At 38.8% G+C, this 72,089-nt stretch overlaps 4 protein-coding genes and 1 non-coding gene across 5 annotated transcripts; 2 read left to right on the top strand and 3 right to left on the bottom strand.

The window, feature by feature from the left end:
* Nucleotides 1–13,043: 13,043 nt before the first annotated feature.
* On the bottom strand, nt 13,044–15,308 carry ACRALDRAFT_1069320 (uncharacterized protein; the record flags this gene model as incomplete). Its single annotated transcript, XM_071017659.1, has 7 exons — nt 13,044–13,132; nt 13,400–13,462; nt 13,527–13,544; nt 13,612–13,819; nt 13,873–13,959; nt 15,182–15,208; nt 15,303–15,308. 7 exons carry the CDS (start codon nt 15,306–15,308, stop codon nt 13,044–13,046), a joined length of 498 nt encoding a protein of 165 aa, XP_070878278.1.
* Nucleotides 15,309–36,843: 21,535 nt separating this feature from the next.
* On the bottom strand, nt 36,844–38,293 carry ACRALDRAFT_1069319 (uncharacterized protein; the record flags this gene model as incomplete). The annotated part of the gene is made up of 4 exons (XM_071017658.1): nt 36,844–36,954; nt 37,244–37,310; nt 37,457–37,515; nt 38,243–38,293. The coding sequence occupies 4 exons, from the start codon at nt 38,291–38,293 to the stop codon at nt 36,844–36,846; spliced, it is 288 nt and encodes a 95-aa protein (XP_070878277.1).
* Nucleotides 38,294–39,541: 1,248 nt separating this feature from the next.
* Nucleotides 39,542–39,617, top strand: ACRALDRAFT_t88. Its single transcript has one exon. It is a non-coding gene; the product is annotated as a tRNA-Tyr (tRNA).
* Nucleotides 39,618–40,835: 1,218 nt separating this feature from the next.
* On the top strand, nt 40,836–41,808 carry ACRALDRAFT_2026577 (uncharacterized protein; the record flags this gene model as incomplete). Its single annotated transcript, XM_071020398.1, has 3 exons — nt 40,836–40,843; nt 41,109–41,361; nt 41,434–41,808. The coding sequence occupies 3 exons, from the start codon at nt 40,836–40,838 to the stop codon at nt 41,806–41,808; spliced, it is 636 nt and encodes a 211-aa protein (XP_070878276.1).
* A 248-nt stretch (nt 41,809–42,056) lies between these two features.
* ACRALDRAFT_2099596 (uncharacterized protein) lies at nt 42,057–43,506 on the bottom strand (the record flags this gene model as incomplete). The annotated part of the gene is made up of 5 exons (XM_071022957.1): nt 42,057–42,263; nt 42,317–42,809; nt 42,873–42,964; nt 43,032–43,126; nt 43,212–43,506. The coding sequence occupies 5 exons, from the start codon at nt 43,504–43,506 to the stop codon at nt 42,057–42,059; spliced, it is 1,182 nt and encodes a 393-aa protein (XP_070878275.1).
* Between the last annotated feature and the right edge of the window lie 28,583 nt (nt 43,507–72,089).

Genomic DNA, 72,089 nt, shown 5'->3' with positions numbered 1-72,089 from the left:
TATAGGGTCACCTTTATTATTCCTTCCGTATAAATAAAACTAAAGACTGGTCCTACCTAACCTTATAGATATCCTATTCTATTTCTTCCACGATCCCGTTCTTATTATTTTCCTCTTTTTACCTTATTCTAATTAACTTTGCTAAATTAGATAACTAATTTTATAAATGATCCCACGTTATCCTACGATAAAGTTAAGACTAGCCGACGATAGCTTTATATAAACTTATTCTCTTTATCGGCCTGGGTCGTGTCTTATCGCTAACTCCGATCTTTTTGTTCTAGCTTATTCTCTTATTATAGCTAACGTTATTTCGCCTTATTATAAGTTCCTTTTATATCGTTTAACGCGTAGTCAGAATACGGGCTAACTATTATCGTAGCGTTATTCGTTCCCTATAGCTCCTAAGAGTAATAAGAAGCGCGCCGCCACTAGCGGTAATAGTATAGCTAGGACCCCTAGTAAACGTTAGAAAAAGTCCGCCGCCGCTAACGCCCTGGCCGCTAACGCCGCTACTCCTAGGGTAGCTAAACTCGTTAATACTAGTAAGGGCGAGGGCCTTTATGCCCTATGCTTATAATACGCCGGCCACCTAGCCGACTTAGATTTAAAGGATATAGGCACTATCTTATATAAGTCGTGTCGCTATAATACTAGTACGTATTCTGTTATTAGCCTCTACTTAACTCCTTACTTATATACCTTATAAAGAAATCGGTAAAATATTATTACTATTAGGTTAACGGTAGTCGTTTATGCCTCGATATAGGCTTATACTCCCTTTATATAGACCGCTCCGTGGTCCGTTTAATACTAACTATTAACTAGTTACCGATAACGGGTAAGGCTACCGCTAAAGTCTTATAGGATATCCTAAAGGCTACTAAGGTACGGCCTAGCGGGTTTAATAAGGCCCGTGTTATAAGTACGTCTTATCCCGCGTCTAATTATATACTAATAACCACGATAAGAAGCTACGCTTTAAGCTTAGTAAATCTTAAAAGTTAGTATCGGTAAGTATAAGGCCGAGACTACCCGTGGGTCTAATAAGGGTATACGGGCCAAGCAGCGCGATAATAAGGAAATTACCGCCGCTAAGCAGGATACGTTAAAGCGGGTTACTGCCTCGTTAAAGGAGATATCGACCTCCTTAAAGGTCTAGAAAAAGATCCCGGATCTGCTAACGTAGTTCCTAGGGGTTTAGGGCGGTATTACCGCCACGGGATCGGTTACCGGTCCTATTATAAATAGTAATACCGGGGTAGTGCTCCCTAACCTAGGCGCCGGTAACGGTATTTATAGCACGCCTACCCCGGGACCGTTATCTACCTAGAAAAAGGGTAAGGCTAAGAAAAAGGCCACCCCTATTCTAATTAAGGATAATACCACGACTAACGATAATAATAAAAATAAGGGTAAAGATACCCCCTTACTAGCTACCCTAACTCCTCCTCCTCCTCCTCCCCCTTCCGCTAATATAACGGTATAAGAGCTCGACGATAACCTATAGCTAAGTCTTACCGGCCTTGCCGCCGACTAATTCCTCCTCTTTTTTTTTTTTTTTTTTTTTTTTTTTAGAAGGGAATTTTATTCCTTTCTTTTTTTTTTTTTTTTTTTTTTTTCTTTTTTTTTAATAAAAAATCCTTTTAAGGCACTCCGTGTATCCTTAATCCACTATTATATCGTCCCGATCTAGTCTCCGCTATGCTATACTTATCGCTAGAATGTGTATAAAATATCCGTCGATTAGTTCCGCCGGTATATTCCTTATAGGTTCCTAGGTATTATCTTTATAGCCCTAACCTGCCTACTTAATAAGATATTTATATTATTTACCCTAGTAGCGGTAGGCTATAATAGCTTCTACCTTATATTCGTTATCTTCTTATAGTTTAACCGCGATCTTTTACGGTTTAGGTAGTAATCCGTCGCGGGACCTTTATAGCTTAAGTAACGAAATAAGGAACACGTTATATATCTTTATACTAGCAGGCAGCTTTAACCTATAGGCTAGTCCGTGGCTACCCATTACTCCTATAATCTTATAGGGTCTAATATACTTATCGCTTAATTTATAAGATAGCCGGCGTTACTTTAGGTTCTTCGTAGAGAGCAGGATATAGTTATTTATCTTAAACCGTTATACCGTGCGTCCCCGATTATAATAATATTCGTATATCGCCTAAGCCCTCTGGATTAGTTTAGCTATAGTTTTACGATTAGCTATAAGTTAGGCGGCGCGCCGGTCCGCCTTTACGGAGCGAACTTCGCTAGCTTAGTGTAATTTCACTTTATCGGGGCCTCTCGGGTTATAACCTATTAGTGCCTCCGCGGGAGTTATCTTCGTGGCGGAATGCTATACTATATTATAGGTAAACTTAGCGAGCCCTAACTTATCCACCTAGTCGTCTTACTATAACGTGCAGTAAGCTTATAAGTAGTATTCTAAATTCTGATTCTATCGTTCCGTTTATCCGTCCGTCTACGGATACCACGTAGTGGATAGGCGGCGGTCTATACTTAGGTAACGATAAAAAGCTGCCTAAAAGCGACTAGTAAAAAGGGCCCCCCTATCTAAAATAATACTATCTAAGAGACTAAAGCGGCAGAAGATATATATCTATAACGTGTCCGCGAGCCCGGGCGCCGTTAAGCCATTACTAGTCGGAATATATAATACGTACTTAGTTAGACGGTAGACTATAACTAAAATTATATCCTTTTTATAGCCTACCCCCGTTATAGGCGGTAAACCGGTAATAAAATTAATTAAAATCTCTAAAAATAAATGTTCGGGAATAGGAAGACTTATTAGCTCGCTATATAGCTTATAATACCTGGATATAGTACGCTAGTATACTAGATAGGTAGGGATAAACTCCCGGATATCCTTAGATATATAATTCCAGAAATAATAGCCAGAGATCCGTTAAACGGTTCTTTTAATTCCGTGATAACTAGCTATCAGGCTATTATAGAACACTTATAGAACTTTCCTGCGTAAACCGGAGTGGTCGGGTACGAAAACCTTACCTTAGAAACGTAAAACACCTTACTTATCTCGTAACTAGGGGCTAACCCTGTATCGGTTATTATTAGCTTCTTACTAGTTTATATAAAACGGGTCTTTAGCCTAAGCCTTAATAATTTCTTTATATAATATAGGCGAGTCAGGATTAGTAACCGCTCCTAGGGTAATTAATCCTAGGATAAACTTCCTTAAAAACGCTTCCGCGGCCTTAGCATATTCGGAGGCAATTTCGGAGTTATTCGGGGTATACTACGGCTTCCGCGAGAGGCCATCAGCTAGGTTCAATAACCCCGGCCGGTACTTAATTTCGAAATCATAGGCTATAATCTCTTCGAGCCAACATACATACTACGCCTTTAACTTTGTCTTATCTATTAAGTATCGGTGATTTAGATAATTAGTAAGGACTAACACGGGAGTCTAGCTATAAGCTATATAGTGCCTCTAGGTACGGAATAATTTAATAATTACTATTAGCTCCGAATCGGGTATACTATAATTAAGTTCGGGTCTATATAGTTTCCGGGATATAAACACGATAGGACGCTATATTCTATCCTTAAGTTAGCTAATAATTACGCCGATTATAAACGCCGACGCGTTAGGCTTAATACGTATAAGTAACGTAGGGTTAAAGTGCCGAAGGACGGGTACCTCTACGAAAAGCCTCTTTATTTCGATAAATACTACCTTAGCCTTTAGTCCGAAAACGATAATCCCGGGGTTCCCCCCCTTAGTTAGGTCTATTAATAGTATAGCCACCTTAGAGTAGTTCTTAATAAATCTCCTATAAAACCCGGTAAAGCCGGTAAAAACTTAAATCTTCTTAACGGTATTAGGCTCCTCTTAGTCGCGGATAGCCTTAACACGTGCAGGGTCTATATAAACTCCCTCGGGACTATAAATAAATCCGAGAAATTCGACCTTACGGGTCTTAAACTTATATTTCTCGGGATTAATAAAAAGCGACTAGTCGCGGAGTTACTATAGGACCTAACGTATATACACCCGGTGCTTATCTAGGTCCCGACTATAAATTAAAATATTATTAAGATATATTATATAGATAGTGTCTATAAGACCGGCCAGGGCCTGGTTAATATATCGTTAAAAGCTTACTAGGGTATTCGTGAGTCTAAACGGTATTACGAGGTATTTAAAGTGCCCGTACTTTATCCGGAAAGCCGTTTTCTATTTATCCCCTCCCCGGATACGGAGCCGATAATAAGCGTCCTTAAGGTTAAGCTTAGTATAATAATTAGCGGTAGATAGCCTATCTAGGATCTTATAAATTAATAGGAGTAGAGTATGGTCCTTAACCGTTACCTTATTAAGCCCGTGGTAATTAATATAGAGTCGTAGCTTTCCGCCCTTCTTCGGGATAAACAGGATAGGGGCTCCTGCCGGACTACTTAATAGTCTAATCTAACCCTTCGCGAGGGTATCCTTAATATATTATCAGAGTACCTTAAGTTCTTATATCGCTAAAGGGTAGATAGGCCTAAATAATAGTGTTTTCCCCTCTTTTATATTAATACCGTGGTCCTAGCGTTAGTAAGCGGGGAGTCGGCCCGTATCCTTAACGTTAAACACGTTAGTAAAGTCCTTATATTAGTCGGATAGGGTAAAGGGAGCCTCGGGATAATCTTTATCCGGTTCTTTATCTAATAGTCCCGTTTCGGCCTTATCTAGATCCTGCTATAGGCTTATCTAGCCTAACCGAAGGGAGGCTTTTTTAGGTAACTTTAGTATTAACACCTACTATATATCTTCTTTTACCTTTCTTATATTTCTTCGGGATATAACCAGTTCTAGGTCACCTTTTATAATAGGGTAAGTCTAAGTCTTTCGGGCCTAATCGACGTTAGGGTTAACTTATCCTAGCTAGGGTAGACCTAGGATAATCTTAGGGCTAGACGGGTCAAGGTCTATAATATAAAACTCGTCCCGTTAAATCTTTATACGGCCCTAATAGTCTTTTATCTTAATAATCCTGGATACTATTCCGTGGGTTATTATCGTCACGCTATTAAATAACTATCCTACCTATAATCGGGGTCCCGTCACGACCTAGTCTAGGCCTATAAGGGACCGATCCACTATATTACTATCGGCGCCGCTATCTAGACGCGCTAGAGTTATAACCTAACCCCCGCCTTTACGGATACTAATATAGGCCTCCACGGGTTTAATAAAGGCCTTTCCGTCCTTAGGCAGGGAAGGTTCTTATCGATCCTTAACTATAACACGGCCTAGTGCTAGCCTTATCCCGGCTATAGGCTGGTTATTTAGATTCTGCCTCGGGTTCTACCGCTTAACGCGGGGGTTATTATAGGTGCTTATATAATAGCCTCGCTATTAGTAGTTATAGTAAGTAATATTCTTAAGAGGTGGGCGGGAGGAAGAAGAAGATAGCTCGCCTTATCTAGATACTAGGTCGGAAGAACTCTAGGACTAGCCTATAGTCTAGGCCTAAATAGCTAAAGCCGCTAACTAATCCCGGTATCCTTATCGATTACCTTAGTCGTTACGCTGGTTACGCTAGCTATATCGTGACTATAGCCTGCCCTTAAAACGGCTCTCTAAAGGTTACGTTAAGGCCTCCGCCTTTCGATATAAGGGGGCGAGCTCTCCGTATACCCGTGGAACTCCCTAAGCGATAATATAGTTACGGGTTACTAGGTGGACTCTAGTTAAGACTATCTAAATACGCTAGAACTTAGGCAGTTCCTCTAGTAGTTCGGACTCTAGGGTCTCCTATTTCCGAATAAATTATTAAAAAGTCTTATTATATTTCTAGCAGGACTCCTACTCGGATATAATCTAAATAGTAACCTCCCGGAGGCGGGTATCCCGGTCGTCTACCTATTAGCCTAGCTAGGCCTTAAGTACTAGCTATAAGACCCGCGCGGACTAACCGTTATACTTATAGCGGACTTTATTCTGCTAACATTCCTTAAGATAGTAGGGTAAGTAAGAGATAATAAAGTAGTTCTTAGTAGCGTTAATTAGAAAGCTATAGGGGTTAATTATAAACCGTTCCTTTATCTCCTAGATAAAGGTCCGGTACTTAGCCTAGGATATCCTGTCCTACTTCGGAAAAGGGTAGTTAACTTTAGCCTAATTAATCTAGATACCGGGACCTTTTATAGGCGTATACTAATTAATAGGGACCGGAACCGCTTATCCGCTAGCGAAACGTTTAATTACCGTGCCGCCTAAATCCTATAGCTAGTCCTAATCGAGACCGAGTTAATAGGTGGCTAGCTCCTTAAGCTCTAGCTAGCGCTTAAATCTACGCTCCCTGTCTCGTTCTAGGTAGCGTAGGCGTTCTTCTAGTTATTAGTATATCGGCTACTCCTTAGGGACCGGCTCGTAAGGGGGCCTATAAGGAAGCGGCTTACGGGCTAGAGGGCCCGAGGGTATTAAAGGGGTAAGCGTCGAATAAACGATAATCGGACGCCCTTTTATAGGTGGTCTATAATTAGCTTAAACGGGGTTAGGTTCCTATTAAAGTTCGGGGGTACTAGGTTCCGTTATAGGCGTAGGTTTATGCTCCTAACCCGGCGGTGTCTTAGTAGTAGGTATAGGCGAACTAGTGTCCGGCTAGACTTATTCCGGCTGCTTAGCGGTATCGAGTATCTATTAGTCGTTAATTAGGTTAGCTATCTTATCTTAACTTCTTAACGGTCCTCGTGCCCTTAAAGGGGGAGAGCGATTAATATATTAAGTAGGTAATCGCGAAGAGTAAAGAGATAATCAGGATAAGGCACTTAGTGATTAGGATATAATCATATTTAAGTTAAAAGGTAGGGGGTGCTAAAGAGTTAAATTAATCGCTAGCCTTCTTATCCTAAGGGCGGCTATCTATCCTTTTTTATACACATACTAGCCAGCTTTAGTCTAGTATAAGAATCCCCGATTAAGTCTATACTACCCGATTAATTACTATCTATTAGAATATAGCGATAACTCGACTCGTGCCCAGGTGCCGACTATATTATAGCCAGTATTAAGTCAGGTCCCGGACTAAATACTCCGTGGTTATCTATACTCCGCCCCGGTCTAGAACCCTATCGTGACTCGTCACTATCCGGTACTTGGGTACCGGGGGTCCGGCACCTGATAATCTATATATCTTATTATATAACTAAATGGGTTATATAAATATAGCTATACCGATACGGCTACTTAGCTCGGTATTTAGTCTCCGAGCTCTTAGGCTATTAGCTACTAGAGCAGGTATGGCTTATAGATAAAACAGGCTACTAAACGGGGATTCCTATTAGTTATAGATAGCCGAGGCATAGCCTATATATAGCTTAGCCTCCTACGAGCCTAAGGTATGGAATTAAGGTAATCTATTATATCTTTATAGCGCGGTTCGGTTAATCATAGCTTCACGTTATAGTTATAAGCCCGGGTAGTAGCAGTATACTAGTAACTTCCACTACTCGTAAAGACCGTTCCGAGTTATAATTCCTTTATCTCTTTTTAATATCTATTTTATCCCCTGTCCACTACTATTATATATCACCTACTCCCCTACACCTATACCTCGCTTACTTTTCCTTTTTCAAGCATTATAGCCTATACCCTGGAAATCGACTACGCGGTTAGCGCTTCGGATATGCCTAAGCTTATATACTCGAACTATTAGATCAACTAGTACTCTGCGGTTAGAGGCGCGGCTTATACGCTAGAAATATAGTATATAATCGATCCGGATAAGCCTAATTAGTCTAATAATATCCCGCTAGAACTTAATCCTGTTTCCGAGTACTAGATCCGCGAGCGCCTTATAACCCGTAGTAACGGGGTCGTTACGCTATTATCTGATAATAAAGTCGAAGCCGCTCTGCTTAGGGCGTTATAATCCTTGGATTTAAAGAGAAAGGAATACTAACCCCTTATTAGGAAGCTCGAAACGATCCTGTCTTTAATCCAGAAGACTATTAACGTAGCCGGCTTTAAGATAGCTATCTCTAAAGCTATCTCGGTAATATAGGCAGAGCCGCTTATATCTATAGTCCGCGAAGGTCGCTATACTATTCGCTAGCTGCTTAAAGCTCTTAAGGACGCCTACGCTCCTAGCGAGCTCGTTATCCTATCGACTATCCAGAACGACTACCGATCTATTCTGCGCGACGCCTAACACGGAAATACTAAGCCGGATGCTTAGTACGAAGCTTAGATCCGTTAATTATCGCGCGCCAGAAACTATAGATAAAAGGAGGTGGACGAGATTTTAGTAATCCGCGAGTTTATACTAGCTATATATCGCTTTATACCCTAGTGGTCCTCTGCTAAGCTGCTTAAATTAGGCGATTATCGTAGGAAAAACATCTAGCCCGAGATCCTCGACTATAGCTAGTCCTTTATTGATTTTATCCACGACTTAAAGATAAACGCCTATAACGGCTTAGTAGTGTATACTACGCTTAGCGGCCGTTCCGATTAACTAAAGGATAGCGGCTAAGGGGGTCGGCGGTACTATAAATACCCTTATTAGCGCTCCTATCACTAAAAGCCCTTATATTATAACTATTTAAAATACACGCTTACCGGTAGCAGCTCGAGTTCGAAGGTTGAGCTGGATAAGGCCCGGTATAATAAGATCCGAGCAGAATACTAGAAGTTATATTAGAAGCCGCTCCGCGAATACCTAGTAAACTTAGGCTAGACTATTAGAGCGGATTCGTTAAAAAGTAGCAGCTCTCCCGCTTATCCAGGTTATATCGTCGCGGTTACTCTTAATCCCGATATAATCTATAGAGAGCACTAAGCTACGTAGATTTTTATTACTATAACGCCTAGCTTATATCCGCTCTTAAAGAGCACCTTACTTAATAACTACGGAGCTACCTATCTAATAAACTCGCTTAACCTCCTTAAACCCGGTATATTTATCCTGTTTAACGGCGAATATATTAAGGCCGGCATAACTTTCTTTTTAATCTTAGGCCACGGTACCCGAGTATTTCGAGGGATTTTTAACGGCGCTAAAGGAGCTTTAAAGGTGGATTTAACGCTAAAGAAGGTGGCTGTTATTAAGGGGTTTTACACGAATATAGTCTCGGAGGCTTTACTACGAAAGGTTAGGATTTAGGTCTAAGGCTACGATTACTCCCTACGTTACGGGACTCTAGAGAAGAGCGTTATTTTATTAAAGATAAGCCGTCGATATAACCTTACCTTCCTCGAATATAAGCCCCTTTCTTTATACTTCTCTTTTTCCTGTTTAGGCCCTAAAAGCTAGGGGGTGATTCTAATCCGTATAGACCCTATCCAGCTACTTATAGTAGTAGCTTACCGACTAAGGCCACGCTTTTATCCTTTTTACGATCCTCTATATCCCCGTATCGATATCGAGAATCTATAGTATCTTAGGGCAGGTTATCTTAGGCCAGAGGCGCTCCGCGCGCTAGTTAGGAACGCCCGAAATATACAGATTTCTAGAACCGAGCGGTATAACTATAAGACCTGCCGGATAACCTACTAAACTCGAGTTATCTTACGCCGGAAGTTAGAGAATCGCTTACTACGCCCCTTTTAGCATGTCCTATAGGATATTAAAGACTTTCTAAGCGGCTATAACGGCGATAGGTAGGCCGTCTTCTGTAGGGATAAATATAGCGGGTGGACCTTTATTATAACGTTACCGAGTAAGATAGTAGACAAGGTATTCCGTGTTCTTTTTAGCTTTAAGAGGTGGGTTAAGAGATAGTTCTAGGTAACGATTTATAAACTACGCTCCGATAACGAACCTAGCCTGCTATTTTTAGGTAAAAAGTCGCGTTATAGGCACTAGAGCGGAGTGGAGGGCATTAACATGGAAATAACCCCCCTTTATACTCACGAACCGAACGGCGGTATCGAACGCCTTATTAAGGAGATTACGGATAAAATAAACGCTATACTTAACGGCGCTAGTCTCCTAGCAAAGATATAGCCGGAAGCGTTAAAACCAGTAGTATACCTATATAATATAAGCCCGTTATAGCGGCTTAAGTGGAAATCCCTAGTCGAATTCCTTTATAACTGGTTTAGGTATAAAGCTCCGATTCCGATTAGAGAGTATACTACCGACCTATACCCGGATTAGAGCGGCGTCCACGCTTACGGGTACCGCGTATATCCTTTAATCCGCGATAAGGAGGTAGGAAGAGATAAGAGGAGATTTAAGGTTAGCCCTAAGGCTTATATTAGGTATCTTATAGGCTGTATAGCTTATAATATTTACCGGATTTAGGTTCCGCTACTAGATAAAGTGATTTCTATACGTAATATAAGTTTTAATAAGCAGATCTTCTATAAATAAGCTATATAAAGCTCGGAGGCGCTGCCCGTAAAGGAGACTTCCGAGTAGATTATATAAATTAAGGAGGAAGACTTATTAGATAATTATTAGATCTCGTAAGTAGACCCTTCTAGTATTTCCGAGTCCTATTCTATAAGCTCGGGGGTAATAGACATGTATATATAGGTAGCTCTATCCGGAAAATAGAGCGACTTAGCTACTATTAAGAGCAGTATATTAATATCTATCGCCTAGTATACACCGACCTAGTTTAGTCTTTAGATACCTTAACCTTCCCCGGAACCAGTGTACTTCTAGGAAGTCGAAAGCAGCTTATCTATAGCTATAGCGATCGGTTCTAACCGATCTAAGGTCCCGATCCTATAAGCTCCTACGGTCCCGGCGCTATATATATTAGACCCAGGCCTTTCTCCCGAACCTTATCCGGACTATCACGACCCGGAACTAGCTCCCGAACCGACTTTAGAGCTAGACTTATAGGTTCACGGGCCTTATTTCCCTAATAAGGTAGTATCTAAGCTAAGTTAGGGATAGGAGGAGAGCCCGACCCCGACCCCTTTATCTAAGTTAATTGCCTCTACGGCTCCGATATCCTTATCCACTATAAAACGGCGGGCGGCACCTCGGCCGCCGCTAAGCGATCCCCCGCGCAGAAGTTCTAGAATAGCGTAGATAAGGGCTAAGGGTAAAGCTAAGAGGATAAATCCACGGACTTATATAATAAAACTAGATAAGGATCTAGTCCTTATAGGATAATAGCACTTTTTTACCTTTCCGATACCTAATCAGCTTAAAGAGGAAATTATAGCTAATCCCGCTAGTTTTCTAACGCTTTATTTAGTGTTTTTAGCGGTACTAAGGGTAAATAGGCAGAGACCTCTTTATCTTTATTAGAGCCTAAGAGCAATAACCCTATATATCGCGATAACCTTAAGCCTCCGCTAAGGCACTAAAAAGACCTTTACTTATATCCTATAGGCTTATAATTCAAAGAAGCAGCTTATTAGGAAGTAAATAAGCTGCTTAAAAAGAAGACGTGGCGCGAAATTCCTAGGAACCAGGCCACTATAAGGCCGATTCCCCTAATATAGGTTTTTATATACGTTTTCGATAAGGAGGGTATTTTAAAGCGATATAAATCGCGCCTTATTATTTAAGCAGACCTATAAGTAAGCTTTATAATCGAGGGCACTTATACTACCACGCTCGCTTCTTATTCTTTCCGCGTAGTAGTAGCCTTTATAGTATAGTTCGACTTAGAAATTAAGTAGTTCGACGTTATTAACGCTTTTATTAACGCCGAAAAAAGTAAAGACGGCGAGCCTATTATCTATTAGTTACCGGATAGCTTTAAGAAGCCAGAGACTAGCTTAGAGCTTAATAAAGCCTTATATAGCCTACGCGATTCCCCTTTTTTATAGTATAACGATCTTACTATAACGCTCGAATCTATTAGTTTAGTTTATAGTAAGGAGGAGCCGTGCCTATTCTTTTTAGAAGCTCGCGATACCTTCGTGGTGTTCTTTATAGATAATATTCTATTCCTTTACTATTAGGACCGCCTATACGCAGCTATTAAAGCTATTAAGGGATTAAAAAATAAATACAAGCTCTCTAAGAAAGGGGACGCAGAGTGGTTTCTAGGTATACGTATTATCCGAGACCGACCTAACCGAAAGATCTTCTTATTACACGAGTCCTATATCGAAAAGATCGTACCTCGCTTTAACTAGGCAGATCGGAATATATATCCTAGTATACTAATCCCTGCTACTAAGCTCGTAAAGCGGGAGGATAAGGCTATACTATAGGAGATTAAGGCTTTTTAGGAGAAGGTTAGCTTATTACTCTATATAGCAGTAATACTACGGCCAGATATCGCGTTTTCTGCTTCCTCGCTCTCTAGGTTCCTAACTAACCCGTTAAAAGAGTATTAAGAAGCCGTGGAATAAGCGATTCGTTATTTATACGTAACACGGGACTTAATAATCTAGTATAGCACGGATTCGAGTTACGCGACGTAGGCTATAATAATTATAAGCGACGTATCCTTTACTAACGACCTTAAAACCCGGCGTTCCTTATACGGCTATCTTATTAGCCTATTCGGCGGTTTAGTGGTTTAGAAAGCCTTAAGATAATCGACTATCACCACTTCTTTAACGGAAGCTAAGTTACTCGCTTTATAGGAAACTATAAAGGAGACTATAAGCTTAAAACGGCTATTTACGGAAATACGGTTTAACCCCGGGACCCCCTAGGAGATAGCCTGCGATAACTACTAGACGATTCGACTTATAGTGGAAGAGCGCGCCCGAATTAAGACCAGGCTTTATCACGTTAATATTTAGAGCTTATAGATACGTTAAGAGTATAAGAAGGGAGCTTTTTAAATCGTCTACTTACTAACCGCTAAGATACCGGCAGATAGGCTTACGAAGGCCCTTAGTCGTTAAAAGTTCGAGTAATTTAAAGTATATCTTAACCTAATTAGCGGGCAACGATTAGGAATTCAGAGTAGCGTAGTAACGGATAGGATTTTATCGGCTAAAGCCGAAACGACGGATAGCTAAACTACTTTAATAATACTTAAATAATAATATCACCACCTCCTTTGATAGTAATAATATTACCCTTAGTGGCACCGATAACACTATTAGCCTTAACGGCCGCCGACTCCTCTCCTCTAGCTTAATTCTGTTTATTCTGAGTAGAGGGGGTGGCACTACGAGCCGAGGCCTCGCCCTCGACTCCGACCCGGCCCTCGCGAGCCTTATCGACTATAATAAAAATATCTTTAATAGCCGTTATTAAATAGTGTTTAATCCTCTCCTTAGGATTAGCGCTAGCGGCGGTAGCTATACTAGCTCCTAGAGTAGCGGGAGCCCGGTAGACTAGCTCGAAAACTTAAGGATACTTTGTATCCTCTAATATATCGTCTAAAAGACGAAGGCCGCGGCGGAGCCGCTTAATAAGCTACTCGAAAACGTTAGAATATAGCTTAATAGTAATTAATAGGAAGAGTTCGAAACTCACTTCTTAGTTACCTGTATTATCGGGCTTTTTGACTAACTCTTTCTCCGTAATAACGGCACGGAGAGCTATAGGAGCTATGACCGAGGTACTATAGGCGTTAATATTAACGAAGCTTGGTTTAGATAAATCAGAGCTTACTAGGGGAGCCACTTATGCCTATTAGAAAAACACTTATAGCATCTTTTCGTGATGCTATATATAGTAACGCAGCGATCGAACTTACTACGGCCGGCGATCCAGCCTTTAACGTATCCCGCGTAGGGGATTTTAAACTCCTCCCCTATAAACCCAGGAGGCGGGTTTTTAGCCGAAAAACGCTCCTTAGGAGCCTTAGCGGTGCTGCTACTAGCCTTGGGGGTGGCGGCGGCGTCGGCGGTATCGGCGGAGGCGGCGGTGGTGGCGGTATCTTTAGCGGCCTTACGAGTATTCTTCTATAGCTCGATTAGCAAAAAGCACTCGTCTCTCCTACTAACGACTAACTCACTTTAGCGGTCTTAGTGACCCGGCCGGTCTTTATAGCACCCTTTTTAGCAGGGGCAGCCTTCTTAGCGGTATCGTTCTTCTTAGGAGCCTATTTCTATTAGCACTTATATAGCTCTTCTAACCGTTTTCGAGCTCGGCTTACTATAGTAAGGGAACGGAATAAAGAAATAAGAGCTAGGGATATAAAAAAATAAAGAATTATCGTTAAAAACCGTTAAAAAATCGTTAATAAGAAGGTTATTTAACTAAAAGAACTCGATTTCGGCCGCCGGGCTACTAAAAATATATACAGCGAGCTACCCTCTAACTTCCAGCTTATATTACTCTTAGGTTACTATTATAGGCTGCCTATTTGCTTTGTTCTAACTATCCCTTTCTCTTTCTTTTATATCGTTTTCATATCTCTTTTAAACCTGTTTTTCCTTTATGGTTTTCTATTAAACAGCTCTTTAAACCTATTTTAACTATAGTTTAATTCCAGCCTAGGCGTATTCCGAGTATTTTCGAATAAATGGCTCGAAATAGGGGGTGTGTTATATAACTAAATGGGTTATATAAATACAGCTATACCGATACGGCTACTTAGCTCGGTATTTAGTCTCCGAGCTCTTGGGCTATTAGCCACTAGAGCAGGTATGGCTTATAGATAAAACAGGCTACTAAACGGGGATTCCTATTAGTTATAGATAGCCGAGGCATAGCCTATATATAGCTTAGCCTCCTACGAGCCTAAGGTATAGAATCAAGGCAATCTATTACATCTCTACACCTCGGTTCGGTTAATCACAGCTTCACGTTATATATCTCCCTCTAACCCGGTATTCCTCTATATCCTTTCTACCCTTAATATATCTAATAATTCTATTATAACTCTAGCCTAATCTGCCTATTATATTCCTCCTTTTAATTACTAATTCCGGAATATTATCCTTTATAGTAACCCTATTCTGGTTATAATATAATCCTTAGCTAACTACTTTATTATCCTAAGTCCTTTTAGTAAGGCTGGCCCGTGACTACCTTTATTATAATAATAGGGTAGTCGTTCCTTTTAGTTATAGGGTTACCTTTATTATTCCTTCCGTATAAGTGAAACTAAAGACTAGTCCTACCTAATCTTATAGATATTCTATTCTAACTTTCCTATAATCCTATTCTTATTATTTTCCTCTTTTTACCCTATTCTAATTAACTTTATTAGATTAGATATCTAGCCTTATAAGTGATCCCACGCTACTCCGTAATAAAGTTAAGACTAGCTAATAATAGCTTTATATAAATTCAATCTTCCTATTAGTCCTACGGCGTGTCTTATTACTAACCTTGATCTTTCCGTTCTAGCCTCGTTTTTTTATTATAGCTATCGTTATTTCGTATTATTATAAGTTCCTCCTATATCTTTAACGCGTAGTTAGATCATAGGCTAACTACCGCCATAGCGTCGTCTATTCACTATAGCTCCTAAGAGTAATAAGAAACGCGCCGCTATTAGCGGCAATAGTATAGCTAGGACTCCTAGTAAACGTTAGAAGAAGTCCGCCGTCGCTATCGCCCCGGCTGCTAACGCCGCTATGCCCGGTATAGCTAAGCTTATCGATATAGGCGAGGGTAAGGCTCTACAAGCCCTATACTTATAGTACGCCGGCCACCTAGCCGACTTAGATTTAGGTTGAGGTTATTCCGACTAGGCCATTCGTTTATTCCGACTGGGGTCCTATATTAACAGCCGGTGACACCCGCCCGCTTATTCCGCTTATACCTAGATACTTCCATATCCACTCAAATACTCGTAGCGACGATACCGACAATACGCTCAATTCAATCGTAGCCACGATACCGACGATACGTTCAATCAATCGTCGCGACGATACCGACGATACGTTCAATTAATCGTCGCGACAATACCGACGATACGTTCAATTAATTATACCTAGCCACGATACCGACGATACACTTAATTGAGTATACCTGTCTATATGTATCTAGGTATAAACGGAAGTAGTGGCGGCTGGCGTCAGGCGTTATCAGTATTGCCCTAGTCGGAATAAACGAATAGCCTAGTAGGAATAACCTTACCCTAGATTTAAAGGATATAGGTATTATCTTATATAAGTCGTGCCGCTATAATGCTAGTGCGTGTCCTATTATTAGCCTCTATTTAACTCTTTACTTATATACCGTATAAAGAAATCGGCGAAATACTACTATTACTAGGTTAATAATAGTTATTTATGCCTTAATATAGGCTTATACTCCTTTTACTATAAACCGTTTTATAGTCCGTTTAATACTAACCGTTAATTAGTTACCGATAACTAGTAAGGCTATTATTAAAGTCTTATAGGATATCCTAGAGGCCGCTAAGACGCGATCCGGCGGGTTTAACTAAGCCTATATTATAAGTATATCCTATCCCGTGTCTAGTTATATACTAATAGCTATAATAGGACGCTACGCTTTAAGCTTAGTAAATCTTAAAAGTTAGTATCGGTAAGTATAAGGCCGAGACTACCTATAGGTCTAGTAAGGGTATACGGGCTAAACGGCGCGATGATAAAGAGATTACCGCCGCTAAGAAAAATACCCTAAAGCGGGTCGTGGCCTTATTAAAGGAAATATCGGCCTCCTTAAAGGCCTGGAAAGAGATCCCGGATCTGCTAAAGAAGGTCCTAGGGGTTTAGGGCGGTGTTACCGTTATAGGATCGGCTACCGGTCCTATTATAAATAGTAATACCGGGGTAATACTCCTTAACTTAGGCGCCGGTAATAGCGTTTATAGTATACCCACCCCTAGACCGTTATCTGCCTAGAAGAAGGGTAAGGCTAAGAAGAAGGCTACCCCTATTCTGGTCGAGGATAATACTATAACTAATAATAACGACGAAGATAAGGGTAGAGATACCCCCTCGCTTATTATACCGACTCCTCCTCCTCCTCCTCCTCTTACCGCTAACGCCCCTATATAGGAACTCGACGATAACCTATAGCTAAGTCTCGCTGGCCTTGCTGCCGACTAATTCCTCCTCCTTTTTCTTTTTTTTTTAAGGGAATTTTATTCCTTTTCTTTTTTTTAAAAAAAAAATAAAATAAAATAAAAATCCTTTTAAGGCACTCCGTGTATCCTTAATCCATTATTATATTATCCTGATTTAGTCCCCGTTATACCGTAGTTGTTACTAGAATGTGTATAAAATATTCGTTAATTAGTTCCGCTAGTATATTCCTTATAGGTTCCTAGGTATTATTTTTATAGCCCTAACCTACCTACTTAATAAGATATTTATGTTATTTACCCCAATACCGGTAGGCTATAATAGCTTTTACCTTCTATTTATAGTCTTTTTATAGTTTAACCGCGACCTCCTATGGTTTAGGTAGTAATCCATCACGAGACCTTTATAGCTTAAGTAATAAAGTAAGGAAAACGTTATATATCTTTATACCAATAGGCAGCTTTAACCTATAAGCTAGTCCGTGGCTGCCTACTACTCCTATAATCTTATAGGGTCTAGTATACTTATCGCTTAACTTATAAGATAGCCGGCGTTACCTTAGGTTCTTTATAGAGAGCAGGATACAGTTACTAATTTTAAACCGTTAAGCCGTGCGTCCCTAATTATAATAACGTTTATATATCGCCTAAGCCCTCTAAATTAATTTAGCTATAGTCTTATAATCGGCTATAAGTTAAGCGGTATACCGATCCGCCTTTATAAAGTGGACTTCGCTAGGTCGGTGTAACTTTACTTTATTAAGCCCCCTTAGGTTATAGCCTATTAGTGCCTCCGCGGGGGTTATCTTTATACCTAAATACTATACTATATTATATATAAACTTAGCTAGTCCTAACTTATCCACCTAATCGTCTTATTATAATATATAATAAGCTTATAAGTAATATTTTAAATTCTGGTTTTATTATTCCGTTTATCCGTCTATCTACGGATACTATATAGTGGATAGGCGGCGATCCGTGCTTAGGTAATAATAAAAAGCTGCCTAAAAACGACTAGTAAAAAGGGCCCCCCTATCTAAAATAATACTATCTAGAAGACCGAACCGATAAAAGATATATATCTATAATATATCCGTGAGTCCGGGCGCCGTTAAGGCACTGCTAGTCGTAATATATATTACGTACTTAGTTAGACGGTAGACTATAACTAAAATTATATCCTTTTTACGGCCTGCCCCCGTCACGGGTAGTAAACCGGTAATAAAATTAATCGAAATCTCTAAGAACAGATATTCAGGAATAGGAGGACTTACTAGCTTACTATATAGCTTATAATACCTAGATATGGTACGCTAGTATACTAAACAGGTAAGGATAGGCTCCCGAATATCCTTAGATATATAATTCTAGAAATAATAGCCAGAGATCCATTAAACGGTTCTCTTAATTCTATAATAGCTAGCTATCGGGCTATTATGGAATACTTATAGAACCTTCCTATATAAACCGGAATAGTCGGGTATAAAAACCATTCCTCGAAAATATAGGACACCTTACTTATCTTAGGACCAGGGACTAGCCCTTAGCCGGTTATCGTTAGCTTTTTACTAATTTATATAAAACGGGTCTTCGGCCTAAGCCTCGATAATTTCTTTATATAATATAGGCGAGTTAGGATTAATAACCGCTCCTAGGGTGATTAATCCTAGGATAAACTTTCTTAAAAACGCTTCCGCGGCCTTAGTATATTCGGAGGTAACTTTGGAATTATTCGGGGTATATTACGGCTTCCGCGAGAGGCTATTAGCTAGGTTTAATAAGCCCGGCCGGTGCTTAATTTCGAAATTATAGGCTATAATCTCTTTAAGCTAATATATATACTACGCCTTGAACTTTAGCTTATCTATTAAGTATCGGTGATTTAAATAATTAGTAAGGATTAATACAGGAGTCTGGCTATAAGCCACGTAGTGCCTTTAACTATAGAATAATTTAATAATTACTATTAGCTCCGAGTCCGGTATACTATAATTAAGTTCGGGCCTATATAGTTTCCGGGATATAAACGCGATAAGGCGCTATATCCTATCTTCTAGCTAGCTAATAACTACACCGATTATAAATACAGACACGTTAGGTTTAATATATATTAATAATATAGGGTTAAAGTGCTAAAGGATAGGTGCCTCTACGAAAAGCCTCTTTATTTCGGTAAATACTGCCTTAGCCTTTAGTCCGAAAATAATAATCCCGGGGTTCCCCCCCTTAATTAGGTCTATTAACGGTACGGCCACCTTAGAGTAGTTCTTAATAAATCTCCTATAAAATCCGGTAAAGCCGGTAAAAACTTAAATCTTCTTAACGGTATTAGGCTCCTCTTAATTATAGATAGCCTCGATATATACAGAGTCTATATAGACTCCCTTAGGACTATAGATAAATCCAAGGAATTTCACCTTACGGGTCTTAAACTCGTATTTCTCTAGATTAGTAAGGAGCGACTAGTCGCGGAGTTACTATAGGACCTAACGTATATACACCCGGTGCTTACCTAGGTCCCGACTATAAATTAAAATATCGTCGAGGTATATTATATAGATAGTGTTTATAAGACCGGCTAGGGCCTAGTTAATATATCGTTAAAAGCTCGCCGGGGCGTTCGTGAGTCTAAACAGTATCACGAGGTATTTAAAGTGCCCGTACTTTATCCAGAAAGCCGTCTTCTATTTATCCCCTCCCCGGATATAGAGCCGGTAATAAGCGTCCTTAAGGTTAAGCTTAGTATAATAATTAGCGGTAAATAGCCTATTTAGGATCTCGTGAATTAGTAGGAGTAGAGTACGGTCCTTAACCGTTACTTTATTAAGCCCGCGGTAGTCGATATAAAGCCGTAGCTTTCCGCCCTTTTTCGGGATAAACAGGATAAGGGCTCCTACCGGACTACTTAATAGTCTAATCTAACCCTTCGCGAGGGTATCCTTAATATATTATCGGAGTACTTTAAGTTCTTATATCGCTAAAGGGTAGATAGGCCTAAATAATAGTGTTTTCCCCTCCTTTATATTAATACCATAGTCCTAATATTAGTAAGCGGGGAGTCGGCCCGCGTCCTTGATATTAAATATATTAATAAAGTTCTTATATTAGTCGGGTAAAGTAAAAGGAGCCTCGGGATAATCTTTATCCCGTTCTTTATCTAATAGTCCTGTTTTAGCCTTATATAAGTCCTGCTATAGGCTTATCCAGCCTAACTAAAAGGAGGCTTCTTTAAGTAACTTTAGTATTAATACCTACTATATATCTTCTCTTACCTTTCTTATATTTTTTCGGGATATAACCAGTTCTAGGTTACCTCTTATAATAGGGTAAGTCTAAGTCTTTCGGGCCTAATTAACGTTAGGGTTAACTTATCCTAGCTAGGGCAGACCTAGGATAATCTTAGGGCTAAACGGGTTAAGGTCTATAATATAGAACTCGTCCCGTTAAATCTTTATACGGCCCTAATAGTCTTTTATCTTAATAATTCTAGATACTATTCCGTGGGTTATTATTATCACGCCGTTAAATAACTATCCTACCTATAATCAGGGTCCCGTCATGACCTAGTCCAGGCCTATAAGGGACCGGTCTACTATATTACCGTCGGCGCCGCTATCTAGACGCGCTAGAGTTATAACCTAACCCCCGCCTTTACGGATACTTATATAGGCCTTTACGGGTTTAATAGGGGCCTTTCCGTCCTTAGGCGGGGAAGGATCCTATCGGTCCTCGACTATAATACGGCCTAACGCTAGCCTTATCCCGGCTATAAGCTAGTTATTCGGATTCTGCCTCGGGTTCTACCGCTTAACGCGAGGGTTATTATAGGTACTCGTATAATAGCCTGGCTATTAGTAGTTATAATAAGTAATATTCTTAATAGGTGGACGGGAGGAAGAAGAAAATGGCTCGCCTTATCTAGGTACTGGGTCGGAAGAACCCTAGCCTGGGGTCTAGGCCTAAGTAGCTAGAGCCGCTGTCTGATCCCGGTGCCCCTGTCGATTACCTTAATCGTTACGCTAGTTACGCTAGCTATATCGTGACTATAGCCTGCCCCTAAAGCGGCTTTCTAAAGGTTACGTTAAGGCCTCCGCTTATCGATATAAGGGGGTAAGCTCTCCGTATACCCGTAGAACTCCCTAGGCGATAATATAGTCGTGGGTGGCTAGGTGGACTCTAGTTAGGACTATCTAAATATACTAGAACTTAGGTAGTTCCTTTAGTAGTTCGGACGCTAGGGTCTCCTATTTCCGAATAAATTATTAAAAAGTCTTATTATGTTTCTGGTAGGACTCCTGCTCGGATATAATCTAAATAGCGAGCTCCTAGAAGCGGGTATCCCGATCGTCTACCTATTAACCGAGCCAGGCCTTAAGTGCTGGCTATAAGACCCGCGCGGACTAACTGTTATACTTATAGCGGACTTTATTCTGCTAACGTTCCTTAAGATAGTAGGGTAATAAGAGATAATAAAGTAGTTTTTAGTAGCGTTAGTTAGAAAGCTATAGGGGTTAATTATAAACCGTTCCTTTATCTGCTAGATAAAGGTCCGGTACTTAGCCTAGGATATCCTGTCCTACTTCGGAAAAAGGTAGTTAACCTTAGCCTAATAAGTCTGGATACCAGGACCTCTTATAGTCGTATACTTATTAACGGGGACCGGAACCGCTTATCCACTAATAAAACGTTTAATTACCGTGCCCCCTAGGTCCTGTTACTAGTTATAACTAAGACTAAGTTAGTATATGGCTATTTCTTTAAGCTCTAGCTAGCGCTTAAGTCTATGCTCCCTATCTCGCTCTAAGTAGCGTAGGCGTTCTTCTAGCTACTAGTATATCGGCTGCTCCTATAGGGCCTGCTTATAAGGGGGCCTAAGAGGGAGCGGCTTATAGGCTAGGGGACCTAAGAAGGTTAAAGGGATAGGCGTCGAATAAATAATAATCGGACGCCCTTTTATAGGTAGTCTATAATTAGCTTAAACAGGGTTAGGTTCCTATTAGAGTTCGGTTATACTAGGTTCCGTCGTAATTATAAGTTCGTGCTCCTAACCCGGCGGTGCCTTAGTAGTAGGTATAGGCGAATTAGTATCCGGCTAGGCTTATTCTAGCTACTTAGTAGTATCGAGTATCTATTAATCGTTAATTAGATTAGCTATCGTGTCTTAACTTCTTAACGGTCCTCGCGCCCTTACAGGGGAAGAGCGATTAATATATTAAGTGGGTGATCGCGAAGAGTAAAAAGATAATTAGGATAAGGCACTTAGTGATTAGGACGTGATTATACTTAAGTTAAAAGGTAGGGGGTGCTAAAGAGTTAAATTAATCGCTAGCCTTCTTATCCTAAGGGCGGCTATCTATTCTTTCTTATACACATACTAGCTAGGTTTAGTCTAGTATAAGAGTCCCCGATTAAGTCTATTCTGCCTAATCGATTACTATCTATTAGCTTATAGCGATAACTCGACTCGTGCCTAGGTACCGACTATATTATAGCTAGTATTAAGTTAGGTCCCGGACTAGATACTCCGTGGTTATCCGTAATCCGCCCCGGTCTAGAACCCTATCGTGACTCGTTACTGTCCGGTACTTAGGTACCGGAGGTCCGGCACCTGATATTAGGCTATATTATAGTTAAGGACCGATAGGAACCGTCCCCGCCTAAGGACAGAAAGGCCCCTATTAAACCCGTGGAGGCCTATATTAGTATCCGTAAAGGCGGGGGTTAGGTAATAACTCTAGCGCGTCTAGATAGCGGCGCTAATAGTAATATAGTAGACCGGTCCCTTAGAGGCCCGGACTAGGTCGTGACGGGACCCTAATTATAGGTAGGATAGTTATTCGATAATATAATAATAATAACCCACGGAATAATATCTAGAATTATTAAGATAAAAGACTATTAGAGCCGTATAAAGATTTAATAGGACGAGTTTTATATTATAGACCTTAACCCGTCTAGCCCTAAAATTATCCTAGGTCTGCCCTAGCTAGGATAAGTTAACCCTAACGTCGATTAGGCCCGAAAGACTTAGACTTACCCTATTATAAGAGGTGACCTGGAACTAGTTATATCCTAAAGAAATATAAGAAAGGTAAGAGAAGATATATAGTAAGTATTAATATAAAAGTTACCTAAAGAAGCCTCCCTTCGGTTAGGCTAGATAAGCTTATAGCAGGATCTAAATAAGGCCGAAACAGAACTATTAGATAAAGAACCGGATAAAGATTATCCCGAGGCTCCTTTTACCCTACCCGACTAATATAAGGACTTTACTAATATATTTAATATCGAGGACGCGGGCCGACTACCCGCCTACTAACGGTAGGACCATGGTATTAATATAGAGGAGGGGAAAACACTACTATTTAGGCCTATCTACCCTCTCGCGATATAAGAACTCGAAGTACTTTAATAATATATTAAGGATATACTCGCGAAGGGTTATATTAGACTATTAAGTAGTCCGGTAGGAGCCCCTATCCTGTTTATCCCGAAAAAGGGCGGAAAGCTACGGCTTTATATTAACTACCGCGGGCTTAATAAGGTAATGGTTAAAGACTATACTTTACTCCTACTAATTTATAAGACCCTAGATAGGCTATCTATAGCTAATTACTATACTAAGCTAGACCTTAAGGATACCTACCACCGGCTCCGTATCCGGGGGGGAGATAAATAAAAAACGGCTTTCCGGATAAAGTACGGGCACTTTAAATACCTTATAATACTATTCGGACTTACTAACGCCCCGGCGAGTTTCTAACGATACATTAACTAGGCCCTGGCCGGTCTTATAAACACTATCTATATAATATACCTTAATAATATTTTAATTTATAGTTAGGACCTAGATAAGCACCGGGTATATATACGTTAGGTATTATAGTAACTCTATAACTAGTCGCTCTTTACTAATCCTAAGAAATATAAGTTTAAGACCCGTAAGGTTAAATTCCTCGGGTTTATTTATAGTCCTAAGGGAGTCTATATAGACCCTATACGTGTTAAGGCTATCCGCGAGAAGCAAGAGCCTAATACCGTTAAGAAGATTTAAGTTTTTACCGGCTTTACCGGGTTCTATAGGAGATTTATTAAAAACTACTTAAAGGTGGCCGTACCGTTAATAGATCTAACTAAGGGGGGGAACCCCGGGATTATCGTCTTCGGACTAAAGGCTAAGGCAGTATTTACCGAAATAAAGAGGCTTTTCGTAAAGGCACCCGTCCTTTAGCACTTTAACCCTATATAGTCTATACGTATTAAGCCCGACGTATCGGCGTTTATAATCGGCATAGTTATTAACTAACTTAAGGATAGAATATAGCGTCCTATTATATTTATATCCCGGAAACTATATAGACCCGAACTTAACTACAATATACCCGATTTAGAGCTAATAGTAATTATTAAATTATTCCGTACCTAAAGGTATTACGTGGCTTATAGCTAGACTCCCGTGTTAGTCCTTACTAACCACCTAAATTATCGATATTTAATAGATAAGCAAAAGTTAAAGGCGTAGTATACACACTAGCTTAAAGAAATTATAGCCTATAATTTCGAGATTAAGCACTAGCTAGGCTTATTAAACCTAGTTAATAGCCTTTCGCGGAAGCGGTAGAATACCCCGAATAACTCCGAAGATACCTCCGAATATACTAAGGCCGCGGAAGCGTTTTTAAAAAGGTTTATCCTAGGATTAATTACCCTAAAAGCGGTTATTAATCCTAACTCGCCTACGTTATATAAAGAAATTATCGAGGCTTAGGCTAAAGACCTATTTTATATAAACTAGTAAGAAGCTAATAATAACCGGTAAAAGGATAGCCCCTAGTCCCGAGATAAGTAAGGTATCCTATATTTTCAGGGAAAGGTTTTTATACCCGACTATTCCGGTTTACGCAGAAAGGTTCTATAAGTATTCTATAATAGCCCGATAGCTATCCACCACGGAATTAAAAGAACCGTCTAACGGATCTCTGGCTATTACTTCTAGAATTATATATCTAAGGATATTTAGGAGTTTATCCCTACCTATTTAATATACCAGCGTACCACGTCCAGGTATTATAAGCTATATAACGAGCTAGTAAGTCTTCTTATTCCCGAATATCTATTTTAAGAGATTTCGATTAATTTTATTACCGGTTCACCGCCTATAATAGGGGCAGGCCGTAAAAGAATATAATTTTAGTTATAGTCTACCGTCTAACTAAGTATATAATATATATTCCGACTAATAATACCCTAACGGCGCCCGGACTCACGGATATATTATAGATATATATCTTCCGTCGGTTTAGTCTTCTAGATAGCATAATTTTAGATAAGGGGCCCTGTTTACTAGTCGTTTTTAGACAGCTCTTTATCGTTACCTAAGCACGGATCGCCGCCTATCCACTATATAATATCCGTAAACGGATAGATAAAAAGAGCGATAAAACCAGAATTTAGAATATTACTTATAAGCTTATTACACGTTATAATAAGACGACTAGGTAGATAAGTTACGACTAGCTAAGTTCACGTATAATATAGTATAGTATTTAGCTATAAAAATAACCCCCGCGGAGGCACTAATAGGCTATAACCCGAGGGGGCCCGATAAAATAAAGTTATACTAAGCTAGCGAAGTCCGCTCCGTAAAGGCGGACTAGCGCGCCGCCTAACTTATAGCTAATCGTAAAACTATAGCTAAACTAATTCTGAGGGCTTAGGCGATATATAAATATTATTATAATCGGGAATATACGGCCTAACGGTTTAAAATTAGTAACTATATCCTATTCTCTATAAAGAACTTAAAGTAACGCCGGCTATCCTATAAGCTAAGCGATAAGTATATTAGACCCTATAAGATTACGGGGGTAGTAGGCAGCCACGGACTAGCCTATAGGTTAAAGCTGCCCGCTAGTATAAAGATATATAACGTATTCCCTATTTCGTTACTTAAGCTATAAAGGTCTTGCGACGGATTACTACCCGAACCATAAAAGGTCGCGGTTAAACTATAAAAGAATAATCAATATAAAGTAAAAGCCATTATAGCCTACTATTACTAAGGTAAATAACGTGAATATCTTATTAAGTAGGCAGGCTAGGGCTATAAAAATAATACCTAGGAACCTATAAGGAATATACTAGCGGAACTAATTAACGAATATTTTATGTATATTCTAATAATAACTATAGTATAGCGGGGACTAGATCGGGACGATATAGTAGTGGATTAAGGATACGCGGAGTGCCTTAAAAGGATTTTTTATTAAAAAAAAAAAAAAAAGAGGAGGACTAGTCGGCGGTAAGGCGGGTAAGACTTAGCTATAGGTTATCGTTAAGTTCTTATATTATTATATTAGGGGAAGGGGGAGGAGGAGGTAGAGGAGTCGGGGTAGTAAGCGAGGGGGTATCTCCACCCTTATCTTTATCGTCGTCGTTATTAGTTATAGTGCTATCCTCGACTAGAATAGGGGTGGTCTTCTTCTTAGCCTTACCCTTCTTTTAGGTAGATAACGGTCCTGGGGTAGGCGTGCTATAGACGCCGTTACCGGCGCCTAAGTTAGGGAGTATTACCCTGATATTACTATTTATAATAGGACCGGCGACCGGTCCCGTGGCGGTAACACCGCCCTAAACCCCTAGGAACTTCTTTAGCAGATCCGGGATCTCTTTCTAGGCCTTTAGGGAGGCCGATATTTCCTTTAATAAGGCCGCGACCCGCTCTAGGGCATTTTATTTAGCGGCGGTAATCTCTTTATTATCGCGCCGCTCGGCCCGGGCGCCCTTATCGGAACCACGGGTAGTCTCGGCCTTATACTTACTAAGGCTAACCTTTAAAATTTACTAAGCTTAGAGCGTAGCTTCCTACTATAACCGTTAATATATAATCGGATATAGGATAGGGCGTACTTATAATACAGGCTTTATTAAACCCGCCGGGCCATACCTTAGCGGCCTCTAGGATATCCTATAAGACTTTAGCGGTAGCCTTACCCGTTATCGGTAACTAAAAGATAGTTAGTATAGAATAAAGCACGGAGCGGTCTATAACGGAGGGAGTATAAGCCTATATTAAGGTATAAACGACTATTATTAGCCTAGTAGTAATAGCATTTCGCCGATTTCTTTATAAGGTATATAAGTAAGGAGTTAAATAAAGGCTAATAATAGAACACGTACTAGTATTATAACGGCACGACTTATATAAGATAGTGCCTATATCCTTTAAATCTAAGTCGCCTAGGTAGCCGGTATATTATAAGTATAGGGTATAAAGGCCCTCTCCCTTACCCGTATCGATAAGCTTAGCTATACTAGGGATAGCGGCGTTAGCGGCGGGCGGTATATTAGCGGCGGCGGCTTTCTTTTAGCGTTTACTAGGCGTTCTAGCTATACTATTACTATTAGTGGCGGCATATCCTTTATTACTCTTAGGAGCTATAGTGGTCGGATAACGCTAGAATAGTAGTAAGCTTATATTCTGACTACGCGTTAAACGATAAGGGAGGAACTTATAATACTACGAAATAAAGATAGCTATAATAAGAGAATAAGACTAGGACTAAGATAAGACTGGAGTTAGTAATAAGATGCACGGTAAGCCGGACGGAAGAACGAATTATATAAAGCTATCGTCGGCTAGTCTTAACTCTATCGCGGGGTAGCGCGGGATCACTTATAAAGCTAGGTATCTAATCTAAAAAAGTTAATTAGAATAGGGTAAAAAGAGGAAGATAATAAGAATAGGATCGCGGGAAAAATAGAATAGGATATCTATAAGGTTAGGTAGGACTAATCTCCTATTTTACTTATATAGAAGGAATAATAAAGGTGGCTCTATAACTAAAAGGAACGACTACCCCGGTATTATAATAAAGGCAGTTATAGACTAGCTTTATTAAAGGGAGTCGGGATAATAAAGCGGTCGATAAAGGATTATATTATAACTAGAATAGAGTTATTATAAAGGATAATATTTCGGGATAGGAAATTAAAAGGAGGACTCTTAACGGGCAGATTAGATTAAAATCACGATAGAGTTATTAGAGGGATCGGGGGCGGAGAGGATATAGGGGATATCGGGTTGGAGAAGGATATAAGAATACTATATTAGTATTCAGGTTTCCGGGACGGAAACCATAAAGACGGGGCGCCCTATTAGGTGCCGGACCTCCGGTACCTAAGTACCGGATAGCCACGAGTTATAATAGGGTTCTAGACCGGTGCGGATTTCGGATAACTATAAAGTATCTAGTCCGGGACCTAACTCGGCGCTGGCTATAATATAGCCGGCACCAGGGTATAAGTCGAGTTATCGCTATAGGCTAAGGGATAGTGATCGATTAGGCAGAATAGGCTCTCGTGCTAGACTAAAGCTAGCTAGTATATATATAAGAAGGGATAGATAGCCGTCCTTAGGATAAGGAGGCTAGCGATTAATTAAACTCTTTAGCACTCCCTACCTTTTTAACTTAAGTATAATCACGTCCTGACTACTAAGTACCTTATCCTGGTTATCTCTTTACTCTTCGCGATCACCCACTTAATACTTTACTACTGGCTATAATTCTCTACTAGTAAAACTAAAGATTAAGGTTAAGGGATCGGAATCGCTTCTAATCCGCCCCGCTATAAGTATAGTCGAAGGGCCGGTTAGAAGTTTTACCGAAGATATAGCAGAAAGACTTTCTATAAAGTATACTAAACTCTTTAAAGGAATACCCGACTATACCTTAATACCTAATAACCGTATACTATTCTCCGACTAGGAAAGTTACTAAGCCGATACTATAAGTAACTGCGATAATCGTATAAGCCCTATGCCCTCCGATATTATATACTACCCTCGTAACTAAATAGAGGATATTAGAACCAGGACTAGTAGGAATCCAGAACGCTAGTAGCCCTAAGTAGCCCCCCCGCGTAATAGTCCCCCTAGACGTAATCCTCTTAGCGTAGGTCCTCCCTAAGGGAACTACCCGGAACTATACCTATACGTATAGTAGTCGGATTTACTCGCTATCCTTAGCTAGCGCGATAATCGGACGCACCGATTTAAGGCCGATAACCTAGGCTATTTTAAGCCTCCCTTATACTTCGTTACCGATTAGGATCTTAAGACTAAAGGAACTAAACTAATCTATATAAACGTCTTCCGCTTTACCGATATAATAGACTAGTATACCGGCCTAAGTGCCTAGCACCGCGAGTCCCTTCCCCGCGGACTAGCCCGCTATTTATTAGGAGAGGCCTCCGTATAGTTTATAAGCCTCGATAAGGGACGACGCTTATACCTTACCACGATAGCCACTATTATAGAATAGAAGACCGCCTGATAAGAAAGGTTCTAACTACCTTAAAAGGAAGCCGAGTATAAGCTAAGACGCGAGCGATATACCCTAGACGGTATAGTCACCCGCTATATCATCCGTGTCTTTATAGATAAGGTAATCCGATTAGCGAAGGCGGCTAATAAACCTATAGGTAAGTATTTAGCTTTTATATAAGACCGCTTAGACGCTAACTTAACGAATACTATTCCTTATCCCGGACCGGAAACTATAATAACCGACTTTATAAATAACCTAGCTAGTATAATATCAGGATAATACCGGAATTATACTAATAGAGCCTAAAAGGCACTTATTACCTAATAAACCCTATTATAAATCGAATAGATATCGATATTAAGCTAATCTTCCTAGGTATATTCGCCTTTTCTCCGGTACCCGGATTCACGTGGTAGCCCGGCTCTACGCTGCTTATTATAGTCCGAATAACGTTCCTTAGCGCCGGATTATTATTCACTATTACTAGAACATCGCTTACTAGGACTAGGACCAGGATAATTCCGCCGGAACGACCGCGCCCTGCTAGCCCTAGGAACGCTAAACCGCTATATAAACGAACACGGCTAACGGCTCTTAGCTAATAATACGTTTAATTAACTAGCGCGCGGTAACCAGAACTTTCGCCGGGAATAATCCCGGGATCTAGTAAACACTGCTATAAACGATAAGGTCTCCGATAAAGGATATAAGAACGATAAGGAACTAAAGTACCTATACTATTTCGAAAAGGAGTCTAATAGTTCCGAGGACCTTATAAATAATAAAGCCGAGACCTATAAAGGTAGTAATTAATTATATTAGGTCGCCGATAAACCCGGGTTTATACCTAAGTACCGTGATCTTTATTAGGTATAATAATAATATACTAGGTATAGATAGCTAATAAGATCTAATAATAAGGCCCTTAGCTATAAGAAGTCCTATACCTACCTATTCTAAATAAAGGAATAAGGCGGTTAGGACTCTAAGCTAATCGAAGGCGCTTTATAGGAAGTAATAGACCTTATAGCCGGCCTATACGGTTATATATACGTAAGCATCTAAGTCCGAGTAACCCTAGATAGCGCTCCCTTTAAAGCTTATATTAATTTAGGTGCCTCGCGATACGTTATAAGCCAGCACCTCCTCCTTTACCTCCCCGATATAAAAGTCGATACGTCTAAGAGATCTACGCTTCGCGGCGTGGGTACTTTAGATACTATCAGATAGGCTTTGTTTACCCTGCTAGTACGAGGTATAGTAGACGGTTAGCCCCGAGTCGGACGGCTATAGATAAAGGCTTAGGTGGTTCCTAAGCTAGAAGCCGGCTAACTCCTTAGGGAGGAATTTAACTATCCGAATAAGGTTAATATCCTTAACTCGCGGGACGCTATCTAGATTAGGTCCTACGAAGGTCTTATCGTCCCGGCGTATATCTTTACTAAATATTCGCTAGTTAGACGCCGATTAAAAGCCGCTAAGAAGGTAACTATTCCGCCGTATTAGTATAGATTCGTCCTATTTAAGGAACGGAATATAACCTTAGACTCTATAGAATTCTAACCGGATATTAAGGGTACGTTAAACTATATTCTAGGCGAAGGGATATCCGTCCTAATCTATAACGCAAATAACTAGCCGCTACTTATTTCCCGGAGTAATAAGCTAGGGTATATAAATCCCTTTTACGCGGATAGATACTTTAATATAAAGCAGGATAATACCCGCGATATTCTAATAAAACGGCTAGAGGCCGCCGAGAAGTCCCTAAGTCTGGAAGAATAAGGCGATATCTTTAAAGGGTATTTACCTATTAGCGGGAAGCTCGGAATCGCTAAAAGCCTAGATGCCCCGACTAAGGCGACTCTAGAAGGCGTGATTATTTATAACCACGGACCCCGCTTTATATAGCGCTTTATAAGGATTATCGGTATTTACTCTAAGGTTTAGACTAACTAAGGCGTTATCGATATAAATAAAAAGAACTATATACGCGTTCCCTTAATCGACGGGTAGTATATCTAAAGGATTAGCTAGAAGCTATACCCGCTTAGCAGTAAGGACTAAGCCTTTCTAGACTAGACCCTAGAAGGACTCCACGACTAGGACCGTATAGAATAGACGTTAGTATTAACGCCCTTTAGTACTCCGGTTTTTATTATATAGCGAGAAGTAAAAGGTAAATATAAAGGCTATATAGTAATCGACCTTTATACCCTAAATAAGGTTACTATCCTAGATATATACCCGATACTACTCTAGGATAAAGTTATTAAGCGACTTTAAAAGAAGAAGTTTATCGCCGTTATCGATACCCAGGCTTTCTTTTACTAGTTCCTTATATATAAACCGGACCGTAAGCGGTTTATTATTATTTCCTAATAGGGATAGGAATAATTAAAGGTCGCCCTAATAGGCTTCCGTAACTCGCCCGCGCACGTCTAATACTATATAGACTAGCCCCTTTATCTATATCAGGACTTTATCTCCGCCTTTATAGATAATATTATTATTACGTCGGATAGTAAGGACGACTATACTAAGCACTTAAACATAGTGCTTTCCCTGTTTAGTAAAAAAAGGATTAGTATCTTTCCTAATAAGTCCTTTATTAGATATCCGTTAATCTAACTACTAGGATTTAAGGTCGACGCCCTTAGGCTATTAAATACTAAAGAATATACCGAGGCTCTATAAAAGATCCGCCCTCTAACTTCTTTTTAGTCCTTAGAATATTAAATCGGGATAATAGGGTGGCTTCGCTATCTTATTCCCCGATTCTCTTATCGAATCGCTCCCCTTTAATAACGGAAAATAACCCTTCTTACCGAGGCTTATTAAATCAGGAAAGATAAGGGATAGGCCTATAAGGCGTATACTAAACGTATAACGTTTAAGGCTACTACTAAAGAGTTAGCTATATTCCACGATATTACTAGCGCTTTTACCTTAGACGCTTACCTATTCCACTATATCCCCACTAAGATCCTCTTTATCTAGCTAGACGCCTCTAAAAAGTATAGGTTCTCCGTTATACTCTTCTAACTAGTCGATAAGACTAAATAGCTTACTAAAGGAACCTTTACGAAAACTAATATTCGAGTAGTGCTTTATATTAGTAAGGGCCTTAATACCGCTAAAAAGAAGTACTGGCCCACGGAACTTAAGGTCGCCTACCTGGTATAGGCTATTTATAAAACCCGTACTATTATTTAATCCGTTTATTATAACCCGACTATAGTCCTTATAGACCACGCCGCTACTATCGGTATTATAAAGTTAACTATCCTATCTAGCACCGATAAGACTAAGCTAAATATAAAGCTTACCCTCTCCTCTGAGTTTCTTAGCTAATTCTAATTAGATTATCGATATATCCCCGGTAAGACGAATATAGTAGCAGATACTTTATCTCGGCTACCTACCACTAATAGCGCCCTAGGCGAAGGCCTAGGCGAATTAGACCGGATTTAGGAAGACTAGGCTATACACTATATTAGCGAAATCTAAATAAAGGACGATATATAATAAAGGATTATTAAAGGATACGTTCACGATTTAAAGTAGGCATTTATCCTTACCTAAAACACTAACTATAACTTATTAGTCTAGATCCCTTTTAAGGTGGATAATAGTCTCCTATACTAAGTGGATCTAAATAAGATAAAACGCCTTTATATCCCCTTCTCCCTATATAAGGAATTCCTTTAAGCCGCCCACGATAACTAATACTATCTCGGAGCTAAATAGATATAATACGATTTAGTTAACCGCTTCGTAATCCTATAACTCTATAAGGAGGTGGACTTATATATCGCTTAATATAAGATATATCGTACCCACTAAATAGATCGGTAGGCTCCCCTTAGCGAGATATAGCCTATCCGAACGCCCTTAATCCCCTTTTATACTATCGCTATAGACTTTATTATCGGGCTACCCGAAGTGCCCTTTATAGGGATACCCTACCAGCGCGAAGGCTTTCCTTTATTTAATACCCTCCTAACCGTTACGGATAAGTTATTAAAGGCCTCCCTGCTTATCCCTGGCCATAGCACCTATACCGTAAAGGACTAGGCGTCCGTGTTTTTTTAAGCCCCTTAGATAGGTAACTAGGGTATTCCCCGCGCTATTATCTCGGACTATAACTCTAAGTTCTTATTAGACTCCTAGATAACTCTATAGAAGGTAGCCGGAACTAAGCTAGAGTTCTTAACGGCCTAGCACCCCTAAACCGATAGTATTTCCGAGAAGAAGAACTAAACTATTAAGATCGGGATACGTATATACCTAGCGGATAACCTAAACGGCTTATAGGCGAAGGTAATTATACTTTTATAGTTTAACCTAAATAACGCCTTTAATAAGACGCTTAGCTATATACTAAATAAGATACTATACGGCACTAAAACGAATAGTCCGCTCGACCTAATCGGAAACGTTAACCCTAAGTTCGTACACGAAATATTCTAGGAAGATACGTAACTTATTATCGTAATAGCATAGATATATATAAAGCGTTTATACGATAAGAAACAGCGTAATATTCGGTTTAAGCCCGGCGACCGCGTATATATCCGCCTTAGCCGTAGATACTCGCTCCTAGGTAAGGCTAGCCCTAAGCTTAGTGCTTAACGGATAGGCCCCTTTAAGGTCCTTAAGTAAGTATTACTATTAGCGTACCGATTAGATCTGCCTAAGACTCTTAATATACACCCTATTATCAGTATTACTTAACTCTAAATAGTTAGGTTCGCGGAGATACCTAAGACTAAAGGACTAATCGATATATAAGATAGGGGCTAAGAGTAATAGCAGGACCTATATAAGTACTATAAGCTCGAAGCTATCCTGGATAAACGGATTACTTATAGGGGAAGAGGTAAGCCACGTACCGAGTACCTTATTCGATAAAAGGACTAGCCGGACTAGTGGAACGTCTAGCTGCTAGTAGACGTAATAGAGGCTCCGGATTTAGTAGAGGAATTCGAAAAACGTTAAAGAGCTTTAGAGGTGCTTTGTTTAGCATTAAAAGGAGTAAAAGAAGTTAAAAGACTAGAGCCCGGCGAGCTCTAAAGAACTAAAGGGACCTATTTAGCCCCGCGGCGGAGCTAGGCTAGGGCTAAAGAACCGTCCCCCGTGATAATAGGAGCTCCTTTAAAAGGTATAACCGATATAGAAAGAATAACACTATCTAATCTTAAACTAATAAGAATAGAAGCCTTATCGGCTATATAGCCCCGGCGTACACGTAAATCAGCACGGCTAGATTAAAAATAAAAGATTTCTCCTAGCCGCCTATAGCTTCGCTATCTTCCTTTATTCTTTACCTATAGTTTAGCGATTATAATAATCACCTTAACTATAAGCTCGCCTAATGATTCTCTTATAATAACCCCTATCGTATATATCCTCCTATAGGGCAATAGTGCCTAACCGAATCCACTCCTATTCTAGTCCCTTATAATTAGCTAATTGCCCCGTTATATAACCGTCTAGCGCCATCCCCTATTATAGCCCTGCTATACTAAGCCTACTATTACCCTAGCCGCGTCTTATACACCTATATACCCCTTAACACGACCTTCTATATAGTTACGTACCTAATAAACGTCTATAAATCAAAGGATTAAAAGCTCCGCGAGGAGTTTACCCGGTGGTTTAGGAATGGCCGGGACGGCTCCGGCCTAACGTTTAACAGCTACTTTAGAGCTATAACACTCTTCGGGGATAAGAACGGAGTAGTATATAATCTTATTATAGCCGGTCTAGCGTTTAAATAGTGAATTATAGACTACGAAGTAATTACTAAACGCTACCGCCGTTAATTAGCTAAAAGAGGGTACGATAACCCTTAAAACAGACGCCTAAAGCGTACTATATTCGCCCTAGAGCCTATCGCTAATAAGTGTGTTAGCGTCGGCAGAGTAAAGGATATTACGGTAAAGTACCTATAGCTATAGTTTCTGCTAGATAATAATCATATTATCGCGTATTAGCCTTAGTATAAGTAATCGTTTAAGTAGTACCTAGCAATGGCTTGATATAACGCACCCCGCGGGCCTAACGGCTAATTTCTCTACGGGTCTACCCGATAAGCTAGTAGGCTTATAGTAACCGAGAGGGGCTTACCTATACGCACGCATAACACGCTAAATAGCCGCTAAAGCCCGGCGTTCCACGCTAATTACATATCGGCTAAAATACTTAATAAGGTTAATAAAACAGCTAGTATTAGCCTAGCGCTGGCAGACGCGGTGGATAAGCTCTGAGACGGATATTAAGTTAGACCCATTTATTATAGGCACTAAAGAATATTACGAGTATATTTAGCTGCACGTAACGGCTATTAAGAACTATCTATAAGCGCTCTAATAACGTCTAACCCCTACTATTAGGTCTATCACGGATATCTTAGGATAGACCAGCTTATAACCATCCCCGGTACTAGCTAGGCTATCCACGCTAATAATCACGGGGGGCTGGAAACGCGCCTATAAGGATATTAGATCAGCCCCCGCGGCTAAGAGACTTCTGTTTATTATTAACGGCGAAGATAAGATCTGGATCTAGGCAGCTAAGGCCTTCGCGGGCCGCCTTAAAGACGCCTATACCTACGTCGCGAGGGAAGACTTCGAATATAAGGGCTATAAGCTAGCTATCGTGACTTAGCGCTAGCACGCTATCGTAACGCTATTACCTATAACTAAATTCGTAATAGACTTTATTAATAAGCACGTTATTAATAACGACGTCTAGCAGGCTATAGATATACTATTCCTTGTCGTAATATAGCGTATAGAGGCGCTTATCCAAGTCGCTAAACTAGAGGAGGATAGAAGCTTAGATGGTAATAAGCATATCATTATAGCGAATAGACTAATAAGCAACGCCTAGCTAATTATAGACCTTATCCACCACACCGCCGCTATTTATAACCACTATAGTAAGAATAGCTGTAAGGGGCTTTTAGCCTTATACGATATAGTGGGCGAAGACCTAACAAGACGTCTAGACGATATTACCCCCGAGAACGTAGCTACTATCCTCGACCTGCCTATAGAGAAATAGAGATTACCTAGTATAGATCCCGAGGCTCCCGAAGTTAAGATTCTATAATAGGATAATAACGGGGGATTCGGCTTATTTACCGTTAGATGTTTTCTATTATCTTTTCTTTTTTTTACGTGTTCTTTATTTTCTTTTATCTATATTAGGCCCTAGGTTAGTAAATATATAACGGAGGGGCGGGCGGCCGGGCGTAATTACTAACGCTATAAACGGAGCCTAACGGAATTAGGAATATACGCTATAGGGCGCTATTCTATACTATAGTCTTTTTTATTTATTTAGCCTTAGCTAAAAATAAAGAATCGTGACCGCGTCTACCACTTATTACTAGTATTATAATCCGCCACGCCGAGTCTAAGTTAGACGGCGTAGACCTTAAGGGACGGCGAAACCCGCGGGACGCAGGGCTTTATCTGTCCCGGAGTATATGCTACGCACTATATTCCGGCACTATACTAGGACCTAAAATTCTATAGCTCCAGATTAATACTAGCACTATACGGGCACTAAACCCGTATAGCGCTAGATTAGTGCTAGCCCTATACTAGCACTAAACTAGTATAGCGCTAGACCGGTGCTAGTACCGTCCTGGCACTATACCTAGTATAGCGCCTAGTCCTAGATAGCCCGAGGTTCCCCCGTAGATATATATAGCCGGAACCTCGCCCTCTCCGTTAGAGAATATATCCTATTTATATATTATTTACTATACCCTAAGGTTACCTAACTTAAATCCTCTTATAGGTCCTATAGTACTGGCTAGCCAGAGATATATACGGTTAGTGTATATCACTATAGGCCTATTATAGGCGACTTATATATACGCTTCCTGGGGTTTAAAGCTACTAAGCTTCCCTTACTCTTTTAGATAGCTATAGGTAGAGCCAACGCAGGCTATATACCTACGCAGAACGCTTATATAATAGCATAAGGGGCTGCCTTTGTATCGTGGAAAAGACGCCGCGTATTTTACTTACGCTCTTAGGGACAGCGCGATACCGTCTTCTTGTTTCCACGGTAGGGCGACTAACTCCCCTGTGGCACCTATTAATAACTAGCGAAGCCGGACGGAAGGTGGGTCTAACGGGCCCCCTATTTAACCCTTATCGTATATACTAAGGCAGATAAGGGCCCCCCAGAACAGGATCTAAGTAGCGTAAAAAAGGAAAAGGGGTTCCTCTTTTACGTACGGCTCTAGCCGGATTCGAACCGACCCGGTTCCCTTAACCGTGTGCCAGGTATACCACCACTATAGTATATATTAATATTAAAGAATTAAAATACTAGGTTTTAATACTTAGTATTCTTAGTTCTTTATAAGGGGGTATAACTAGGTTTTTGTATATTCGGGTTTTCCTAGATATTAAAAGTTTTTATAAATTTTCCTTGAAATAATGGTATACTATAATAATAATAAGGGTTTTGGAATTTCCCCTTAAATTAAAAAAGAAGAGGTTTTTCTATTTTATTCCTCTATATATTCTAGTCTTAGATATACTAGGATTACCGTGCTATAACATAACCATAACTATAACCTTACTAAGCTGCACTTATTATATAAGAGTTAGCTTACCGGGGGGTGTTAATATTATAGATATTATACGTATACTAAGTAATAATTATAGGGCCCGACTAGGGAGCCTAGACGGATTAATATCCGTGCTACAAAATAAGGCTGAAAGTGGATTCATGGCTGCAACTCCGAAAGCTCTCAGTACCATATCTAATTTATACGAACCTAATAATAGTTTAAGTCGCAACGTACTTAGGATAGGTACCTAGTCACACCGCGTAAGCTTACCTGTTCCTAAAGATATACCTAGGTGGCCTTTCTATTATAAGCCTAGGGCCTATAGAGCTTCGATTACTCCGTATACGCGCCCCTAGATATCCTGAGTTCTAATAGTCTGGGCATCGAACTTATTCATAGGTGCATAAAGTACGAAGTATATATACGAAGTAGGTATAGTACATACGGCTTTCAGAATCGTTTGGATGTGTCCACTTAACGCCTCATTTCGCCTCATTTTATAGCCCCGATATCAATTGGTCTAGGCTCCCTAGTCGGGCCCTAATTATAATAATTATAAGTATAATATCTAAGCCAAAATAAATAGTATATAGTTATAGCTATATAACTAGACGTCTACTTTATAACTAGCTTAACCTATACTATAATACTATACGTATTCTGCGTATATATATACTTGGCTTATGATATATATTATATAAATACACTAGGTATCGTAAATACGATATCTTGGTTATTACTTAAGCTAAGAACGTGGCGTGATAAACTTCGCGTAGGCTCTTGACATAACAGTTGCCACCCAATCTTCCAGGGTCTTTTGCCAGCCCCGGTTCCAGGAAGAAATCCCAGAAATCAGCTCTTTACACATACAATATCAATAATATTAGACGCAGCTTTAAGCTCGTGCAACAAGCAGTAACCCTACAGTTCTACGAATTCAATAGCTTTTTACTTGATTTCCCTCTCTTCCGCGCGTATAGCCCACTACTCGTAGCCTAATTTATTAACAATATACTAGCCTATTCCGCTAATATTAGGTTATATCTATATTAAAAGACTCTTAATCTTATATAGTCCTCTATGCTTCCGACTACGCTTACTAATATCACCGAACTTAGTCTCGAATACCTCCTATTATGTATTATCTATATCGATTATACCAGTTTTATCGATATAGTAATTAACTCTACTCTTCTTAATAAGCGTAAACCCTGCCTATAGCTCTTTTTTAGTACCCTAAGCTTTATTATTATAGCCTTAACTATTAGATTAGCTCGAGCAAATACTTTATATATATATAGTAAATGCTTTCCTAAGGCAGCCTGCCTCGCTAGCTTCTTATTATTAGTCGCTAACAGGGTACTATTATAATAAGCCGTAACTAGCTAAGTATAGAGTTTATACTCGATTTCGTCTCTTTATCTTCCTTATAAAGACTGTTTAGACAAGGAAACATAGACTTACTCCTAGACAGGCCCTATAATATAGCACTCCGGCTATTTATATTACCCTTAGATATATAGTTATTAGAGAAGATATTATTAAGGTTCTGCGTTTACTATATCCTCGACGTAGATAGTGCCGTGGATTATATACTAGTATTCTTTAGGTCTAGTATATTATCTAAAGACTCCGCTATAATTTCTTTTATACTACTATAACCTAGTCCGGATATATTTATATAGAAGATAGTTATTACTATATTATATAAAAGTAATATATATATATATATATACCTTATAGTGCCTCTATAGTATAGTGGTGGTATACCTGGTATATAGTTAAGGGTGACTGGGTCGGTTCGAATCCGGCTAAAGGCGCAAGCAAAAGAGGAACCCCTTTTCCTTTTTTACGCTACTCGGATCCTGTTCTGGGGGGCCCTTATCTGCCTTAGCATATACGATAAGGGTTAAACAGGGGGCCCGTTAGACCCACCTTCCGCCCGGCTTCGCTAGTCGTTAACGGGTGCCACGGAGGAGTTGGTCGCCCCACCGTGGAAAAACGAGAAGACGGTATCGCGCTATCCCTAAGCGCGTGGGTAAAATACGCGGCGTCTGTTCCACGATACGGAAGCAGCCTCTTATACTATTACGTAAGCGTTCTGCGTAGGCACGTAGCCTGCGTTAGCTCTACCTATAGCTATCTAAAGAGTAAGGGAAGCTTAGGAGCTTTAACCCTAGGAAGCGTAAATATATATATATATATAAGTCGCCTATAAGTGGGCCCGTAGGGGCTAACCCTAGGGTATACGGAAGGCGTATAAATAAACAGAGATAACTACGCGCGCGCCGTTAATTCGAGTATATAGTCGGCTTTAAAGCCGCTACGGGCTATATTATAGGCTTCCTAGTACCGAAGCTATAAGTTTCGTATTAATAGATAAGTCAGTATCGGGGCCCCCGCGGCACCCGTATAAGGCAGTAAATCTAGAGGAGGAGGGTATAGGGGTTTTTATCTAAGTTATATACTAGTTCCCTAAGTCTTATACTATGGTTTTCCCCCCTATAGGCATCTAAGAAGAACCGTATAGTTAGAATTCTGGCTCCTAGTATATATATAGGATAGCGGAGTAAGAACTAATAAAATAAAATAAATACCTTATAGTATCTGATTATCTATAAGGCTATAGCCTATATCCTATAGCATCTAGCCTATATTCTACTAAGTAAAAATCGTTTATTATATATAAGGGTATATTAAAAGAAAGAGACGGCGCGGTTTTAGCGTCTTAGCTAAAGATATATCTTAGATAAAAGTTAGGCTAGAAAATCGTTAACTAGGCGGAATTCTCGAACGGGGCCTTACGTAACTTCGGCTAGGTTGACTATTTCGAAGAGGCCGCTGGTCACGTGACATTGCGAACCCTCCACTTCCAGAACGTTTTACACACTACCTACCTAACTCAAGTTAGCATCCATCCACTACATAGCATTGCACCCTATGATTCCATTCTCTAGATCACTAAGTTTGTGGTTATTCGCGGTAAACGGCCCATCTTTTCCCAAGCTACTTGTTGGGACAACTCGAAGGTCTAAGCCATGGCAACGTACGTATAACCGAAACATCAAATCCCTTCAATTTCTCGATCTGTTCTCGCACCACCGCGCACTCTCCCCCCCCCCCTTTTTTTTTTTTTTCCTTTTCCCTCCGCGGGGCGGGGTTTTCTCTCTCTCTCGGATCTCCAGGACGATCTCTACGTTCAGTTGTCCTCCCTCGGTTGTGTTACTCAACTCGAAGTTTCTTCCTTGGGCTTAGGCTTCTGTCACGATGTAGCGCTTCAAGGCATATTGGTTAACAAAGATATGCCCAAGTAATATCACCTGGCACCCCTCACTGTCACGCCATGAGCGCAACCATCTTCGTGGCCAGCGGGGTTTCACTATTTGGTTGACTGGGCTTTCCGCCTCCGGAAAGAGTACTGTGGCCACTGCTTTGGAGCAGCACCTTCTCCACCTCGGTCTTTCCGCATACCGCCTTGACGGCGATAATGTCCGGTTCGGCCTGAATAAAGACCTTGGTTTCTCAGAAAAGGACCGAAATGAGAACATCCGTCGCATCGCAGAGGTGAGAGACAAGTCTCGCTGCTCACCGGAAGGGCTGCTCTTTTCACATATTCCGTCTCTAATATCTCGCCAGGTTGCCAAGCTTTTTGCGGACTCGGCCACTATTGTCATATCTTCTTTTATTTCCCCCTATCGGGCTGACCGACAGATGGCACGGGAACTGCATGAACAAGCAAATACGAACAGCGACGATCCCATCCCGTTCATTGAAGTCTTCGTGGATGTCCCACTCGCAGTTGCCGAACAGCGTGATCCGAAAGGCTTATATAAGAAGGCCAGGGCGGGTGAGATCAAGGACTTCACTGGAATAACCGCCCCATATGAGGAACCCCTAGATCCCCAGATTCGGATACGGACACACGAATTGTCGGTGGAGGACTGTGTCGCAAAGATCACTGCTTGGTTATACGCCCAGGGCTTGCTTTCTCCGACCCAGAAAGCAATTTAATGAGCCTTTGGCATCGATTCAGACTCGCGGATATACTACGAGCTGAATTTGGAGGAACGCTTATTTGAGGAGAATGAGACCACGGCATTTAGGCATTGAACTGACCAGAGCAACGTGAAATATGTTCTTAGTTGGCCGTGAAATATGTTCTTAGTTGGCGGATGAGATGCTCATGCTTCTCCGGTCATCTGTCTACTAAAGCGTCGTCCAGGTGTAAATACTGGTCACCCAATAGGCTGAAGGGTCGATCAGGGCAAGACGAACTCGTAATACACATACGCCGTGTATTCACTGTTTTCGGCACCACCAATCCCCGCGGCTGCTAACTCCGACGTCAATTTGGCATCATCCTTTGTCACCCTGCCACGCTTATCCTTGTCAAACGCATTTCCACCGAGATAGGAGTATTCAGAGTCGAGGGCACTCCTGACCTTGCTGGCTTGCTTCGGAGTTGTCTAAGAAGAGGAATTAGTTCCAAGCCTGGCCCACTGCATGAGACAATACTTACTTTAACCAACGCAGAGACGTAGTCTAGCGGGAGACCGTAACGGAGAACAGCTTCGACAAATACACGCAGTGTAAGAACGTGCAGCCAAATCATAACGCTCTCGCTCCACCCTGTCCGGCCGATGCGGAGAGTTTCCCCCCAGCTCTTCCTTTCTTCTTGAGCCACTCGATTTAGCTCCTGTTGTTCCTCCTCCCTACCACCCTCGATATGCTTATAATGTCTGGGTGTCCACTTGCGCTCTCGGCACTTTTGAAGGAACTCTGCGCTGGTCTTCTTGAAGGTCGTGATGGCAAACAGAGTGAAGTCTTCATCTTGCGCGACTTGCACGGAGGAGCGCGGCACTACCATGGGGGACAGAGTCTCGTAGCTTTTCAAAAAGTCTTTCTTGTTGCTGACGGGCACTACGATCAGATGTGTCTCGAGGTACTCCGAGCCCTGAACGAGCAACGTTGGATCGACGACATGTGTCAGGGATTTGGTGGATAGGTTGCCCCTGGTAAGCGATCGAGGAAATTAGCTAGGGCTTCAGAGGCAAGGTTGCGGATGAACGGCATACGTTTGTTTTCGCTGCAGGGCAGTGAGGTCATTCTTGATTGCCTTATGCTGATTCAACTTGCCCTTGACGTCGTTGTCAATGGTGATGAGTTCCTGCAGACACAGGTTAGGTCAAAATGTACGTAGAGCTAGAGTTGACCGTAAAAAGGGGACACGAAACCTTCCGCAGAATATCAACCAATTCTCCAATAGGCTTGTCGGCCCTGTATCTAACTTTGTTCCAGGAGAACCGGTTCAGATACTGGTCGGTGGGTTCTGAGTGCGGTCAGGTCAGCCATTATAGACTTGCAGCGGACAACAGTGCGATCGCCATGCGGAGCAACTGCCGTTAACATCTTACTATCATTCACCATCTTCTGCTGGTTGACCTTCTCCTCGTCTCCGCCCATGACATTCTGCAACGCTTCTGCGACCTTCGTCACAACGGATTCACAAGCCGCTTCAAGCTTTGCAAGATCATCGGCTTGCTGGACAAGCGTATCTAAAGTCCCGATTTTGAAGTCCGGAACCGGGAAAGGTCGAGTTGTCGCATTGTCGACGGAGATCACTGTCGATAGAGTTGAGAGCGCTTCGTCGGTATTATCAGAATCGAAGATGCCGAGAGGCAGTGAAACGAGAATGTATTTGTCGGGCATCGTGTTATGAGCATGGATCTATACCCACCCTTTCGGCAATATAAGGGGTCGAACTGTCCAGCAGGTCGAGATCTAACAATGGCAAAGGTTAGCTAAAATTCGATTGCAGGCCCAGGAAGAAGCCAAACTTTGCCAGTCCTAAGGCGATCGGCGTAAGATGCTTGTTACTCAAAAGAAATTAAACTAGGGCACCTGAAGCATGCTCTTAGCATTGCTGTTCACATGAATAGGCAAAGTGACTTTCAAGGATCGGAACAACTTGTTGCACAGGCCGGACCGCAACAAGAACGGAACAGTTATTCCGGCCCGAACTTGAATATAAGCCATCTGCAAGATCAAGGGGAAGATACTATTATAGAGATTAAGGCCCCTTTCGATAATTGCCTATAGTTTATAAATCTAGTAATATTATAGGAGATATAAGAGTCGGCTCTAGAATATAGTATTACTAACCTAAGGATATAGCTACTAATATACCTATTATAGGTGGCTCTACTATAAACCTTTAGTATCACTTATCTATATATAGTCACGCAGCCTCTAATACTATATTATTACTATCGAGCTTACTATCTCTTTTCTTCTTCTAGGCCTATATCTTATTAACGGGTTCTTTTAAATCTTGATTATAGGTTAGAAACATTTTGATAAGTCTTTTCGTTGCTTTATTAATTTCGAATATTAAGGATATTCTCCTCGAGGGCTTTTAGAGTTATTAAAAGACTATTAGAGGGCGGAACTAGCTATAAGGAGGACCGTAGGGATATACGATATCGAGTTATATCTGAAGACCATTAACCTAGGCTAAGACCTACTGTCTTAGGGTCTTGAGTTATCACGTATAGGTCCTAGGGAGGATAGTTACTAGTCCTTAAGTAGGCTGTTTCCCGTGAAGTCCTAAGTGGAAAGGGCCTGATAAACAATTCTATAATTATCCCCTCCTCCTAAGGTTAACTTCGTCGTCTCTTATTATTATAGTCTTAACGACTCTCTTTCCTCCTTATATATAACCTATAATAGTGAATTGATTCTAACTGTTTACAGATATAATAACTATCGAGAGTTTAAAGACTTAGTATTATTTTAAATTCTATTACTACCTCCTAAATAATATCTAAGATACCCCCTAAGTATACCTCTATTATTTATAACTAGAATATTTCTCTCTTTAGAAAAGCAGCTAAAGCCGGGCTATTAGGCGCTAAGTATAAGTAATCCTTTATACCCGATTTAGATAAAGAAGAAGATAATAACCCCGACCTTAAGGTTAGCAGATAAGCTAAGCCGGCTACTCGTAATCTTATAGTAGAGCCACTACTTAACTAAGGGACCCCCTAAGTTATCTATATATATTAGGGGTTTTCGTGTAAAGAGTAAAGAGACGTTGCAAGATAATTAAAAGGGTAATATACACTAAGGGGTTGAATGGAGAGTTAAATTATTCGCTAAACTTCTAAGTCAGGAGTTTAGCTTCACCCATCCCTTTTATAGATAACCAGAGCCTTTTCCCCGGCAACCTTAGAGAATCCCCTCGAAATTATTCCTAGGACCACGACTTATCCGTTAATAGTCCTCCCTATTATACTATAACAGGCCGGTCCGGATAGTACTAGTCCCGGAGCCGACCTAACTATCTATCTCCGACTACCACACCCTATCTAATCCCCTTCGTAACTATTAAGACGTATTGTTTCCTTTTATTCAGGCTATCCCTAACTTCGATAAATTATGCCCGTGATATCACGCCCCCTTTTCTAATGCTTATATCCCTAGGAGTAAATATAGTTAACCGGGTATTCTTATAAGGACCCTCTCCTATTTAACCTATATCCTCTGGATATAGCCCCCGGGAGAGACGACTCGGCCCGGTATAGAACCCGGCTATAAATAGCTTAAGTTAGCCTATACTAGGCTTTTAGCTCGTAAGCCACTATTCGTATTTAGGTTCTAGCTATCCCACTATAAGGCCTTTTATAAATAACTTACTAAAGCCAAAGCGAAATATAAATATAAAGATTAATCTCTCCTAAACCTATAAACCATCGTGATAAAGCATAAATAAAGCTTTATAGATCCTTTAATACTCCGCCTTTAAGCTATCATTAAAGGCCTTATAAATAATCCGTGAATAACCGTATCGCCTAGCTAAATATAAAGCCTATAGACTTTAAGGAGTGCACGCGACGCTTTATTATTATCTAAATAATCAACTATAGGGGCGCTCCTAATATAGTAGGTATACCCAGATTATAGAGTAGGCAGGAGTACTTACATAGGCTTTACTTGAGGCCCGGTGATTATTATAAAATATATCCTAGTTAGTCCTCCTAGCTTATTATTATTTTTCCTCTTCTCTTCTTTACCTATTCGAGTAACTATTCTAATAGCCTTATCCCGAAGCCCGATCTATAAGGTAATCCTTATTATCGTATCTTAGCTATAAGGCGTTTCTTAGTAGTTCGTCTCGAGTTCTCTAGAGGTCTTCTCGTCACGTTATGCGAGGTCCCTGGCCGTTCGTTGGTTTTATTAATCTAATATCTAAAGTAGCTTAGTATAATCGTCCCCCGTATAAATAATAATAACCCCTATTAATAATATACCTCGGTTCCGTATAGAATAATAATATAAGTGAATATGATACATGCTTCCCTAGGCTCGACTAACCCTTATATTCTAGTATAGCACCTTAGAAATAGTAGTTATATACGGCTAATAAGTTAGCTTATTAGCTTAAGTCTGCTAATAATTCTCCGGTTAAGAAGACCGTCGCGCCTATAAAGAACGGTAAGAAGGCCGGTAGTGGCCTTAACACCGCCACTAATAAGTCCCTTATTATTAAGGATAGCACTATTAAAAAGACTACTAAGAAGGGTGGCATTAATGACGGGTTAACTATACCTGGTATAGTGCCTCAGGCGCCTGCTAAAATAAAGGGGCCGGCCGCGCCTAGGGCGGAGTTACTTATAACTCCTACTTAAGCGCGCCTAAATAATAAAGCGTCCGCTATGCCAGGCGTGGTGTCTAAGACACCTATTAAAACGAAGGGGTTAGCTATACCTAGTACGGGGTCGTTTACGACTCTGATTAAAGCAAGGGGCCTAGCCCTCCCTAATAAGGAGTCCTTCATAGTTCCTAACTCCTAGATTAGTAATATCCTTACCTGTTTCTTCCTAGTAATTAGATCTGATAATAGTTTGCCCGGTAGCTAGTCTACTAGTAACTAAAGGACTCCGACTCTAGCGCTAGTAAACTATAATAGTAATAACGATAATAAAGATATTAACGATAATATCGGTAACTATAATAAAAAAGACAAAGCCATTACGATACAGAACGGCTTAGGTAGTATAAACTCGGATAAGTCTTTAATAACAGGAGTGCTCAAGACCACGAAGTGCATATAACCAAAACAACACACATAATAAGGAAACCTTAAAAAGAGGTTCCTGGAGGTGCGCGCTGCTCTGATCAGGGCAACGGAGCTTAAACGAAGTGAATATAATAAACGTGGCAAAACTTAGCGTTAAAAGGATAATAATTGTGTAGAATAATAAGCATTCTCTGTGTCTGGGTGGCGTCGCTATATATATATAATATATAAGATAAAATAAAAAAGATGCGCGCATGTCTTATAACGTTACGTGATATCCTAACGATATAGCACTGGGTCTCTGATCTAACCCTCTATAATAAGGGGGATATAACTATATCGGGTAGCGCTAATAGTATCCTTTATATTAATAGCGATAAGAGCGAGGATAATAACTTTATTCCTAGTAGAGGTAAGAGCTCCTTAGGTAATAATATCTTTAGTAACGATAACGTTACCGATAAAGGTCCGGGGGCTAACAGGGGCGATAGCGACGCTACGACTTCTAATAACAGTACTCGCTCGGGCCTTTACCCGGTTTGGGAAGTAATTCTAAGGGGCGACCTTTATAATCCTCCCTATTAGCGGTACTACTTAGAATTCCTTAATATTATCTTAGATAGCTAAGGTCCTATTATCTTTTATTCGTATTATAACTTAGGCTCATAATCGTTTAAATACTATTACTACTAGGAGGACTAGAATAGTAAGAAGTATAAAGAGATATAGTTATACTCTCTGCCCGGTATAGACTACCCCGGGATACTAACCTATTTATAGATAAATCTTTATGCCACTTATACTATTATTGATATATAAGAAGCACTTATGGATACGGTAAGGTGCGGTGGTTTTACCGATAAAAAACTTACAAGTTATCTCTCCCCTATCTTATTCGTGTACTGGTGTTAACTCCTTTCGGCTAGCGTGCCGCCTATAAGCTCTAGGGGCAGCTATACCGGGCCTACGCTAATAACTAGTATTATAACTCCCGCGACTTTAATAATATGCAATATAAGCGTCGCCGTGATAACGCGGTTACGGAGGCTCGAATTACCTTATATAATATCTAGGCGCGAGAGGCCCGTAAATAGATAAAGGTTCTTTAGTAAATCCGGGATCTACTAATAGTTAGTGATAGTATAGAGGGTAACGACGATAATAGTAATAATAAGGAATATTTTAATAGTCTATAGCCATAAAATAAGAAATAGATTTAATAAGCTAATATAGGCGGGCACTATATATATATAGTATAACCACTATTATTTTTTATTTGCTTTTTAGCGTCTAAGATATAAGATAATGAATTAGTAAAGATAAAGATAGTAACGAGACCCTCCGGGGTTATAGTATAATAAACTAATAATAACGACGAAGGGCCCTATAGGGTAATAATAATTTCCGCACTTTCCGGGCCCTGTCTTCTTACCGATCATGATATTCCTAAAGAAGTCCCTCTAGGATATAACGTCTGAGCTCCTAGGTGTTATCCTCGTGCCTATAATCCGCCCACTTAACTAAGTACAGCCTCCTCTTCCTATTAAACTAATAAGCCAAAATCTCCTCTACCTTACACTCCTCCGACTCGTATAGCTCTATATCTATCTCTATAGGCTTAAGAGCCTAATTATCGCGAGACCGCTAGGGCTCTAATAAAGAGATCGCGAATATAGTATAAATCTTTATCGACTATAGAAGATCTAGCTTATAGGCGAGACTATAATAACTAATAACTAAGGTGATACGGTACGGCCCGCGGTACTTATCTAAGAGTTTCCTATTAGGCCGCTTTTATTTAATGTTTTTTAAGGAGACTAGGATATAGGCCCTTACCTTAAACTGTTATTAAGTCCGCCCGGTATTATAGAACCTTTTATCAGACTCTTAGGCCTTCCGGATAAAAGTTTCTATTACTTAACGATTAGCAATTAGGTGCTTTACCCGTTATTTAGCGGATACCGCCCTAACGTTTAACGACTTAGGTAATTGGATAGTATTAGGGTAATAAGGGTTCTAGCCTATTAACGCTATAGAGGGCGTCTATTTAATTACTAAGTACTACGCGGTATTATAGATAAACTATATAAGGGATAGCTTATCCACCTAGTTTGTCTGCTCCCGCGAGTAATAACTACGAAGGTAATACTTAATACTCTAATTCTAACGCTTAGTCTATTTATCGGTCTAAGAATAGAATATAGTGCATATCCTATAGTAAACACCTAAGAGACTATAGAAGGGTCTTTAAAACTTACTTCTAAATAAAGAGCCCCGATCCGAGATAATACTATCCAGTAACCTATAAACACTAAAGACTATTAATTATAGAATATCGGCTAAATCTTTAGTGGTTAGTATACCGTTATAAGGGATATAAAGGGAATACTTTATATAATAGTAAACCACTATAAGGACCGTATCCTTTTTTTTCCGCCCTAGTTAATAAAAAGGAGACCCGTGATAAAGTCGATTAAGATCTCCTAGAACGGATAAGACGGAACTAAAAGACTAGCCAATAGGCTATAAGGCTTATAATGCCTCTTCTTAGTCCTCTAATAAACTCTATAAGTAGGTATATACTTCTTTACGTCCCGGGAAATATACTCCTAATAAAATAAGTCCGACATCCTTTTAGTTGTTCTGCTAGAACTATAATATTTAGCGGTGGGTTTATTATAAAAGGCGTATAGGATCTTTTTCCTTAACCCCTATATATTCGGGATAAAGAGGCGACCTTTAAAAAGGATTCGGCCCTCCTTATCCCTTAACTATAAGTCGGATAACCGGTCCTTCCTAGATAAAGAAATATAAAAGGGATTATCCTTTTAGGTATCGGCCACCCTTTCCTTTAAACTTAGTAATAAGTCCTCGGAAACCCTAGCTGCTCTGCCCGCTTTCTCTATAACCCTTAAGACGAGTTTACGGGTAAACCTCTTAATAGGCTTTTAATGCTCCGTGTCTCGGTCCGCCTAACTAGAAGTATACTATGGCTTCTATGATAGACTATTAGCCGGATTCTAAGCTCCTGACGGGTACTTAATCTTAAAGTAGAATACTAATACCTCCTTTAGCTATCGCGTATATTATAGCTTAAGTTCTAGCTTATCTATTAGGTACCGATAATTAACGTGGTCTATTAGATCTTCTACTAGGGTCTAGCTATAGGCTAGGTAGTATCTTTAATAATAGAATACCTCGATAATCGCTATTAACTCCGTGTCTAGACTCGAATAGTTTAACTCTATACCCTTACGCTTCCTTAAAAAGAACGCGATAGGGTATTATACCCGATCTATATACTAACTAATTACCGCCCCTAAATTAAACCCCGATATATCCGGCTCTAGTTGAATATATAATTTAGGATCGAAATACTATAAAACTAGAGCCTCCTAAAACCTCTAGTATAAGTCGTTAAACGCCTCTTTCTTCTTTATAGATATTATAAACACCCCCTTTACTCTACTCGTCTTTATTAAGTCTAAGAGTGGCGCTATAATCTTCGAATAGTGCTTAATAAAACGCTAATAAAACCTAATAAAACCCATAAAGATTTAGCTAGTCTTTACCGAGTTTAGCTCTTATTAATCGCGGATAGCCTTAACTCTAGACTAATCTATATAAACCCTATCCACTTTAATAATAAACCCTAGGAACTCTAGCCCTTAAATCTTAAATATATACTTCTTAGGATTCGCGTATAACGACCACTCCCTTAACGTCCTTAAAGCCTCCTTAACGTATACTTAATAAACCTTAAGGTCCTTACTATAAATTCAGATATCGTTTAGACAAACTATATAGATCGTATTACCTAACCTACTTAAGGCCTAGTTAATATACCGTTAAAAGCTAGCTAGGGTATTAATAAGCCTAAAGGGTATAATTATATACCCGAAATAAGTATAGCTGGTTCTAAAAGCTATCTTTTACTTATTACCGGGTCTTATATAAAGTCGATAATACGCGTCCTTAAGGTCTAGCTTAGTAAAAACCTTTAATAATAAAAGCTAGTTTATAATCTTATATAATAATAGGAGCGGTATACGGTCTTTATAAGTAACCTTATTTAACCCCCTAATAATCTATGTATAGTCTTAAGTTACTACCCTTCTTCGGTATAAAAAGAATAGGAGTAGCCGTAGGCCTAATAGGATAACGAATCTAACCTTTAGCGAGGGCGCCCTAGAGGTACTCCTATAAAGCTACTAACTCCTCCTGCCCTAATAAGTAAGTCGGCCTAAACAGGAGCGTCTTCCCTTCCTCTAACTTAATCCCGTGGTCCTATTAATAATAGCTAGGCAGCTTACCCGCCTCCTCCACGTTATATATATCCAAGACCTTATAATACTACTCCGGCACGGCTACTAATAACTCTTCTTATCCAGCGGGTAAGGAGTCCTCCGGGGGTTTAGGTAGTAGTTTAGGTAAGGGAGTAGGCGTGGTCGTATCCTCTAAGATATAAGCTTAGATATAGCCAACCCGCGCTACCTAGGCCCCAATAAGCCTAACAGTCACCTTCGCCCTATTTATAGCACTCTTTAACTTCTTCCGTGAACCTATAAACTTTAACTCCTCTTTCTAAGTCTAAAATATCTAACTCTTCTTCACCTAGTTACCTATTAGGTTATACTTAGTTAATTAGGGGATCCCGAGGATAACCTACGACTTATCTTTACCTTAGTCCATAATATATAACTCTATATACTATATTCGAATACGATTCTAACTATTTATAATCCAAACTATAAATAAGATCGATCTAAGTATCTAGGTTATATATTCCTTATTTAGCCACCTAACCTCCCTAGGAGGCCCGGTAATTACTTTACCGGGGGGCATTATGTATTTATTAATAATATTAAAGTCGGTAGTATTATCTAGAATTATAACTTAACGGTCCTATTTACTATTTAATCGTATATTAAGCTTTACCCTTACTAGACCAGGGGGAGGGGACGACTATAATAGCGTATTATCCTAGGCCTAACCTTATAAGGCTTAGGGTAGGGCCTATACCTAACCTAAAGTGGGTCGACTAGGGGCTATAGCCTCCTAATTAGGGTTAGTAGCCGAGGTAAAACTTTAGCCGAACCGCTTATTCCGTAGATAAGGGTATAAATATCGAATATAACCCTCCTCCCTGTATTTATAATATTTCCGAGGGCCCAGGAATTCCGAGGTTCTGCTAGAGTTATCCCGCTATTAGGCAGGAGTAGTAGTAAGAGCCGCGGTTATAATAACAGGGGGCGTAGGCGAGTCTTTATAAGAACCGCTAACTTAGGATAATAAGGGTTTACTATTAGTTCCGCGCTTCCTCTTATAACCCTCATTATACTGTATATACGAGTAATAGCCGCGATCCTGATTAAACGGTTTACCCTTATATAATAACGTGACCTTGGCTTAGTAAGCCGTAATATTTAGCTCCTAGAAGGTCTTAGAGAAAGTTCTAGTAATAGGTTAATCGCGTAAAGGTTTATTTAGTTTAGATATAATAAATTATATACGCTACTTATCGGGAAGGGGGATAAATATCTTATTAAGAAAGGAATCTAACCTATTAAGAAATTAATCGTAGGTCTAACCGGGTTACTAAAAGGTCCGTTCCGAAAAGATCTATTCCGTGATTAATACCTCGCGGGTCTTACTATTAACTAACTACTCGGTTAAGAAGGTCTTTAGCTCGGCCCACGTCGCCTTTATTAAAGAATTATAGGTCCTCCTATAGTAGGCACGCTAGCCGGACTTCGTATTTCTCTTAAAGCAGCTAGCGGTAAAATAGGCCTTCTTCGCCTTTATTATAAAGCAAGGGGAATTAAGGTAAAAGCGTTCCTTAATCTTTTGTATAAAGGTTCTAAACTAATCGTATAACTTACCGTTCTATTTTAGGTTCGGGAGGTTTATCTTAAATGAATCAGGGCGACCTCCTTAGAGATAATAGTGGTTCGCTAAGGGTCTATAAGGAGGCAGAGTGATATCCGGGTCTTTACTATAACAGATAGCTTCTAGACGCTTTAACTTATGCTCGTATTCTCTGCGTGCCTTATAGTGGCTTAAGAGGAAGTCTAGCTTTTCGGGACGTAGCTAGTCCGTGCGATAATATTTTAGTTCGTTAATATAGTAACGTATACTCGACTACGGGTCGGGTTAGGGCTTTATGGTATTAGATAAGGGAGCCCTGGGTATCTTACGCTAAGGGATTATAGGAGGCTCGCGCTAGGGTGCTAAAGACGGTTCCAGCTATAGCTTAAGGGGCCCTTACAGGATAATAGTCTCCTATTCTTTAGTCGGAGGCACGGTGGTATCGCTTCCGGGAGTAGGAGATAGCGTATACTTATAAACCAATTCGTAATCTCTATCCTCGGGGGGAGTAGTACTAAAGCGCGTATAAGAAGGTATAGTTACTTATTAGCCAACTAGTAGAGGTAAATTATACTTATAACTCTTAATAGTCGTTATACCTATTCTAATAGTTAAGCGAATAATATATTAGGGGTTTTCGTGTAAAGAGTAAAGAGTGTGAGAGTTTAAATAAAATCCACAAGCTTAACTGGAAGCCGTAGATTGAAGAAGGAGATAGTAAAAGGGGCTTGAGTGATAGAAGGCTAAGTGAATCGAATAGAGTAATATTCCATAGTACTGATAGTGATATAAAGTAATTAATAAAAAGAAGAGTAAGAAAAGGAGTGAAAGAAGAGGGAGAGAAAGCTGATGTATATAGAAAAACAGTATATAGAGAGACTAGCCTTAAACCATTAATAATAGGCTTTGCCTATTATGCAACAGACTATTTCCTTATTACATAATAAACTCTTTATTATATAATATATTACGTAGTAGACTCTTTATTGCATAATATATTACGCAGTAGATTCTTTATTACGTAATAGACTTTTGTCTCTGCTTGTACCTTATATCTCCGTATTACTAACTACCTATATTAATAATCAGATATTAAGATAGGTAAATTAGTATAAAGATATATATCTTTTTGCTCCTGATTCCACTGCCTATAACTATAAAGTAGTTATTAATAGCAGATATCAACACCCCCTGGTAAGCTAGACTATCTAGCTTAGATCAGCTTAATAGCTGCGATAGGAGGTATATGCGTTATTTTCCTTTTTCTTAGTTTCTTCTTATTGGTTACAAGAAGTTCAAAAAGCAATTTATGCCTATTTAGAGGTGATATTTACTTAGGTAAAAAACCCTGATACTAGGGAAAAAATATCCTAAGTTTATTTATAGTAGGAAAACCTGTATAGCTAAAAAACCCACTGATTTTATAGGAAGATTCCTCTTTTAGGGATAAAAAACCCATGATTACTCTGATTTTGTTAATCGATTAACTGTCAATATTTAAATTCAGTTAATAATGTAAAATCAGGCTTCTTATACTCTGTTGGAAGTTCTTCTATAGCGCCTAAATTTATGTAGCCACTAAGAGTTTTATGCTTTGGAGCTGCTAAACCCTTAGTTAATATATCGGCTATATTATAATCCGTATTAATATATACGGGTTTAATTATTCCGTCTGAGTATAATTGACGGCAGTACTGATATTGCCTGTTAATATATTTTACTCTTTTATAAAATTCAGGATTTTGGGTTATTTTCTTTGCTCCTTCGTTTCTAAGTAAAACGGTAGGAGTTTCCAACGATATATCTAACCCAAGACCTATAATAAGGTCTTGATATAGGTTATGGATATATACGACTTCCTTATAGGATTCAGTTAAAGCTATGTATTCGGCTTCTATAGATAATAAGGCTATAGTCTTTTATTTTTGTGAATTCCAGCTTATAGGATTATTTAACCCTATACAGCAGGTATAACCTCCTGTTAAGGCTCGGTCTTCTGGTATATCAGCGCAGCTTAAATCAGAGTAACCGAAAATATTAAGATTTTTATTATAGTCGTAAATAAGACTAATATCAGGATAGATATTTAAATAAGCCTAGATCATATTTAAAGCCATAAAATAGTCTTTTAAAGGATTACTTATATATCTTACACACCTATTAACTGTAAAGGCTAGATCGGGTCTAGTATACAGGGATAAATATAGTAGTGCTCCTATTTCCTGTTAATATTAATTTATATGGGTTTAACAAGCAGTTTCCTGGTTTGGAAACAGAGTTATTTTTATGATAGTAGGAGTATTAGCCGGTTTAAGGCTTTACTTTTTATACCGCTATAATATTCTAGCGGTATAGGCCGTTTAGCTCATATAAATTACTTTCCTTTCGGAATTAATAGTAATTTAATAGCTTAAAAACGTACTTAAGGTTCCTAGATCTTTAAGGGATATATCCTTAGATAATTCCGTATAGAACTAATTTATAGTCTTTTCATCAGGGCTTATTATAATTATATTATTAACGTGACATAAAAATAAGGCCTTTTCATTATCTTTATAATACGTAAAGATTCTATTATCCATAGGTGATACCTTTACTCTTAAATTATTTAGGACTTTAGTAAAGTATTAATACTATAAACGAGGGCTTTATTTTAATCCATATAGTGCCTTATTAAGCCTGCACATTCGACTATTAACCTTATTTTGGTTTTCAAAACTAATAGGCTATATCGTATAGATGTTTTTAATATCTTTATTAGCGTGTACGAACGTATTTATAACATCTAGTTATTTAAATTTCTAACCGAGACGCACTCTAAGGATACGGGCCAACCTATAGCCTTCTGGTCTATAAGTAGTACTAAAGATTTCGAGGTAATCTATACCGAGTACCTGATTAAAACCTTATATAACCTAACGGGCCCTATATCGTATAGGTTTTCCTATATTATCGTATTTGACTTTATAGACCCACCGCCCCTCTAAGACGTGTAGACTGCGTTTTTCCTTTTCTAGAAGTGTATTAACGTTAATAATATTTCAGGTATTTCTTTTATTTAATTCTCGAATCTTAGCTTCCATAGCCTCTATCCAATAATCTTTTTTAGGGCTTTTTAAGGCTTATTTGTATATAGCTGGTTAAAGTATAGTGTTTATAGTCAAGAGTATAGACTCTATAGTAAGCTACCAAAAACTTCCTAATAGGGTATCTTCTGATAGATATAGTAAGGCCTTACTTCTTTAAGCTGTAGATTAATCTAAGGACTTAGAGATAAAATCCTTATAGCTTCACTTTTTAGTAAAAGGTGGAAGCACCACTTCTAGATTATCTAGAGGGTTTCTGGAATATTTAATAGCCTTATCACCACCTTTATATGAGGTTAATAGTTCTATTTATAGTGGGTCTTATTTAGGATTTATAGTCCCGGTTAGAGCCCTATTACTACTACAGGAAGTAGCCCGTAAATCGTTTTCTTTTTAGATAGAGGCGTTTTCTATAGAATCGCTTTAAGGGGAAGTTTTAGTCTAATCTATTAGTATAACTAAATTAGACTCCTCGCGCTGTGTTGAAGACTTTAAAGCCGATTTTCAATAATATACATATCTCGAACCCAGATTATTCTTTTTAGATATGGATTATATATTTTATAGTTATAATTATTAAAGCCTATTAAAGCACCACGTAGATTTCGGAGGCTTTAATATTTAAAATATCAGGCTTTTTATTATTCTTTAGCTTATATAGCGTTTTAAAGCCTATAGCTGAATTAGGGGTTCGGTTATATATATAACCCGCAGTTATTGCTGCTTCTCCCTAAAGATAAAGAGGTAGCTCTGAATAATATAACAGAGCCCTAATTTTAATAATTATAATTCCTATTACTCTTTTAATAGAGCCTCAAGGTTTATGTGTATAAGGGGGTTTAATATAATATATAGCGCCTATAAAAAGACGTTTAAACGAATCATTAACGAATTCGCTTTCCCTATCGGTATCCACTTCTTTAATAGTAGTTTTAGATATATTTTCAACTTATAACTTCCATTCGGCAACGGCCTTAGTAATAAGTTCCTTAGATTTATCGGGTAGTAAAATAACCCAAATATATCTAGTTAATCGGTCTTAAATTAATAACATCCAGCGTTTTTGGTTATAGGTTACAGGTATAATAGGGCCATATAGGTCTATATAAACACGCTCTAAATAGGTATATGCCCTATTTTTACTAACCGAATACCTATTAGCTAAAGCAATAGGTTTTACGCTTTTATAGGCATAGCAGCTATTAATCTTTTATAGCTTTTCTCTAGATATAGATATATCTTTTGGAAGTAAGGTATTTTATAATAAACTGCGTAAGGCCTTAGGATTCATATAGCCTAGTGTGTTATGCTATAAAGATAAAGCATCTTTTAAATAAAGGGATCTTCTTTTTAGATGCCTTTCCTTTATTTTTAAAGCTTATCATCAGATATAAATAGCTTAGATTTTTTAACGCGTATAGCCCGTATAGTAGTCTAGTAAAGACCTTTATATAATAAAGCAGCAGTATATTTTGATAAGAACTTATTATTAAAAATTACTAGTCTTTTATTACCTATAAGACCTCGAATATTTTCGGTGTCTAAAACAGGAAGACTAATAATATTAGTGCCTAGTTTAGGAATATATAAATAGTCTTTTAAGAGAAGCTGTTTATTAGTATTCTTAACTTTAACTAGGGTATCTCTAATTTAAGTAATTCAAATACTATTTACTCGTCCCTATTTAGCTATTCTGGACGTAGATTTAATAGAAATAAATAATCCCTTATTAGATATAACGTGAGACGTATCTCCACTCTCGATATAGAAGTTCTAATCGAGATCTAAAGGGCACGAAGATAACTAAACTTTATGAACTTTTTCTACTATTCGACCTATATTTAAATTACTGAATTATAGTTAATATAAAGAAGACTAATAGTTTAATACCTCTTCTTTATCTTCTATTATATCTATTTTTCCCGTATAGATGAGTAGAGAATATATATCTTTAAGAATAATTTTTAACGGTCACGAAGAGATGGAACGGAAGAGGAAGATCTAGAGGAAAAGAGGCAGTTTGAATTGTGGAAGACTGTGAAGACTGCAGAAGTAAGATGCAGAGAGAGAGAAAAAAGGAAAGGAAGAGGGAGGCGGGCAGCCTGGTATATATAGTCCTTTCCTACGGTTTATTCAAGCTACTGATTTAGTGTCCAGACCCTCGAAGTATAGGCGAGGGTCCGTGGGTTATTCTAGAGGTCCTAAAGGTCCATGGGTTATTCCGAAGGTCCTGAAGGTCTATGGGTCCACCTGAAGGTCCGTGGGCCTACCTGGGGGACTTAGGAAGTCCCTAGGGGACTCGGGAGGACCCTGGAGGACTTAGGAGGCCCCTGGGGGACTCGGGCGGACTTAGGAAGTCTCTGACTTATAGGAGGTTTCGTATATCGTACTATACCGTATATAGGTATATTTATTTTCTGGGTATAATACTAACACCCCCCCGTAAGCTGATTCCTATATAATAGGTACAACTTAGCTAGTTATTTCTCAGTCTATATATTTTTAAGTCGAGGAAAAAAGAAAACCTCTATCTTTATTATCGTGTAGGGAAAAGAATTTAAAAACCCTTTTTTAATTTTATTCTAGGAAAACCTGTCTATAGGTAAAAAACCAAGTATTTAAGTTCTTTTATTTCTTTATAAGGTAGTAGGTTATATTCTGGTAATGTATCGTCTTTATAACCTAGGTTCATATAGCTACAGAGTGTATTATAAGTCTCTTTTAGTAACCCTTTAGTTATTATATCGGATATATTTTATTTAGTGTTTATATACAGTACCTTTATATTATTTTCCTGTAGTTATTATCTACAGAAGTGAAACTGTCTGCCGATATGCTTTACTCTTTTATGAAATTCCGGGTTTTCAGCGACCTTTTTAGCACTCTCGCTATCTATAAGAATAGTAGGAATCCTTGGTTTATTATTACTGAATTTTATATTAAGGTTATCTATTAGTTTAGTATATAGATTATATATATAGATTCCTTCTTTTATAGCGTCGGTCAGAGCCATATATTCGGCTTCTATTATTAATAAAGCAACGACTTTCTGTTTCGATAAGGTCCAGCTAATAGGATTATTAATTCCTACGCAGTATATATATCCTAAGGTAGACGTTCTGTCTTCGAGAATATCTGAAAAGCTGGTATCAGAGTAACCGTATATATATAGGTTATCTCTTTTACAGTTATATAGAAGACCTATATTTGGATAAGCGTTTATATAGGCCCAGACCCTATTTAATGTCATAAAGTGTTCCTTAGAGGGGTTACTCATATATCGGGCACACTTATTAACAGCATAGGTTATATCTGGCATGGAGTGGAGAGCTAGATATAGTAAAGCTCCTACTTCTTATTAATATTTCTTTATGTCCTCTTTTGACCCCTGTTTAGAGTTCGTTATTAGGACCTGTTTATGAATACACGGGGTATCTACCTTTTTAAGAGCTCGTTTATTATACCTTTCTAGTATTTTATTCGTATATGGCAGTTAGCTTATAGAGAGTGTCTTTTTAGTTATGTTTATATTTATTTTATTGCCTAGAAAGGTGTGTACTTTACCTAAGTTCTTTAGTGAAATATCTTTAGATATCTCTTTATAGAAGTGATCTATTATGGTATCTAAAGGACTTATAACCACGATATTATCTACGTGGCAGAGGAATATAGCTTGGTCTCCTTTATTATGATATATAAAGAGTCCTTTATCAAACACCGCGACTTTATAACCTAGTTTAGTAAAGATTTTAACTAGGAAGTTATACCAGAGTCTAGGGCGCTGTTTCAGGCCGTATAAAGCTCTATTTAGCTTATAGATAGTTATACTATTCCCTTCTTGTTTTTTAAAACCCGTTAGTTGAACGGTATATATTAGAGTATCTATATTAGGATGTACGAAAGCGTTTGTTACGTTGAACTGCCTGAATTTCTAGCCTAAGGAAACGCCGAATAGGAAGGTAAGTCTATATGTTTCGGGTCTGCAGGTTATAGAAAAGGTTTCTAAGTAGTCGATTCCGAGTACTTAGTTAAAGCCATATATAACCTATCTTACTTTGTATTGTATTAGTTCTCCTTTATTATTTAGTTTTATTTTATAGACCTATCGTCCGCCTAGGATATTATATTTTTCCTTTATTTTATTAAAGGGCGTATCTTTTACAGTTATTAAATCCCAGGTCTTTCTTTTTTCTAGTTCTGTTATTTCTGCTACCATAGCGTCTATCTATTATGATTTATCTAAGTTTTGTATGGCCTTATTATAGGTAGCTGGTTCTGATAGAGAGTTTATAGTTAAGAGGTAGTAAGGCTCTATTTAAAACTATAGGTTTCCGAGAGTGGTATCTTCTATTAAGTATAATAAGCGCTTATTATTTTTATTGTTAACTGATATATAGTCTTTAAAAGCTGACTTCGGTTTCGAAGGTATTTTAACTTATATACTAGAATGGCCGGTGTGTACAGGTCTATCTGGGTTATCGTAGCCTGTTACTGCTCGTAGACTCCTCGATTTATTTTATGAGTTCTTATTATTTTCTTCTTTAGTTTGGGTAGACTTAAAAGGTTGTTTTAAGACCCGTTATTATAGAGTTTTTTCTAGAAGCTGATGAGGCTCTAGGTTAGAAACCTGTTCTTCTTAGAGAGAGATATTACTAGTATTTAGGTCTGGAGAAGCGTGTATAAACTGATTTTTATGTATATATACGTCTCTAAACTAACCGATCCTTCTCAAGACTGGGTTATATATCTTATAGTTATAATCGTTAAAGCCGATAAGGGCACCACGAATAGCTCTGCTATCTAGTTTCTTTTGTTTCGGGTTATTGTTTTTATAGTAGGCTATAGAGCCCTAGACCCGAATATGGTTTATATTAGGCTTTTCTTTTTAACTATCTTAAAAGGGGTCTTAAAGTCTATAGCTGAATTCGGGGTTCTGTTATATATATATACTGCTAAATATACAGTATCTCCCTAAAGGTATCTAGGTAGTCCTGAGTAGAAAAGCAGGCTACGAACCTTTTCTATTATAGTTCTAATAGCTCGTTTGATCGAGCCTTAGGTCTTATGGGTGTATAGTGGTTTTATATTATGTTTTACGCCTTAAAAAAGACGTTTAAACGAGGCGTTTATAAACTCCTTTCTACCGTTAGTGTCTACTTCTTTTATTCTTATATCGTAGTTATTATTTTCTACTAGTATTTTCCACTCTTTTATAGCTAAGACGACGGTTACTTCTGATTTATTAGGCAGTAATTTTACCCAGAGGAACCGGGTAGAACGGTCCATAATTAGTAGAATCCAGCGCTTCTTATTATAAGTTATTGGTTCTATTAGGCCGCAGAGATCCATATATACCTTCTATAGGTAGGGGAAGTCTTTGTATTTATTAACTAAATCTTTATTAGCTAGTATAATAGCCTTGCTACGGCGGCAGGCATTATAGCTGTTTATATCTATAATTTCTTATTCTGATACTTTGAAGTCCTTGAAAAGAGAGGTATTATTGTATAGGTTTTTTAAGGCAACAGGGTTTATATAGCCTATTCTGTTATGCCATAATTATATAGTCTCTTTTATTTTACGGTTCTTTTCTTATTATTTTAGTCTCTTTGTTTCTAGAGGTCTAGATTTTTCTGATTTCTTTGTTTCTAAGGGTCTAGATGTTTCTGATTTCTTTGTTTCTAAGGGTCTAGATTTTTCTGATTTCTTTATTTCCTTATTCTTTGTTCTGAGCTTTATGAGATTTCCTTTACTATATTGATTTCTCTATTCCCACCTTTTAGGATAACCAGCCTAGCTATAGCCTAGTAGAGTCCTCTAAAGAGTCTAGCTCTTATATATATACAAAGGGACTCTTTTACTATTTCGTTTTTAAAAAGGATAAGCTGTTTATTACCAGATAAGCCTCTAACTTTGCTATCGAGGTTTAGGAGACTTAGTATATTAGCTCCTAGTTTAGGAATATAAAGGCACTCTTTTAGAAACAGTGTTTTTCTAGTATCTTTAAACTTTATAATATAGTTTCCTATACCTATTACCTTTATTATATTTACTTTACCCTAACTAGCGAGCCTAGTAGTGGTTTTATATATAGAGAAGAGAGATTTATTTATTATTATATAAGAGGTAGCTCCGCTATCTATACAAAAATTCAAGTCTAAACTAAACCTATTCTCTGCCTGAATCCTGAAAATCCTTTTAACTATCCTACCTATATTTAGGTTAGTATATAGAGTATTCTAGGGATTTTAGGTTATTATATTTACTTCTTTAACGTCTATTATATCCTCGGCTTCCGGGTTCGGGAGGACGTCTTCGAACGTGATCGATTTATCTTCTTCTTCTTCGGGTTCTTCAGGTTACTTTTTAAGGATTATATTCACAGAATCCTTTTTATTTACAAGCGTCTAAAGCAGTTAGTTCTTCAAGAGAGCCATAATAGCGTCCTCCCTTTTCTTATACTAGGGGTTTAGGGACCTGGATCTGCCCCTAGAGGAGGAGGAGGAGGACTTAGTGCTCTTAGAGACCCGATTCTGCTGCTTTTTTCCGGTATTTTCCTTTATAACCTAGCCCTTAGGAGCCTTATCTAGGTAAAGGAAATAGCAGTTAGAGGAGACGTGGCCGGGTTTCTTATAGTTCTCGTAGAATAGCCCCTTAGTCTTTTTCCAGGGTTTTTTGGACCCTTTAACAAGGAGAGTATTATTTACTAGGGAACGCTCTATTTTCCGGGAAGCGTCTATTAATTCAGTAACGATTTTATCCAGCGTATAACTCTAAATATTGTGACGGAGGGACTAAGTGATCTGGTTAGTGATAGAGTCGTATCTCTTATTAAGGGCGTTAAGAATCCACGCGTAAATCACCTTATTAGGAAAGGAAATCTCCCTTCCTTTTAGAGCCGTTAGATTTTATTAAACCTTATATAGGAAGGATTTAAGGGTTTTATAGTCTAAGGGGGAATTATTAAAAAGGGTTCCTAGGGTATTAAAGTCAGCTTAGAAGCCTTTCCTTTTATATAGGCTATTTAGCTTTTCCTAGACTTCGTAGGCCGTATCTAGCCCTTAAACCTATACGAGAGGTCCTTTAGAAAGGGTAGAGAGTATTTTACTAGCAGCTTTAAGAGAGTCTTCCTTCTGCTTCTAAGAGGGATTCTAAAAAGGCTTGGTTATATCGTTCAGAAATTCCCCTTTATAGGCAAAATAAGCGTGCATGGATATCCTCCAGAAAGGAAAATCGGCACTGCCTTACAGTTTCTTAACCGTGGGGATAAAATCCTTACTAGTTATCTTCCTAGCTTTAAAACGGTGGTCTTTTTACTAGTATTAAAAGAGGGGAAGTGGAAATACCCGATTTCTGGTTCTGATTACCCGAGGGGTTAGATATAGGAGTGAAAAGTAGGTCTAAAGCGGGGAAAGGTAGGGCCACGTAGTAGTATAGTTCACGGTTATTAAAAAGGTAGAGCCGTTTCTTATATATTATAAAGGAGAGATTAGCTTTTTTAGAGACCAGGGTTTATAAGCCACGTAAGATTATAGCCTTTATAGGGGTATAGTAGGGCGGTATAGCTGGTATACAGGGGGTATAGATGCTAAGACTTAATTATTCGGAACGGGGTCCCGCTATAATATTTTTCCGTTTTTTTAGAAGGAAAAAAAAGGGAAAAGGGGAAAAGGGAAAAGGGAGGTGGCCTAAAGAGGGCTTTAGAGGTGGAAACTGGTTAACGGTGGCCTGAAGAGGGCTTTAGAGGTAGAAACTAGTTAACGGCGGCCTGAAAAGGGCTTTAGAAGTGGATTTTAGGGTAGAAATTACCTAAACAGGACTTTAAGGGTGGAAGGAAAAGGGGATCTAGAAATTCCTTTGCTTTTCCGGGCTTATAACCTTTTTAACGGTCACGAAGAGATAGAACGGAAAAGGAAGATCGAGAGGAAAAGAGGCAGTTTGAATTATGGAAGACTATGAAGACTATAGAAGTAAGATATAGAGAGAGAGAAAAAAGCAAAGGAAGAGGGAGGCGGGCAGCCTGGTATATATAGTCCTTTCCTACGGTTTATTCAAGCTACTGACTTGGTGTCCAGACCCTCGAAGTATAGGCGAGGGTCCGTGGGTTATTCCAGAGGTCCTGAAAGTCCGTGGGTTATTCCGAAGGTCCTGAAGGTCTATGGGTCCACCTAAAGGTCCGTGGGCCTACCTGGGGGACTTAGGAAGTCCCTGGGGGACTCGGGAGGACCATAGAGGACTTAGGAGGTCCCTAGGGGACTCGGGCGGACTTAGGAAGTCTCTGACTTATAGGAGGTTTCGTATATCGTACTATACCGTATACAGGTATATTTATTTTCTGGGTATAATACTAATAAATAATATTATTATTAATACTAGGTTCTTTAGTGTTAATAGTAGGGCTTTATTAACGTTATTATATAATATTAATAACTTTAGAGTTATTAAATCATTTTCTGTATCTGGGTTATAAGATATAAGGTGTATAACCTTTTGCTCTTTTTTAGATAACTAGTCTCCTTTAGATAGAAGATTTGAAATCGGCCGATCTCTTTTAGATAAATTAACGGATTTAGATCCGGTATTTTTATTCTTTTAGTCTTTAGAGACCCTTTGCTTTTTACCCCCCCTAGAGTTAAACTAACTAGGTTTTTTCTTAGGGTGTAATTTAAAGTAATCGGCGGTATTATAACTAGCTTTATCATAGTGGTTATAGTGTTTTCCCTTAGTCTTTTTCTAAGGTTTCGAGGACCTTTTACGCCCTTTATTTAAGAGCAAAGTAGTATCAGAGCGTTCCACTTTACGGGAGGCGTCGATTAACTCGCCTATAAGTCTATTAAGAGAATATTCTTAAATATTATAACGTAAGGCTTAAGCTATTTAGCTAGTTATAGAATGATATCTATTATTAAGGCTATTTAAGATCTAAGCAAAAATAACCTTATCTGCTAGTTCTATATTACGGGTCTATAGTTCTACTATCTTTTCCTATATCTTATACAGAAAGTTTTCTATCTTGGAGAAGTTAGATACTATAAGGTTAAATAGTGAATATAAGACCTTGTAATTAGCCTACAAGCCTTTAGCTTTATATAATTCTTTAAGCCTTTCCTATATTTTATATATGGAGTTAAGGTTATAAACATGGGTTAAAGGTCCAGCTAATAAGGTAGATAGAATATCTCTTATAGCTTTTAAAGACTCTTCTCTTTATTTATTAGAAGGGTTAGGCAGAAGTGGGGCTATAACCTCTTCTTAAAGCTTTCCTTTTTAAAAGAAATAAGCTTTAATATTAAGAGTCCACGTTTTACATCCCTCTTAACCTTAAAGTTTAGAGATAGAAATCTCTTTAATATATTCGTTATTTCTTATTTATAAATAATTAAAGATAGAGAATAAGGTCGGGTTTTTATAACACGAATAATAAAGGAATTAGAAACTAAAAACGGTATTTAAAACGGTTAATCTTTATAGATAATATCTAATATATAAGACTTTTACTTAACTATAACTAAGTATATATACTGGTTGATTATAAGTCACTATATACTTAACGGAATAGTAACGTAGTGGTAAAGATATAGCTGTCTTATACATTTAATTCCCGCTCTTATTAATACGTATTTTTATATTTTTATATTTTTTCTGATTTTTTCTTTATAATAAGTGATCGGATCGATTCATGGATTAATAATTTTAATAGCCTTTATCGGTTAAAAGAGGTAATTAAACCGAAGGAATAGATCATAGAACCGATAAAACAGAACCATGTAACCTCTATTAGTCGGAAGAGGTAATAAAACCGAAGGAACGAATCGTGGAACCGATAAAAAAGAGCTATGGATTAATAAATTAGAAACACGACCGATAAAAAAGACCCGCGGATTAATAAAGTAGAAACGCGACTAATAGAAAAGAGCCGTGGATTAATAAATTAGAAACCCGACTAATAGAAAAGAGCCGTATAAGAGTAATTCCTAAAAGGATAATCCGGGAAAGTAAATACCCGGACCTGAGTTACTTTAAGATAAAAATTAATCCTAATTATTATTAGTACGATCGATAATATCTTTAGACTCGTCGATTAGGCTATTTCTTAGCCGTGGAAAATAATAAGTGGGTGGTATAGAAGGATAGCGAGGTTATTAATTTCTCTTATTGTAGTTAATATTATCCTTAATTTCTATTACTTTAAGGTATAGTTCTTAGTAGTCGATAAAAGGTCGAAGATTTTTATTTAAGATATAATAAGGAGTTAAGAAGCAGGTCTTCTTTTTATAAATAAATTCCTATTACCTCTTTTTAAGATAGGATACTAAATAATCGTTATAAGGGAGAAAGGGGAGGCTTTCCTTTTAAAGAAAAGGAAGGGAGTCTAAGACTATTAGTCGAAGGAATCCGTTTTAATTTAGAAAATACTAAATACTCCTAAGAAGCTCGATCGGCGAAGCTTTTATATTAAGAGCGTAACGTTTAAGAATTAGTAGGAAGGGAACGTCTTCTTCGTTGATTTTAAGATGGTTTTCGAGCTTTAAGTAGTAAATAAAGGGGTTTATAAAACCTAGCGCCTACGTACGTGTATTTAAGCTTACCGGGCTTCTAACCTATAAGGGTTTAAATAAAATCCATAAGCTTAACTTGAAGCCGTAGATTAAAGAAGGAGATAGTAAAAGGGGCTTAAGTGATAGAAGGCTAAGTGAATCGAATAGAGTAATATTCTATAGTACTAATGGTAGAATATGGTAATTCATAAAAAGAAGAGTAAGAAAAGGAGTAAAAGAAAAAGGAGAGGAAGCTAATATATATAGATAACTAGTATATAAAGAGAGTAGCCTCAAAGCAGTAATAATAAGCTTTGCCTATTATATAATAGACTATTTCCTTATTATATAATAGACTCTTTATTATATAATATATTACGTAGTAGACTCTTTATTGCATAATATATTACGTAGTAGATTCTGTATTGCGTAATAGACTTTTATCTCTGCTTATACCTTGTATCTCCGTATTACTAAGTACCTATATTAATAATCAGATATTAAGATAGGTAAATTAGTATAAAGATATAGATCTTTTTGCTCCTGATTCCACTGCCTATAACTATAAAGTAGTTATTAATAGCAGATATTAACAAAGAGACGTTAAGATAATTAAAAGGGTAATATAGACTAAGGTGTTAAATTAAGAGTTAAATTATTCGCTAAACTTCTAAGTCAGGTGTTTAGCTATACCTATTCCCTTTATAGATAACCAGAGCCTTTTCCCCGGGAACCTTAGAGAATCCCCTCGAAATCGTCCCTAGGACCATAACCTATTCGTCTGTGGTCCTCCCTATCACACTATACCAGGCGGTCCGGATAATACTAGTCCCGGAGCCGACGTAACATTTAATAGATTGGACTACGAGTAGTAGGCTGTATTCGCGGAAGAGAGGAAAATGAAGCAAAAGCTATTGAATTCGTAGATCCGTAGGATTACTGCTTGTTTCACGAACGTGTAGTTATGTGTAAAGGGCTGAGTTCTGGAATTTCTTCCTGGATTCGGGGCTGGCAAAAGACCCTGAAAGATTGGGTGGCGACTGTTACGTCAACAGCCCACGCGACGGTTATCACGCCACGTTATTAGCTTAAGTAATAACCAAGATATCGTATTTACGATACCTAGTGTATTTATATTATATATATTATAAGCTAAGTATATATACACGTATTATACGTATAGTATTATAGTATAGGTTAAGCTGGTTATAAAGTAGACGTCTAGTTATATAGCTATAACTATATACTGTTTATTTTGACTTAGATATTATACTTATTATTATTATAATTATTACTTATTATAAGTATAATATCATGACTGACTATCTATCTCCGACCACTATACCCTATCTAATCCCCTTCGTAACTATTAGAATATATTATTTCCTCCTGTTTAGGCTACCCCTGACTTCGATAAATTATGCCTGTATTAATATCGGACTCCACTATTATATTAAAAGGCTTAAGAGCTGCCTTGCTAGTAGATTATTATCGGCAGAAGTTAACTTTCTAATCGAATACTATAATGTATATTAAGTATACTAGAAGAAGAAAAAGCTCTCCTTACCCTCTAATAGAGTACCACTATTTATAGCCGCCCTGTCTGGTATTTACAGCTCTCTCTATCCTATTATAGAAGGTAAGAACGGAACCGCGGGAATACAGCAACAGGCATAACTCGTGCGGGTGTTAATTAGTTTCCTAGGGGGCGCCGCGCCTATACACGGCTAACCCCCCGCTATCTCTGCTATCCTCTACATAGCCTTGCTGCCGGTATATTATCCCCTTCCAGGGTTATTATCCTTACTCTCCTCGTTATTAGCTCTATTCTCCTCCTTACCGGAGGCAGTAGGGTCAGCGGCGGCGGGGACTTTAAGGTCCTAGGCGGGTTAGTAGCGGGAACGTAGCGGGAATAAAGCGAACCCATTATCTAACGGCTAATGTTCTTGACTATCCGCTTAACTCTAGCGAATTAAGCCTGCGTTATAGGACGATCGTTTATAGCCGTAGCTCTAGCGGCGGCGCTAGCCCGGCGCTAGGAGCTATAACTAGCACGTAGAGCCCGTAGCTAACGCTTACCGGCAGTCTTATAAGCACGACGAGTCTAAGATAATTAGCGACAACCTATATAGGGACCCCGCGGTTAATACTTATAATAGTAGTATCCTTAGTCCGAACACGACGAACGGCTTATATTAGGCGAGTCAGGGCCGTATAATAGGTTACTGGTACCGATTTATATCTCCCCCTCTTCCTTTTAGTATAGCGATAATAACAGGCGCCCGTACCAGTAACGTTATAGTACTTATCGACGAACGGATTAAGGCGATAGCGGAAACATAACGCGTATAAGGCGAAGCCCGGATAGTGGTAGGAATCGGTTCCTACCTAAGTTAGACGCGCTATACACGTATAAATAATACACGGATAACGTATATTCTTCTTACCGGCGGAGCCAGCCGGAGCGGGAGTATTATTAGCGCTATCGGCGCTATTACTAGTAGCTTAGTTAATAACAGAGGATATCTAAATCGCCGGGCGTTAGCTAAGAACCGGGTATATAGATAACGTAGGCGACCCGCGAGGATAACGCCAAACTTATATTAATAGGATAGCTTAAAGAAAAAGAGGAGGAAAGGAAAAGGGAAAACGATTAGGAAAACATTTTCTATTAAAAGGGCTCCTATAACCAGGCGGCTATAAAGGAAGGCAGGAGCGATTATTATCCCGGCGCCTACTATAAGGCAGTTACGGAAAGACGGAGCGGCGGTATAAAAGAACCGTACCCTACCTAGGGGTATATAGGATAAAGGGGACCACGTAAAGGAGGAACGTAATAAAAACGGCTATATAGCAGGGCCAGGAGACCGCCTAGCCACCAGGGCGGTAACGCACCGCCCTAATATAAGCGAATTACGAACCCGATAGCAGACACCCCGTTAGCCACTATACCGGAGGTAAGATCCGGAACACGCACCGAGTTAATATACGGCCGTATAGCGCTATCATAGCGGTCGCCCCAGGGGTACCTAAACTATACTATACGAGGGGAGGGGTTTTCGTCTTAACGGGTTTTCCCCCTCCTAAATCAGAGAAGGACTATCGCCTAGAAGGCTAGCCTATATAATTAGGTAAAAACAGCGTAATATATAATAATAATAATTATAAAAGGTTACTCGAGTATAATAAAAGGAAAGTCCGTAGACTTAGTTAACGAAAAGATATTATAGAAAAGGCTCGATAGCTTAGTATCGCAGAGTAATAATAGTATATTCGTTAACTAAGCGCTGACTTTAAATTAAGACTTTCACTTAAGGGATTAAACTAATCCCTTAACGCACGTACAGAGATAGGTTTAGATCGGTGGTCCGTGCGTGGCCATCGGTCCGACTATATACCTATAGGGCTACGATTATTTTATTATACTGCCCCCCACTAACGAGTCTGGTCCCGTAGACTCGTATTATCGTTATGTCTTTAATTACGCGTTTATAGCGATTAATTATCTCTATCTAACTTATTCGGCGTTCTATCGCCGACTATATGCCTCGTGATTTATCTGAATATTACTATAAAACCTCCGCGATGCTTATTCTTATTACCTATAGTTACCTAGCCTTTCGTAAATATTATGCCTAGCTTAGGTAACTGCTTAGCAACGAGTATATAGTTCTTTCGCGAAATTCTCCTCGTCGCTCTTAATTTTCCTCCTATAACTATGTTTAGTTATTGTTGATATTATACTCGTAATAAGTAATAATCATCATAATCATAAGTATAATATCTAAGTCAAAATAAACAGTATATAGTTATAGCTATATAACTAGACGTCTACTTTATAACCAGCTTAACCTATACTATAATACTATACGTATTATACGTGTATATATACTTGGCTTATGATATATATTATATATATATATTAGGTATCGTAAATACGATATCTCGGTTATCTCTTAAGCTAATAACGTGGCGTGATAACCCTCGCGTAGGCTGTTAACGTAATAGTCGCTACCCAATCTTTTAGAGTCTTTTACTAGCCCCGGATCCAAGAAGAAATCCCAGAAGTCAGCTCCTTATATATAACCTACGCGTTTGCGTAATAAGTAGTAATCCTACGGATCTACGAATTCAACAGCTATTTTACTTAATTCCTTTCTTCCGCGCGTATAGCCTACTACTCGTAGCCTATTTTATTAAAAGGTTATAAGCCCGGGTTAGCAAAGAAGGAAATCTACTCTTTTTTACCCTTTTATTCTACTTAAAATACTAAAAAAGACTCCCGCCTTTTTAGGCCATATAAAATACCAAAAAGACTCCTACCTGCCTTTTCAGGCTATCCCTTTATCCTCCCCCGGTCGCAGATCCTTATGTCCGACCGTACCAAATCCCTTTATCTCCCGAAGACAGCTAATCGAATCGAACCGTTTATTCCGATACCACGGTTTAAAGCTCTTTATTCTTCCTATTACGGTCGCTAAGAGTCGTGCTAAGAGGCTAGCTCTTTGTTCCTGTTCCGGAAGAACTACACGATTAGAATAAGACTCTTTGTTATAATTGGATATACTATTCCTTTGTTTATAAAGGGACTTTTTGAAAAAAGGAAAAAGGATAACGAATACGTGGATTAAACGTAGCTGCTTTTATGGTTATTATAGCTCTACGAATAATAGCTATATTAATTAAGCCACTTAACCTACCGCGCTGCCTATAATAACAGGATATCGTAATGTGGTATATAAGCTTTGAGTAAAAAGTCCGCCCGTGGAAATCCTGTTATTCGCCTTATACAAGCATCGCTTTTCTTCGCGCCGCGAGATCTATAAATAGCTTCACCGTTTAGACCCACTTTTAGACCCACTTTTCGAAGCTAGGCTAATCAGAATTAGACCTTTAGCTTAGTATTCTTTATTTCTATCCTTTATCGATAACGTAATAAAGAAAAAGGAATAAATAAAAACGAATAAAAGTAATAATAAATAAATCGTTAAATAACTTAGTTAATTTTAACCTAAATAAAAAATAAAAAAATATCGTTCTGCTGCTTAAAAATGGTTTAATAAGAGACTAGCAAAGAAATTTCGGTCCGGAAGCTCTAGGGTAGCATAGACTATTAAAACTGGACTATAGGAATGCACGCTTACTTCGCCCGTAAAGGAAAATATATTAAAGACGTTATAGAGCCCCTTCTAGCAAATCCTTTTATAAAACAGAAGGAGGAGTCTCTAAAGGTAGCTGGAGATATACTCTCTGCTCTTTTAGACGGTCCCTTAACTCAGGTTTAAGGAATAAAGGAAGCTTTAAAAGTATAGGAAAAACTAAAGGATTTATATAAAGTAAAGGGATTCTAGGCCGACTATATCGTCCTGACTTCTTTTTTTAACCTCTCGCCTTCGGAATTCCCTAATCCCGAAGCGGATCTATATAAAATATAAGAGAGACTATTTACCTTAAATCAAAGAGGTATATCCTTTTCTAATAAGGTGATCTTTGCCTGGATTCTTAATAGTCTTAATAAGAGGTATAAATCTATAGTAGGGTAAAGAACTTAAGCTCTCTGTTACGATATCACTAATTATATACTAGATAAATTAATAGCGGAATTAATAGATGCTTTAAGAAAGGTCGATTAGCCGTTAAATACCCTCCTTATATAAGGTTCGAAGTTATAGAAGAATAAGAAGCCCTGGAAGAAAACTAAGGCTTTATTCTATAAGAACT

This window comes from Sodiomyces alcalophilus, assembly GCF_042370955.1.
Source record: "Sodiomyces alcalophilus JCM 7366 unplaced genomic scaffold ACRALscaffold_2, whole genome shotgun sequence".
Taxonomy (NCBI): domain Eukaryota; kingdom Fungi; phylum Ascomycota; class Sordariomycetes; order Glomerellales; family Plectosphaerellaceae; genus Sodiomyces; species Sodiomyces alcalophilus.
This window is presented reverse-complemented; position numbering and strand designations above follow the sequence as displayed.